We start from the raw sequence: 56,306 nt of genomic DNA, 5'->3' as shown, positions 1-56,306 counted from the left end.
TAAAATGGGATCCTATTCCTTTAAATTCATGATCATTCTGACCCTTGAAGCACAGACATACTTTCATTTGCATTACCATTTGAAATCAATCATAAAACAATTCAAGATTTTAAATTCTATTTACTTTAAATTTAATGAAGAAAAGTGAATCACTATAATACTACTAACAAATTGCATTCTCTTTCTACTCCATACCTCAGTAAGATTATCTTTCTTTATGTATAAAAAATTTTACTTCCCCAATTTTATTCATGTATTTGCCAATAATGTCTACATTAAGTCTATGACTATACGTACATTTTAAAAATTATCTCTAATTTTATTATACTTAAAACTTCTAAGAATAGAGCCCATTTTAAAAGACAAAAACATGGTCATTTAAAAAATGTATTAAGGGGATCCCTGGGTGACTCAGTGGTTTGGCACCTGCCTTTGGCCCAGTGCGTGATCCGGGGGTTCTGGGATCGAGTCCTGCATGGGGCTCCTTGCAGGGAGCCTGCTTCTCCGTCTGCCTGTGTCTCTGCCCCTCTCTCTCTCTCTGTGTCTATCATGAATAAATAAATAAATAATTTTAAAAAACAAAAATAAAAAATAAAAAATGTATTAAGAAATTAACATTTCACTAATTAGAATAAAAGAGAAGCTGTCCATAATGATGAAAGTCAATATTATAAGTATATTATGGATGGCATATCCAATGTCAAAAATGATGACCTGTCAATATTAGCTATTAAAACATTATAAGTTTATGGTATTAAAACAGCAAGGTACTGGCTAGTGAATGGATAACCAAGCAAAGCAATTAAAAGTCCAGAAGACATATATACATATATATTTATATATAAACATATATATATTATAATTCACACATGTAACGGGTATTTTTTTTTCTGGCTCCAAACTTGAATGGACAAGAAATGCCTTCCTTTCTAAAAATTACTTTTGTTATGTAGTATTTCCAAAACAAAAAATAGCGTGTACCCACACGTGCCCACACAAGAAAACAGAATCGACACTCAAGAATATGTCATCCAGCTTAAGAATTAGAGTATTACAAGTACCTTCAAAGTTACCTCTGTGTTCCTTCATGATTCCCTTTGCCTACCACACAGAAGTAAGCAATACTCTAAATTCAATGCTTATTTTCTTGTCCTTTTCTCCCCATGTATGTATATGGCTCTAAAGAATGTCTGGCACGACGTGAAAAGCTATTGTGACAGCTGTGTATAAATAGCATCAGCTTCATAAAAACGGCAACTTTCTGTGATTTTCTTTACTCAACACTAAGGTCTTTCTCCCCTGGTGTGTTTGCTGTTGTTTTGTTCTTTATGGCTTGTCACGGTGCCGCCGTGTGAGCCTGCCCCGTGTCACCCACTCGCGCTGGTGGCCGGCCTGTGCTCCCGACCCCACTCGAGCTCGCCGGGCGCCGGCCGTGAAGGCCCAGTCAGCCCAAGGAGGCGAAGCAAAGCATCTGCGTGGGGGAGGGAGGGAAGAGATGCTGCAAAGCACCGCGAAAGAGAGGAGGAGGGCGGCTGGCGCGAGGAGGGGCAGAGCGCCCTGGAGGCCGACGCCGCGGCGCGCCCGGAGCGCAGGGGGCCGCCGGCCGGGGTGATGCGCGTGCGGCCCAGCCGAGGTGCCGCGCCCCGCCCCGCCCCGCCCCGCCCCGCCTCGCCTCGCCCCTCCCCGCCTCGCCTCGCCTCGCCTCTCCCCGCCTCGCCTCGCCTCTCCCCGCCTCGCCTCGCCCTGCCGAAGCTACGGACCGGCCAGCTGCGCCCCGCCTCGCCCCGCCGAAGCCGCCGACCCGCTAGCTGCGCCGCGCCTCGCCCCGCCCCTCCCTGCCTCGCCTCGCCCCTCCCCGCCTCGCCTCGCCTCGCCTCGCCCTGCCGAAGCCACCGACCGGCCAGCTGCGCCCCGCCTCGCCCCGCCGAAGCCGCCGACCCGCCAGCCGCGCCGCGGGCACCTCCACCGTCTCCCGTGCGCACCCGCAGCTCCCGGAAACCAGCCGCCGCCGCCCCGTCCCGCGGCCGCCGCACGTCCGCGCTGGGGGTCTGGCCGAGGCGGCCTGGCTGCTACAACACGTCCCGTTCGGATTCCCGGCTTGGAAAGTATAGGAAAGGGCAGATGTGGCGTCCGGAGAGAAAAGGCCCAACAAGCAGCACGAACCTTGTTTCTTCCTAAAAGTAGAACATTAACTTCGCGGTTTCCAAGTAAAGTCAGTCACTAATTTCTTTTAACATTTTAATGACATTGAAGGCTAGAGTTCTGCAATTCTTTACTCTCTCTCAATTCTAGTATTTAAATCCCAAAGGGACCTAACTAAACCCAGCGGCCGAGAAGCGCCTAGTTTGCCTGCGCGACCCCAGCAGTGCCGCAGCCTGCGTGGCGTAAACAGCACAAACGTATTTTCTTGCAGGTCTGGAGGCCAGAAGCCTGGGGCCCGCGCCCGGCAGGGCTGCTTTCTGCCAAGGCCTCTCCCTGTCCCCTTGGCCTGTAGATGGAACGGAGCCCCCTCCTGGAATTCGGCCTTTTTTCTTCTATGTCTGTTGAATACCCGTCACCTAATCATAAGTTCTTCTCAGGCTCTTTGTTCGAAACACTGGGCTCCTCTGAGATCATCAGTCCCCTTCGAGATGCACGCCGCGTTCTCCCTGGATACTCCGGCATCTGTGAAACATAGGGATTTGGGAGCGATGGTTACTCTCTTGGGTCCTCCTGAGGCCAAACATGTTAGTCTCTTGTCCTACTTATGGACTCCACACCATTGCATTATGGGATGCAACTGTGAGGCTACTAGCTCCGGAGGCCCAGAAGCACGGTACTGATCCCCTTTACTACCATTTTAACCAAATATACAGAATATTCTGTTATGCCTAGACTTTGTCAAACACTGGCAAGCTGGAAGAGACCCATATTGTTTTGCTAAGAGACCTAATTGTTTTGCTGCTTCAGCTCAATGACAACTTTTCATAACTGTCAAAACTTCTTTACAATCCCTGAGTAAGGATAATCTGTGTGTGTGTGGTTTTTTTTAAGATTTTATTTATTCATTTATGAGAATGCACAGAGAGGAGAGAGAGAGAGGCAGAGACGCAGGCAGAGGGAGAAGCAGGCTCCATGCACCGGGAGCCCGATGTGGGATTCGATCCTCGGTCTCCAGGATCGCGCCCCGGGCCAAAGGCAGGCGCCAAACTGCTGCGCCACCCAGGGATCGCTCTGTGTGTGTTTTTTAAATCAATTTTCTTTCTTAACTCTTGGTGATGGCATATACTTTATTACTCAGGATTTACAAAGTTGAAAACCAACGGAGTTTTTTTTTTGTGTGTGTGTAAATGCAAAGCCTTGCTTTTTGAGATCGTGCTAGGAGTTTCAAGAAATCTATTTGGAGGTCTTAAAGCTGAGAGTGGACTCTTTTTTTCCCCTTGAATTCTTTTGGGCGTTTCATTAATGACCCCATAAGGACATAGAATACTAGTGACTCACTGCATGATGGGTTCTGAAGTAACCAGGAACTGCTGAAATAAAAATATTTACACCCCAAAGTTGTTATCTCTAAAATACATTCCATATATAACCAAAGATGGTCTTTCAAATTAGTGAAACAAATATAAACAATCAAGAATTACTAGAATGTAATAATTAAATATTGAGAAAACAGCATTTTTTACAACACTCTCTCAAATAGAACACATTCATTAATGGCTTGGGTGTAAAAATGAACCAACAGATTCTCCAAAAATTGAAGATTCAGAATTAAAATAGAAATGAATCAAGAACCCTACTTTACCCATATACAAAATAATTGCAGGTTAGTTTCAGGTCTCAAAGTGAAAGGTAAGATAATACATTTCTTAGAAGACAGCAGTACCTCTTCGTACTTTGGAGTAAACATGGCTTGAACAGTACACAAGCCCGCTGGTCACCACGGAACACCTTACAAACTGGACACTGTTGGGTGGAGAGCTCCGGACATCAGGCACACCACTAATAAAGTAAAATGCCAGGCTATAGGGCCAGAGAAAACATGCAATTTATATATTTCACAGAGTCTCGTATCCGTAATATGTAAAGAACTTCTTTAAATGAATAAGAAAAAGGGTCCATGGTCTAAAGATTTGGGCAGACTTTTCATAAAAGAGGCTACTTAAGGGGCACCTGGGTGGCTCAGTGGTTTAGCGCCGCCTTCGGCTCAGGGTGTGACCCCAGAGTCCTGAGATCGAGTCCCACATCGGGCTCCCCACAGGGAGCCTGCTTCTCCCTCTGCCTGTGTCTCTGCCTCTCTCTCTGGGTCTCTCATGAATAAATAAATAAAATCTTAAAAATAAAAAGAGTGGATATTCAAAGGGCCACTAACTTCTGCAGTCATCAAGAAAATGCCAATTAAAACCACTGTGATTCCTACATACCTGCCAGAATGATTAGCATGAAAAACACAAAATCTGTAGTTGCTAAGGATAAATGATTCAGAATTCTTAAACACCTTGGGCAAAAGGTGTGTAAGAATTCAACTGTGAAAACCTCATATAGAAAATTTCCATGCAAGATTGGAAGGTTTGACTCTTCATGATCTTGACTCTTCCAAACCAATTAACAAGGAACATCACTGCATTTGTTCAAGTTTATTTCTGTGTCTTTCCATAGTTTTAAAGCTTTTTTTTATATAGGTTTTGTACCTTTCTTAATAACATTACTCCTAAATATTTTACTTTATTTCTAATATTGTGAATGAGGTTTTTTTAATCTTCTAACCAGATATTGTTTATATGTGTAAACAACTGCTTTCTAAATATTAATTTTATATTCTGCTAATTTTCTGAATTCTTTTATTATTTCTTGTATGAATTCTTTTGTGTTTTTTCACGAATACTGTCATACAATTATTATCTGATCTATGGTGTTTGGTGAAAGTTGTTTTGGTGAAAAGTTCTAACAACTTCTTTATAGAAATTTAACTTTTCTATCTCTAGTAGAATACATGTGAGTAAATTTTATTTGCCTAGAATGTTATCGTTTTCATTTAGGCTTACATGTTTATTTGCTTAGAGTCAGAATGACAGTCACTTTTCATTTTTTTGTTTCAATGATTCTTACAAGTTGTAATCCTTACGTTTTCTTTTTTATGTTTCTTCTATTTTAAAATTCATTTTTAGCAGTGCATTGATTATTTTCCTCTTGTTTTTTTGAGGTGTCTTTTTTTAAAAGATTTATTTATTTATTTATTCATGAGAGACACAGAGAGAGAGAGAGTAAGACACATGGGCAAAGGGAGAGAAGCAGGGTCCATGCAGGGAGCCCGATGTGGGACTTGATCCCAGGACCCCCGGGGTCATGCCCTGAGCCAAAGCCAGATGCTCAACTGCTGAGCCACCCAGGTATCCCGAGGTGTCTTTTTTTAAGCTTTTAGTTTAACTCAATCATTTTCACTCTGATTTTTATGAATATAATTTTGTGAAGCTATACATTTTCTTCTGATTATCATTTAATTAGAGCCAGTAGTATCTGACACGTAGGATTGAATTATTATTTTTCAGAACTTCTGTGTATCTAGTTTTTATTTCCTTTCTCTGATGAACATGAGTTAATCTTTTTTTTAATTCCATGAAAAAGGAATATTGATATTGTTTAGTTTTAAATTGTGGTATTTTCTAAATCTATTGTATTCCTGTAACAAAATGTGGTTTTATGCATTATAGAAATATGAAGGATTTGAAGGATAAAGTACATGGTCAATTTTCATGCCTATCTTTTATGCACTCAAGATGAAGGCACTCTATTATTCTCTATATTTCCATAATATCTCTCTTTTAGATTATGTTGCTTGATTCTTTAACTTTTTTTTCCCATCCATTTGATTTCTGTCACACTGATTGGTAGTTTCCTGCCTTTAGTAATTACCTATTTCTTTTGCATCACCTGTTGGTTCTACTTTATGAAGTTGGCTGTTCTGATGATCTGTCCATAGATAACCAAACATCTCCATTGTGTATTGTGGTGTCTAGTATTATAAACTCTTTGAATGCTTTTTCTCCTATTCTATTTGTTATCACGATTACAACCAATACTTTCCTATTACTTACTTTTCCTGATACATCTTTGCCCTTCTTTTTTTTTTTTTAGCCTTCTAAACAACATCATTTTAGGTTTGTCTCATGAAACAGCATATAATTGACTTCTACTCTGTGAGGCAATTTGAAAATGTTTATGTTTTAATCCATAGGTTGCGCCCATTTATTTAATGTGGCTAATTTATTCTGACAAAATTTAATATTATTGTGTGCTCTCTGTATAATGTTATGTCTTGTAATTTTGTTCTTTATGTTTTCTGGTTTCCTTTTATTTGCCTCTCCTTTTTTAAAAATATTGTTTATTTTGAATGGGAGTGATTTTCATCAGCTGAAATGTTTTGATTTTCATTTTCTGCTTTCTTTTCAGAATAACTATATCTATATCTATGTTTTCTCTTCAGAATATATATGTATATATATATATATATGCTTTCTTTTCAGAATATATACTCTTTCTTTTCAATTATATATATATTAATATGTTATATATAAATAAATATATAAATATAACTATATAAATATATTTTATAAATATATAAATATATATAAGTATATATTATATATTTATATAAGTTATATATATATATAACTTAGAGAAAAAATATATATTTGTTAAGGTTTCTTACTTTTGAAAGAACAGATTTTCCTAAACCAGTGAAAACAGGTAATTCTCTATGAGGAGTTTAGGTGGTGACTTTTAAGTTTTTAGTTCTAAAATATACTCTTCTTTGGTTCCATTAAAGGTAGGTTTATTCACAGATGGCTCTTTTTATTTCAAAGGTGGAGAGGATGGGTAAGTCTTCTGATTTTGTGATTCTCCTCTGCTTCCATAGGATGCTTCATTTATACCCTTCATCGCCTTCTGTCCCACCAGCACCAATCCCTCAAAGAGTGCCTCCCTCTTTCCAAGAGGTGTGTCTTTCCAAAACTTCTAGTTTTGATCCTGAACTTTTATTTTTTTTTTATTTTTTATTTATTTATGATAGTCACACAGAGAGAAAGACAGAGGCAGAGACATAGGCAGAGGGAGAAGCAGGCTCCATGCACCGGGAGCCCGATGTGGGATTCGATCCCGGGTCTCCAGGATCACGCCCTGGGCCAAAGGCAGGCGCTAAACCGCTGCGCCACCCAGGGATCCCTGATCCTGAACTTTTAAATCCCTTCCATAATTCCCCAGCCTCCATGCTGTGACCCATCCTCATTGTCCAAGCGTGGAACTCTCTCTCGTGGGTCATTTATGTCATCTGCCCTTGCTCACCACACCACCCTCTCTTTGTTTCTGTCCAGTTTGTTCCTCACTATCAGCTCCAATGTGGGCTCTACATCAAGTCTTACTCATTTGGGAATATTTTTTTCCTTACCTAAACATAAATTAAAGATTGTGGTATTTTCTGTCAAGATCTAGAAATGAATTAAGGGTGGTTTCATGTACCCTCCTTCTGCTTGCCTACTGACTTTTAGAAGTTGCTCTATATGGATTTTTAGAGGTTGCAGAAAGAAATTCCAATGAAGTGGTTGCCATTATTCCACAGAAACCCAGAAGATTTTCCTTTTTTCCATAAAAAACAATTATATCGTGGTTTTATTGATGGAAATTATATAGTAGAGATAGAAAGACATATGATGCTGTGGAATTAGAAGAGAACTTCTGGAATGACATCCTTGTGTAGGCAAGAGAGAATACGGTCTAGTGTCCAAGTAGAAATGTTACTGTTAATAAGAACAAGGAGAATTTGTGGTAAAATGAAGGAGGGCAGAGTTACGTGCATTGGGAAGCAGGTCAACAGGTAGGAGACTTGGTGTGAATTTGTGGAAGGTCTCTTCTTATTGCCTATTTTTTCTTAGTAATGTAGGATTAAGATCAGTAGCTGAAGTGAAGATTGGAATGGGTGTAATAAGGAGAGTCTGGAAGTATGCAAGAGGGATCCAGAAGAGCATGGGCTGCTAGAAAGAAAATCAGTGTAATTGTATATTTTTATCTTAATTAACTTTGGAAACATGAATGTATTCACAGAGCATATGTTTTCATGAGTCGATTAAATGAAGTGTTAGATTGAACCAGAACTGTAATTTTGCCGTACTTGTCGAAGATAGAAAGGTATATTTCAAAAAAGACTAAACATAAAGTTCTGTTGAAGTTCAGAGAAAAAAAGACCTAACTTAAGATTGTGCAGAAGATTGTGCAGAAGAGATGACAAAATGTGAGGATAAAATGTAGTAAGATGGCTTTCAGGCAAGGTCCTGTGGAATGAGCAGAACATAAGCATCGGGAAAGCATGGGGGTGTACGTGGGGGAGGTTGCGAGGTATGGCTCTTTGATGAGAAAACAATTGAACAAAGTCCTGATGTGAGAATGTGGACTGTGTTGGTAAGGGGAAAATGAAAATGCCCAGTGTTACTAGAATGAAGATCTATAAAAGTGTAGAGGGGAAAAGAAGACTGAAAAAGTAGATGTGTAAGATATATTGCAGATTTGGGATGCCTAAGAAAGCTAGGGCTATACAAATTGAACAGGACAGAGAGATTAAAAAACAAACCAAAACAAACCAAAAAATCAAACTTTGAACAAAGTAGTGATGTCAGTGCTCCTCGCGTTAAGAAGTGCCTGCCCAGGGATCCCTGAGTGGCGCAGGGGTTTGGCGCCTGCCTTTGGCCCAGGGCACGATCCTGGAGACCCGGATCCAATCCCACGTCGGGCTCCCGGTGCATGGAGCCTGCTTCTCTCTCTGCCTGTGTCTCTGACTCTCTCTCTCTCTATGTGTGACTATCATAAATAAATAAAAATTAAAAAAAGAAGTGCCTGCCCATAATATGTGTCAGAAGTGGGATAATTTAGAAGCAAGGAGTCCTTCTAAGAGATTATTACAATATTCTAAGGTCATAAGGATTGAAATTCAAGGAATAACCGTAGAATCAGGGCAGGATTCAAGTTTAAGAAACAGTTGAAAATTCTGTCTTATGTAATCTAGATTAAACAGAGAAAGTTGCTTTAAAAATGAATATGTCTTTCTCTAGAACTAGTTCATAATACAGAAGACTTTTTACAAACTTTGAGCTCTTAAAAGATAAATTCATGTTTTGGCCTTGGCTGAGGAGGCTTGGTAGACCAGAATAGACTATTACTTAATTGACCTTTTCTGCTTTAATCATCTGAGGGCAGTGACTTTTCCAACTTGCTAAAGGCATCTGAAATTGACTGAGAATTACTCCACAGCACTTGAATGAATAGACCTTTGAAGTGGCAGCTATTGGTCTCAAATGGTAAGAAGACACTGTCAGCCACTTAAAAATTGTCTCCCGAAGTTGTGTAGTTGATTTGGTTAGACTCCGAAACTAATCTTTCCTAGAAACAGCCCCCAGACCTAGGCCAGTGCAATACAACCTAGAGTTGCTAACAACAGCTCACACAGGGACACCTGGTGGCTCAGTGGTTGAGCATCTGCCTTCGGCTCAGGGCATAACCCTGGGGTCCTGGAATCGAGTCTCACTTCGGGCTCCCTGCAGGGAGCCTGCTTCTCCCTCGGCCTATGTATCTGCCTCTCTCTGTATCTCTCATGAATAAATAAATAAATCTTAAAAAAAAAAATAGCCCAAATATCTACGGAGAAGGCATATTTAGTTCTTTTGGTGTGGGATGATGAGAGGACTTCTAGCAGTGAAGGGGATGGGTGGTTGCTCCCTCCATAGGGCGGACTTAACACAATCAGAGGGAAGAGGCTTCTTGCACAGTGGAGGAAGCGGGGTGTCCTGAAGATTGGCTTTTGGAAGTAAGGAGACTGGAAACAGGGTTGGGTTCCCAGTCTCACTTGGCATCTTCTTTCTTCCTTTAACCTCAGACCCAGAGATAAACTTGGAGATATTGTGAAATTTTCTAATGAATTATAACGTCGGTAATCAGAGGGAAATTAAACAAAATGTTCCTGTTATCTTTTCATTCTTCCCATCCCTTTCACCTTCTTTTGCCACCCCTTTTCTTCAATTAGCTTTGTAAATAAATAAAGTTTCCTTTTAAGTTGTTTTCAGTCTCTGGATAAAATAGCACCCAAACTCTAGGACAATGTGTCCCTCTCTTCACCTCTTTCCCTAAAATCATGGCCTGGCGCTTGTATAGCCTCAAGGCAGCAGGGAAGTACCAGAGGCCTGTAAGCGTCTCTGGCTTCTTCTGTCCACAGGCCATTCCCCTTACCCACGTGAGGGAGCCTCGACCTATTGGCTTCTTCGCTCAAGCCCATGACTGAAGCTAGCGAGGTTTTGATTTCATCAGGCCCAGACTGACTGTCCCAGAATTAACTCAGCCCTCACTGGCCCTGTAGGACACTCTGAGATCTCCCTCCTCTCCCCTGTAGCCACGACTCAGGCAGTGTCTTTCACACCAATCAGTGTGGAGTTTCTCCTTAGGACATCTGGACTTTCCTCACAGTCTCTCCAAGCTCTTACCTGTCTCTTTACTTGGTTCCCATGAGGAGTATAGATTCTGAGGCAAATGACACCTCAGGGCCTCCCTCAGACAGACCACCCGGCTGATGTGAATGTGCCCAGGCTGGCACATGGTTGAGGCATAGCCTCCTTCCACACTGACTTATCTAATTAACTTTCCCTTCTCCAGGCCTACGTTGGAATGTACTAGAGCGCTTCGTGACCCTGTTTGCATTGTCTTCTCCTCTCTAATCCCCATTGCCCGCAAATCACCAACATGTTCCTTCTCTCCCTCGCTCTAAATATGTCTAATCTATTTTATGTAACACTCTTTGGTTCAGCAAGCCAAGCTTGGCTCTGAACATGTTAAAGGATGAGGGGAAAAAGTAGACAACTCTCTTTCTGGAAAATCCAGCATCCCAAAACTATTGTTCACTACAGAGTCTAATCGTTGAACATCAGATGCAGAATGATGTTCTTTTTCTATGTATGATTTCTGAAACTCATGATAGGGCTCCAGGAAACACTGTGGGCAGACAAGGAGAAGCCCAAGGGCTTGGAGAGATCAAAGGGAAACACATGAAGAGCTATGAAAATTTTACTTTTGTTACATATACCTAGATGCTAATGAGGTAACTTTCAGGTCTAAAGATTAAATTCAATACTCAAGTGCTTAAAATAGTATCACCTATATATTAGGTGATATATCGTATATTAAAGTATATTAAAATAGTATCACCTATTTGGAAGAAGATGAACAAAAGATCATCTAAATGGCATTTCCTCATTGGCATATGGGCAAGCCCTGATCCTGACCTGAAATGGAAGAGGGAAAGATGCTATATAATATGTGGTCATTAAAGTTTAGCTTCAGACTCAATGTTTTACCCAAATATGCTATTTGCTAAATGCCTACTTCCACATGATTTTTGTTATACATGAACCTTTGCATGATCAATGACTCTATGATTAATAGATTATCATCATATCAAATAAATTTTGTTTCTGCTTCACCTTCTAACCGAAAGATTTTTCATCTCACAAAAGCAACAATATTTATCGTGTGGAAATACAGTAATTGTTATACAATTGTCATAGAGAGTAGAACAGATACAGTGAAGTTATGATTAACTGAGAAATCATAATCTTAATTTTTCTTCACATTCTTTAGTTGCGTGTTTACAAAGTGGGTAAAGTGACACATGACGAGAATATTGGTCATCAGCAGAAACAGTGGGATGTGTTCATCATTTTCCTTCCGCCAAACTCCATAAAAGAAGAGAGGTTTTATAACTGCCTTGGCATTTATTTGTGCAAGATGTTCCACAAGATAGAAACTCTCATATAAAAAAGAATACCTACAAGTGTGTTCATGCAGCACTTTTCAGGTAACATATACTAAATAGCATTCAATGGTTGCTTGCAGAGAAAGTAGTCTGCCGAAGCCAGCTGTAGTAGAAATCAAGACGATATTTTTCCAGAGTGCAAAGGTTTCTGATGACACCTGCTCTTACGAGTCTACCACTCTACTCCAGGAAAGATATTGAATAAAGTTTACATTCAGTGAAAGTGGAGATTTAGAGAGAAGTTCAGAAATGTTATTTGTTTTTATCTTGCATGCCAATTGCATTGATGTGTAGTCAGATATCTACAACCAAAGATTAAGGATTTTTTTTAGGTGATTCTGTGGAAGCAGCAAGTACATGCAAATATGAATAAAAATGTAAGTTAGGACAGTTATGTTAACTTTGTGAAAACATTCAGTAAGTACTTCTTAATCACTGAAAATTTATTTAATCTGTGGATTTTTTTCAATGAAATATCTTTATTACCTGACTTGAGGTTCTGGAGCTAACATGGAGACAGATTTTTATCTTGGTCATATATTATAGGAAGAAAATTTTTTTTTTAATATTTTATTCATTTATTCATGAGAGACACAGAGAGAGGCAGAGACACAGGCAGAGGGAGAAGCAGCCTCCCTGTAGGGAGCCTGACGTGGGACTCGATCCAGAACCCTGGGATCACACCCTTGGCCAATGGCAGATGCTCAACCACTGAGCCACCCAGGCTTCCCAGGAAATAGTTTAATAAATTAGTCACAGAACCACTATTTACAGTGCCTACTGACAGAGTTGAATGAAAATGTCTTGTTTCTTTTACTGACCTCAGAAGAAAGTAAGCATCTGCTTTCAAAATTTCAATTTCATTTATTTAAAGAATTTACTAAATGTATCCTAATTTACTTGAATTCAGTTTTCCAAATTGTACACACTAATTTAAGAGAAAGTACAATAACACTTTACTAATTACAAAACATCATAGACATTTTATTTACATAGTTACATTTATCCAGTAAGTACATCATTTGGAAAACATGGCCTAATTTTAAAAATTTAACCTACAGATGTGTCAAAACAAGTTGAGACACTCCTTGCCTTATTTAATCATTGTATTATAATCATCATATAACCAATAAGTATCCTATCTGAGCATCCATATGATACTGCAAACTTACATAGTAGCGTAAATGCACAAAGGAACTGGAGCAGTGCTAATAAACTGGCACTTTAACCACTAACATTTTTTTGGAAAATAATTTTTTTAACAGTGTTTCCATTTTTTTTCTTGTTTTTTAGGAATTCACTCCATGCTGATGAGATTTAGATTTGGCCTAATTTTGATTTTGCCACTTGTTCAGTTGGCACTTCCCCAAATAATAATTGAGCATATCTTTATCACAAATTCAACAAACTGGAAATCTGAGCCAGGAGAAGCAATGGACGGGACTGGGAAGATGACAAGCTGCCCTTCTGCCTGATCGGGTCTCACACACACTGCCCCTGGGAAATGGGAGAAGGGGGGGCAGAGTGCTAAGTAAGCTAAGGCACTCATAAGCTGTATCCATCCTTGTCTGACACACATTTATACACATAGCTTTCAACAGCAGAGAAAATCCACACATCATTACCAATCATCTAGGCATGTTCATTGGAAAAGGGAGATTTTGTTTCAGACTGAGAGTGATGGGTGCCTCTGAGCAAGGACAAATGCGTGGTACATGAACATCCCAACTGGATGTAGCCAAGGACAGTTAGCCTTTTTACACTCCACTTGCCTTACTTAACTCCAGATCTACACAATATATGGTCAACTTTTATATGTAATAGATAGTAACAAAAAATATATATTAATTGAAATTTGTGTAGAGAGTAGTCTGAGCGTGAAATTTCTTTAACAGAACAAACTCAAAGTAGATCTACTGTGATGATTGATGGCAAAACCATCTGTGAGAGGACCACTTATTCTTTTCTTTTTTTTTTTATAAATTTTTTATTTATTTATGATAGTCACACAGAGAGAGGGAGAGAGAGGCAGAGACACAGGCAGAGGGAGAAACAGGCTCATGCACCGGGAGCCCGACGTGGGATTCGATCCCGGGTCTCCAGGATCGTGCCCTGGGCCAAAGGCAGGCACCAAACCGCTGCGCCACCCAGGGATCCCACCACTTATTCTTATACTGTATAAAAATGTAGGTTTTAGATATAACACACACACACATGCGCACACATGGAAGTGCAACTGGTATAATATACCAAAGCTTTGTGCAAATTACAGTTACCCACAGCTCACGTACACCATCTGGTCCCCTGGGTAGATGCTCATTAGACATTTGTGAATCAAGAGGATGCCTTGGAAAGTATAAGAGAGGGAGTGGGGTGAGACAACACCTCACAGTGCACCACTGCTGAGTACATGCTCTGTTTCTCACCAACCAATTATCTAAAAGCTCTTAAGAGCAAAAGAATTGTTATTCTTTATTGACCATCTCCTTTTTCTCTATCTTAACCCTCTCATCCCCACTTTTTAAATATTTTGTAACAATTAATTTATTTTTCCCCAAATAAATGTTTATATCAACAACCAACCAGTACAAATTCTAAAACTCAAGTGGTTCAGTTCAATATATTGAGATTTTTCAATAATAAGTGATCAACTAGTTTTTGAGCTCTTAGGCTCTAAACATTTTATATTTCGTGCCTACACATTTAATTCTCAAGATCAACTAAAATGTTTTCTTTAAAACAAAATTCAAAACTAATCTTTGCTGTAATTCTCACTCTTCGTTTTGGTTATTATTAAACCTGGCAAACTTTACAGTGTATTCAAATTCTCCATTCAAAAATTTGCAAGAATATCAGAACTGGAATGATAAACCCTGAGGCTGCCATAGAAAACTGTGAAACTTTTGGTTTGGAATTTATTGATCCAAACTCCTTATTTGCGGGATCCCTGGGTGGCGCAGCGGTTTAGCGCCTGCCTTTGGCCCAGGCCGCGATCCTGGCGACCTAGGATCGAATCCCACGTCAGGCTCCCTGCATGGAGCCTGCTTCTCCCCCTGCCTATGTCTCTGCCTCTCTCTCTCTCTCTCTCTGATGACTATCGTAAATAAATAAAATAAAATAAACTCCTTATTTGCAAATGAATAAAATGAGAGTCAGAATGATTTGCCCAAGGTTATGCCATTAGCTAGTTGGGAGATCCTGACCTAGGATCCTGTGATACACGAAGCCTCTCATAGCAAATGCTAATTTTAGTAATATCACAAACCTTCCTTTTGATAACAAAACATACATACACCTGAGAAGATAATCTATTGATTAATCTTGACTTTGTTTCTCCTGTCAAAATATTGATTAACCATTATGTAGTCAGAACACAAATGATTTTTTAAATGAAGTTATTTTTAAACTACTTTATCTATGCAAGCTAGCATACTCCTTTTTATTTAGTTTATGTTTTTAGTGATTTCCTGAAATCACAATCACTTGACACTGTAAAAGCTAACTGGAAATCATCCGCATGTGCACAAACTTTTAGGATCATTCACAGTTCATGCAGGAAAGGTACAACGAAAGATTCTGCATAACTAGAAGCAAAGCAGAGGACTGAAACGAATGAAATTATATCATGGACTATACTTCTTTTACATTAGTAGCCAGCTCAAAGAGCTAATTAGTGTATTCACAATATATATAAAAATAAATATTCAATAAAAGTAAAGATATTTTGAAAGAGACCGTTTTTAGAGATGGAAGCTTTTATCTATTCTGGAACAACAGAGGGTGAAAAATCAAAAGTTACTATGGTAACTCACATTAAGCATTACTCCACCCTAATTTGTTTGATCTGCAAATACTGTAAGATATGGATCAATTTATGATCTTCGGAGCTATTAGACTTACTGGTTACTATGGTCTTTAGTGGGATTATGCAAATGGATTTTATCACAGTCACTTCAGCATTTATTTATTTTGTCATTAATCAAATATTACAATGAATGCCTACTCTGAGTCAGACGGTGCTACAGATGCTACAGATAAGTAGTGAGCAAAAACAGTCTCTCAACTCAAGGTTTCGTTGAGAGACAGATACTATCAAATTAACTCCCAAATGAATGTAAATTGGAACCGTGCTAAGTGTTGGGAAACAAGGTGCTATGAGAGATTAAGTAGGGGGTTCCCTGGTTCTCTCCCGTCCCAGGTCTGTCTCCCACACAGCACTAGTTAATACTGCTCACCGAAGGATGAATAAGCTTAAAGCAAGTTTAAGGAATTTCTAAAAAACTGAGCCATTAAGTTTAAAATTAGTGAAAATATAAAGAGAAGTAGGACCAATTCTAAATGTGTGTTAACTCTGTTTCTCTGCTCTGATTCTCCTTTGCTGCCTGCTGATCCCTGCTGACAGCCTTTTCCAGATTGAAGGCACCAGTTGCTTCTGTCTTTCTCTTCACTGACATATTTTAGAAAGGATCACGCAGCCCACACCTCTAGGTGAAGATAGAGCGCCTCAGCTTTTTCTTTTGTGTGATACTCGGATTTGTCACATCAAGGCATTTCAACAGAGCAAAAATTGTGTTTGCTGGAAAACCCCCAGTCTCAGAACAGCAGTGCGTACCTGTTAGACTAGTAATATTCCTGAAGCGGACCACAGGGCTGATGGGTTCCTGAGTCTGGGAAATGTAGGACCTGTGTGGTCTCTCTCATTTTTCAGCTTTGATAGGGGCTTAGGGTTTTAAAAAAATTAGTCTGCCTATGAATTGTGTGCACGTGCATGTATGGTGGGTGTGTTTGTGTGATTAGACATTTGAAAAATATTCCTCTTTTTAATATAAACATTTTTACAGGAATAAATTTATCCTTATTCAATGATTTATCAAAGATAACATGTTTGATATTACAACTTCAGCTTTGGTAACAAGGCTTCCTTCCAAAATCTAACTTACAGATTTATATTATTATTTTTGAAATATGCACTATTATTTAATTTTAGGTGTTTTTCATTTTCATTCAATTTATAGCAACTTTTTACCATGTGATTACATTACAGGCAACATATCTATTAAATAAAACCTCTTGTAATAATGGTTTGTACAGTGCAGAATCACAGACTTGCCTAAATTTTGCCTATAAGAAGCTTATTTTGTCAAATATTAGAACAACTATTTTGTATTCCTGCAGATTTATCCTAACATTATCAGTTTATCCTAAACATTATCAGTTTGCAATAAAACATATTAAGATACATTTGGATATTTTAATAGTAATATTATTACAAGATCAGTTTTTCCAAGATGTTAAGCAATGTATAATACTGATTATTTTTATTACAATTGTCATTTGTTGGACAGTCCAGATATAGCCATTGTCTTTCTTGCAGCCTATTTTATCAGTAAGCAGTTTATTAAATATAGGGTGCTTAGTTTATAGACACACGTATAAAGAATTAAAAATTCTATTTTCAAAAGCATGTGAAAAGGCTTTATCAGATTTTTTTAAATAATTTCTACAAATGTTGAAATTGCCCAAGGAGATACTAAGCTTTATCAGTCGGAATGAATTTCCATATGACATCTTTCACTTCATTTATATGTTATCAGGTGAATTACATATAATTGCAAGGGGAAGAAAAACCCTGCTCTCCAACAAGTTTCAGGTAAGAGTATTGTTATTATTATAATTCTAGAACATGTGTTTGTCTTTTAAAAAGTCACCCTTTAAATTCTGTATATCCAGGAACTATTCACTAATTAGTGTATTGATAGTCCTCTGTGTGTCCCACAAGCTATATTTCTTCACAGATGGATAAAGGATCTTCTTCCCTTTAGTGCTATATGTTCCCTTTAGGGATATGAGCAGACAGTATTCTGGATCAATGAACACAACTTGCTCTCCCTTTAATCACTTAATATAAGTGCATGATGTTTTTAACCTTTGTGACCTATATAGTATTTCATCAGTCCTAAAACTGCATTCGATACATATGTTTTATTTTTTATTTTTATTTTGTTTGCACAACATTATGCTCAACTTAATTTAGTCTACATCAGCAACATTTCTAGATGTGGCTCTCTTTGGCTGCCTTTCAGTCTCATGGGCTATATAAAAAATACATAAATTATTAAGTTTAGCATCATTGAAAACATGTGCATCTATGTAAAACTGTCATACATTCAGTGGCTCCATCTGTGGCTATAGTAATACAAACCATTAACGTGCACAATCCTGTATGTTAATTCAAATAAACAAAACCCAGTTGGATACATAACCTGATATTGTGGTTTGGGTAGGTACCATTTTATTTTGTCAAGCATCAAATAGGAAGAGTAATAGAATACATGTATTGTTTGGGTTTGTTGGCATTTCCTTGTTCTAACAAATGTGAGCCACCCTTCAGAGTAAAATCACTAATTCAGTGTGGTGGATTTGTAACAACAGGACCTTTTCCACATCCCAACATTTGTCATCATTAGAACATATGCTTCAAGTGCATACATTTATAGTGAAATGTTTGCATTGTGTGTCCTAGGGTGATCTCTCTAGTATCATTTGTTAGGGAAGGGAATAGAAAAATGACAAATAAAGAGAAAGATGTTATTTAATTTTAGTCTGGTGAGAGTAAGATGATTGTTGCTCTATTAAATTCTTTTAATTTAGCATCTGTTTTTTTTATAATGACAATTTAAATGGTTACCTCTACACATAAACCCTAAATCAAGCGTTCTAAGGATGAGTCAGACTTTCTTATGATTCCTTTTTTTGGCCTGTTTCTATAACAATAATTTGTAATATGTTTTTCCATAGAAAGAATAGGGAAAAATCAGTCTTTTCTGTAGCAAGTTTATTTTAAATTTGTATTTCATCACTGATAATTTAAGAAAAGTCTCTTCAGTCTAATAAACGTGTTGTACCTAAGGTTATATAAACATTTAAGATTGTTACCAAATTGGAGGAAATTCTACTAAGATTTTTGTTTGGTTGGGGTTTTTTTTTCGTATAAAAGCTATAAAGTTTCAGGACATATCACATTTTCCTTAACAGGAAAGAATCTCTGCTTTCCTTTGTCCTGCAGTCATTAACTAGGGCCTTGAAAGGTTCCAGTGCAAACCATAGGGCTTTAAACATAAGCTTTATTACTTTCATGTTACATCTACTTCTGTGAAGGCCCCACAAAGGATGTGTTATTGTTATTTGCATGCCAGAAATAAGGATGGTGAGGCTTAGAAACATCAAGAGATTGCCCGCTCATACCACAGATCAAGCAATCTGGAATTTCTTGGATTCGGGGCCAATATGTTTAATCTGTGATGTACCTTCTTATTCTCCTCCAGTTACCTACGCTTTTTTAGCTCTAATGCTGTAATTTCTTTTTATTTAGAGGCTTTCAAAACTAAACTGGAATTTATTTTTACTCTATCTAAATATCACTAAGTGACAGTGGCATATGCTTATTATCATGCCAGACTGGTATATTCAGTCATTTATTCATCAAATATTTATTTGGTATCTACTTCATGTTTACATACTCTTAGGCTCTGAAAAGATAAAAATGAGTGAGAAAGATATGGTCCTTGCTCTCAAACATCTTTTAATCTAGTGAAAATAATGATGAGAGATTACAGACAAATGAGAAACTAAGATACTGTGTGCCGGGCCACTAAATTCGATAGACAAGGAAGACTGATAAGTGGAAAGAGTCAATATCATAAAGAAGTCTATGATTTAGCCAGTACAACAGAAGGTAGATGAATGAACATGTTCTAACTCCCAGGGATCAATATGTGAGGACCCTTTTTGTTGTGGTGTTTATTTGCTCAGGAATGTCCTTTGCCAAGAGGTGCCTAAGCAAATACCTATGTATTTGCCAAGGACCAGTAAATATGTTATCTCTTATGAGGGCTTTTATGACCCTGCCCAGATATTTGTTTTCTTGATATACGTGTTTTCTCATTTATATATGGAGAAAATAATTGTCTTTGATGAACTTTTAGCACACTGCTTGCTATACAGCTGTCATTAAATTATTATCGTCATCGGTTACTACTCCTGCTCTGTGGTCTCACCATTTTTGAGATTCACTTGTGGTATTGATAGCATCATATACTTTAATAATAATCATTAGTTAGCTAATTATTTTGCCATTTACAGATTTATCCACAAAAGGGGAAGTCATTCCTTGGCATGACTAAGTACCTGAGTAGTCCCACCTGGGTTAAGAGTCTCAAAGAAACAACAGTTGCTCATTTGAGATAAGGAGATATTTAGTTATTCTTCTCCAAACAGGGGTTTCCTGCATAAAAAGTGGAAGCTTTTTGAGGGAATATATCCTTTAATTGGATAAAAAAATAAAGTCTCTAGACTATTCTGACTGTACAACTCTTCAGGTAACCTCGGTGTCCATTGAAAGATGAATGGATAAAGAAGATGTGGTTTATGTATACAATGGAATATTACTCAGCCATTAGAAACGACAAATACCCACCATTTGCTTCAACGTGGATGGAACTGGAAGGTATTATGCTGAGTGAAGTTAAGTCAATCGGAGAAGGACAAACATTATATGTTCTCATTCATTTGGGGAATATAAGTAATAGTGAAAGGGAATATAAGGGAAGGGAGAAGAAATGTATGGGAAATATCAGAAAGGGAGACAGAACATAAAGACTCCTAACTCTGGGAAACGAACTAGGGGTGGTGGAAGGGGAGGAGGGCGGGGGGTGGGGGTGAATGGGTGACGGGCACTGAGGGGGGCACTTGACGGGATGAACACTGGGTGTTATTCTGTATGTTGGTAAATTGAACACCAATAAAAAATAAAATTATTAAAAAAAATAAATCCATAACTAATAAATTTAAAAAACAACAACAAAAAAAACAACTCTTCAGGTAAAAACTACCTAAATACATCCCAACACATGTATATTTATTTTTAAATGATGTGCATTTACTATTGTACTAGTACATTATGCACATTATAAAATATTCATGAAATAGGAATTAGGAATAAAATAATTATTAAAAAAATAAATTTGCATGTACTTTTCACTTTTTCATTAGAAGTATATCAGTAACTCTCTTTGATGTGACTCCATATTTCAAATAGTCTTAAAGTTTTAGGGATCCCTGGGTGGCGCAGCGGTTTGGCGCCTGCCTTTGGCCCAGGGCGCGATCCTGGAGACCCAGGATCGAGTCCCACGTCGGGCTCCCGGTGCATGGAGCCTGCTTCTCCCTCTGCCTGTGTCTCTGCCTCTCTCTCTCTCTGTGACTATCATAAATAAATAAAATTAAAAAAAAAAAAAAAAAAACAAATAGTCTTAAAGTTTTAGATACCTTTCTATGACTTTTTGACATATCTGATGACATCATCATTGATTTTTACTTCATGGTGCATAGTTCAGGGAGTTTATGCTTACGGAAGACAAGTCAGCTCTGCCTCTCTTTTCTGTTTGTGTTTCATCTGTGCTTGTATTTGTAGTATAATCTTCAGCCTAAGTCTTAAGATGAGATAATTTAACTCTCCATTTATTTTAGATGAAGATTAATATTCATAAAAGTTGAAATATTATATTTCTGTCATGACCAAGCCAGTTTTTTTTTATCTACTTTGGAGGTCACTGTCCTGGAATTGTATTTACCAGCTGTGATTTATGACTGTATGATAAGATTTTGAAGCAGTTTTTATCACTTAAGAGTTTTTTTTTAAATGGGAGTGGGAATTCCCACATCCCAACTACCATAGATTTGATTCAATAGACTTAACTCAATTTTAATGTACTCCCTGAATGATTCTAAAACACAAATGAAATTGAAGGGTAGAAGACATAAATTCTAGAATTGCCTATACACTTAAAAAAAAAAAAGCTCTCCCTCTTTCTTACTCATGGTTAGTTGTAGAATGGTTAAGTAGAATATGGCCATGTTTACATTCTGGGTGTCAGCAAGTGGTGTACAGCTTATAAGGCCACATTCTCTATAAACCCAGGCTTAGGTAGTAAAGAACACTAGGGGAAGGAGTTTGTAGTGCCAGCTACCAGAGAAAAATACTGTCGATTGTCCTCTAGAGCTCAAAAAGAAAGGGAAAAGAAGAAAAATTTAGAAGCCCTTGAGAATGTGAAGCGATTCCTACTAATAAATGGAAGTGGTGAGGTGGCTGTGTTGGCTTCTCTGACAACGTACTCAATGAGTTAGAGCTCAAGTGGAACTGATCATATTTTATTCATGTTTCTATTTCAAGTGCTTTATTCATACATGGTACATGTTAATAGTATTATAAGATAGAGGATATTTTGGTTTGTTCAGCAATATGTTATTATTCTACAGTTATTCTCTATCATATAGTAATCATATGTGAGTTCAATTTATCTCATAGATGCAATATATGTAGTAAAAGTAGTTAGATAGTTACATTTAAATATTTATCTTTAGGGGGTCTCTGTGGGGCTCAGCAGTTGAGGGCCTGCCTTCAGCTCAGGGCGTGATCCCGGGGTCCTGGGATCGAGTCCCACATCCGGCTCCCTGCGTGGAGCCTGCTTCTCCCTCAGCCTGTGTCTCTGCCTCTCTCTCTGTGTCTCTCATGAATAAATAAATAAAATCTTTAAAAATAAATAAATAAATAAATATTTATCTTTAAATAAGATTCCTAATATAAGTATGCAGAGTCATAACTCTTGCACCCACACACAGCATTCACTCATAGGAAAACTATTCCAGAATGTAGAAATTTTTCAGTGATGTGAGTATAATAAAAATATATGCTTATTATTGGGTATATAGTAATATTGGTAGAAGATTCGCATAATTCTATAATTACACATACAGGTATCATGATATTATACCTAGCAATATGGTTTAACCATCTCAAAAGAAAGAAATAGAAATTACTATAAACAAATAAAAATAAATAAATGTAATAAGTAACAATTATTGAATGAGCAAGTATTTATGTAGAAATAAACCACACTTAAAGTTTCCCATAATTGACTAATAAGATTATTTTCATCAATATTATTCCAATTTTGTCAATAGGAAATTTCAGATGAGCAAGGCTTAACAGTGTACTCTGGTATGTCATTAGCAAATTATCATTGAACTCCTCTACCAATATATTTGTTTGCTTCTGACTTTTTAAAAAATATTTTATTTATTTATTCATGATAGACATAGAGAGAGAGAGAGGCAGAGACACAGGCGGAGGGAGAAGCAGGCTCCATGCAGGGAGAGCCTGATGTGGGACTCGATCCCCAGACTCCAGGATCGTGCCCTGGGCCAAAGGCAGGCACTAAACCACTGAGCCACCCAGGGATCCCTGCTTCTGACTTTAACAATAAAATATCAGCACTTTTTTTTTTAAGTATTTTATTTTTTAATTTACTTTATGTTCTCTTTTTTTTTTCAGGCATTATATTCTTTATATTAACAACTGGTAATATATCTGAAATGTTCTGAGTCAGATCTGGACACTGTGTGTTGTGGCTATGTGCCTAAACAATTTACTTTTCTAGTGACACTGGTTTCTTGGGCTATATCAATAAGTAATCTAGAAACATTTTGATAAAAATAAATATGGGTGATGGAGTTTCAGAGTCATTTTTTTCCTCTCCAGGCAAAGTTCTATTCATAAATTTGTGTTCAATTTATCATTATGTTATTTCTGGTCACACTTCTTCCCCTAAAGAGAAACAAAAAATGTTTATTGGTACTGTCTTCCTTCATTTTGATTCACATTTTATAAAATGACTTTTTCTCAAGTCATTGATTGATTTATATGATTGAGTCATATGATTTTGGAGAAAAAATTAATGGTTTCTGATTCAAAAAACCTGAGGTTATATCTCATTTTTTACCTTGCCTACTGTGCAACTTTGGGCAATTAGTTTAACGTCTCTGGGTTTTAATTTTCTTGCATATAAAATTAGAGTATAGTAATACATTGTCTGCATTATCTTGTTGGTAGAAGGGATTAAAAAGATAAGTATACATGGACTTTGTAATGCCTAAAGATGACTACAGATTTTAAATTAGTGCTTCACTTTTGCCCGATAAAGAGACCATGCTGTTTGAAAAACAACTATTGAGATGGTGTTGACACAGAATGAAAGGAACTCTCTGGTTCTTTGATCCAAATAGTGATCATTTAAACCCATTTAAACTGGTACTATCAGTTGGTTCAGGTCAGAGGGGCCAGGGCCTGATTATAGAGAATCATGCTGCACAAACTGTAGGACAAAGAGTTCAACAGAAAACTGCATCAGACCAGTTAAGAAGTTGAAGCAGCAAACTGAACTTTTTTTTATATATAAGGGTCAGGGTCAGGTAGAAGGGTGAAGGCCTGAGATCTTTTCAAGCAGACCTGTGCTCCAGTATTGCAACCCTAGCAGAGAAACAGGCAAAATTAGCATGGAGCCCATTGAACCATTAGAGAAGACATGATTAAGTCCATATCTAAACTATATATTGTTCCACTAGCCAATTTCATTTTGGAAACAGAGGAAAATATGAGTCAAAGGCAACTTTAAAAAAAAAAGAATGTGATTAAAATGCAAACTAACATGCAGAAGGAGGTAAAAGAGAAATTCAGGCAACATTTTATTGTTTGAAGCAGAAACTAAGGCATTTTAAAGATTACAACTCCAACACACCTTCCCTTTGCAGCTGAGAAAACCAGGCCTGGAGAGGGTAGGTCATATGCCAAGGTTCACACAGACCAGGATTTGGATATAGTTTTGTCTGGGGTCAGACCCGGTGTTCTTGAACCCTACATCATACTCTCCAAGATGACTGTGAAGATGTTCTCATTTGGTGGTGACCAATAACAGTTTATTATGTTTAGTGCTCTCAAAATATAAGTAAATGTAAAACAGATAGTTAAGTATGTAATAGCTCAATTTCTCCTGTTGTCATCACTCACACGAAATGTATACACAAACACATACAGACAAATAAGATGTCTCATGGAAAATGTCAAATGACATTATGGGGACCTTTAGGAGAAAGCAAGAGGGAAAACCTATGTTAAAATAAACTTAGAAATCAATATTAGAAATAGCACCAAAAAGTGAAGAAATAATAGAATTGACTTAAATGTCAAATTTTTCTTTCATGTTAAAAGCCACCTTCTATCATTAAAGAATTTCAACCTGGATTATTTTACGCCACTAAGATTCAGCACATGTAGGTTAATAGCCATCAAACAGGTCTTTCCTGAAGGCAAGGCACAGAGGCAAACATAATAATCACTGCAGATAATAAGACTGCCAAAGGTTGCAGTGAGGTTTAGAAATCCGCAGTCAAATTTAACTGTCTGTTCTCAAGGTGTGTACATTACCAGGCCAATTATCCTAATGTGTATTCTCATTTATAGAATACACACCCTCAAAACTTAAAAAAAAAAAAACTGAAAGTCTTTATCTCTCAAATTTAATTTGTTGCCACTTTCACCCCTTGAGAAGCTAAACATTTCGTTGTGTTTATATTTTTGACAGTGAATTGGTATTTTATTTAAACAAAGCCCTTTTCTAAGTAGCGAGAGATAAAGTTGGAATTTTGTATTTAAATGTCGAATTACTTTAATGGAAAAAACTACCTAAGGTGGGTGTTTGCAGATAGGTAGAAACTAATCATTCCGATGCAACGCATGTATTAATTTTAAAAAGGACTCCCTCTCTGTTCTCTCTCTTCTCTCTCTCTCTCTCTCTCTCTCTCTCTCCATGTGTATCTACTAATGGCTAAAGGTTAAATCACAATATAATTTTCCATCTTTTTTAAAGATGAATTCAGATGGTTTCACTTTTCTGTAGATAGAGGACCTGAGCCGTCATCAAGATACGGACAGAATTAAAAGTTGCTTTCAAAGCTTAACTGGAGAGTTTTCCCCGCCCCACCCTGGAGGAGTGGGGGGGGAGGGTAGCAGCCCCCCTGCTTCTCGGAAGTGAAGGCAGCTCTGGGCGGGAGCGCATCATCCAGAAGGAATGTGACTCTGGCCTGGGGGCGAGGTGCAAACTATAAATTTGCACTTCTGCTGCCTCTGCCCCACTGTCCACAGAGAGCGTCCTTATACTACGATGATAAGTGAGGAAAAGGTTAGTGACCATGTCATGGTCTCTTAAAAATAACTTATGTCAGCAGATTTTTGCCTAACTTCTTGATAACACTTTAAATAAAGGAAGTTTGTTAGAGCCCACTAGTGATATTGCCCACTAGTGATATAAAGTGTGCACCAACTGGACTGTTTATAGAATCGCTGATACCAGGGCTGCACAAAATCTAGAGATAGTTTTGCTTTTCTTATAGGCAAGGCAACTGAAGTCCAGAGACTTTTTTTTTTTTTTTTTTTTTTTTTTTGAAGTCCAGAGACTTTAAGTGACCTTGCTGAGTACCTCCCGACACCCGCAGTAGAGTGGCCCTGGAACCCGGCGGAGGACTCAGGCTGCGCTCTTTCATCAAGGACATGCTTCTCCTCGGGTAAACGAGCGCACCTTCCCCTTACAGGGCATCCCTCCGTGTGTCACTGGAAACACAGTGGGAATGTTCTGGCTGGAAGCAATTGCAGAGTTCACCTAGAGGAGTTTCTTATTTTGCAACTAAGAAAACTGAGGCCCACAGAACAAGTAAAGTAACAGCAAATTTACCTAAAGCAAGGACGACAGATGTGGGCCTGGAATGTGCACGTTTTAGCTACTAGTCCAGTGTCCCGGTATCACGGTTTATCATTTTGTTCATACATGTGCAAAGACCAATCATATCTATGGCTCATCCCTTTTTCTCTTTTTTCCTGTGCTCTACTCTTTCCTTTGCTCAGAATAATTATTTGAGTATTATAAAGAACCATTGTTACAGAAATGGTAATTCCTTAAAGAATCACCAGATTCCTGTGCCGTGATACGGAAAGTAGTAGAAGTAGCAGGAGCCCCGCCTACCCTTGTGTGTGCATCTGCGTGAGCCAGACTGCTGTGGGGAATGGAGAGAGCAAAGGAAAGAGCCTCTTGTGTCCCCTGCAGATGGGAGGGGAAGCCTTGAAAGCCTGCAGTGTGAACTGTAGGATCACGGATACCAGAACAATCTCACTCCACCATGATTGCTGTTGGCGTGGGGCAACGCCTCACAGAGGACCTCACGGCTGGCCTTGAGACGTGTGCCAGGTGCTACTGCAAAATCTCATGGTCACAGTTCGTAATACAGAAAAGTGCTCACAAAATTGATCCTATCATAATCCAAAAGTAGTAATTCAGGAGAATGTTTAATAGAAGTTCAAAGACACATAATGTACATTAGAGAAAAGGATGGTTTAAATCTCCCTTGGGGTTTACTGACTTTTCCAATTTTAGAGCGAAATAAGAAGGTAAACATACCAACGGTGCTCGGGGCTGTTGAAGCATCTTGCTACTCCGGGTCCAGCGCACACAGGCTGTAGCCACTTCCTGAAGTCACACTCCTCCCTCTGTAAGTTACAGCCGCACCCTTAACTCCTCTTGATATTATGTTGTTGTTTATAATATAAGCGTCTAAACCAATTTACAAAAAATGAATGGCAAAGAATGTAGCTACTGATTTTGAAATTGTCTGTGCTCACAAGAGACCTTAAAATAAAAAAATATATTTTCCTATATTTCATCATCACCCTCCTACTTAGTAAGCGTTACATTAATATTTCAAATTAAACTACTTGAAAATACACAAAATTTACAATGCACTGTGTTTCAAATTGGTCTAGATAGGTAGGATAACATTTTTCTGGTAATCAGTTTTTTAGTGCTAGAAATTAGGATCTAGGATCTTCATTTCTTTGGTTTTATTGCAATGGCTACACAGAGATATCGATTTGCTAAGTCATCCACTGTGTACCTATGGCTCAAACTAATACATGCCACAATTTCTTGTATAGAGAATTTTATATATGCTCAGAGATAAAGTTTTGCCTTTACTTTCCCTAAGTTTTCTTATTTGGGGGGTAAAATTCAAAGAATTCACTTAGTCCTTAGTTTTCCAAGGCTTAAATCACTCAGCATATAAATTGAGGAGTTCTAGGATATTTTTTCTGATGCCTTTTTGGATAATTAAAAATAAGAAGAGAGGGCACTTACTTAGCTAGAAAGAATATTAAGGCATACTCTATTTAAAGAAAAACAATAAAATTTTCTCTTTGAACCTGGAATAAGATAGAGTTAATAACTGTTTATTGAAGAGATGAAGAAAAAGATTATTTGGAGGAGAACAACAAAAATAAACATAAAACCAATCCTAACCCCAGAATATAATGATATTTTAATCTATACCTAATCAGACCCTTTTCTATGTACATATGCACAAATATATACATATATTCCTTTGTTTTTAAAAATTTTTTTTTTATTTATGATAGGCACACAGTGAGAGAGAGAGAGGCAGAGACACAGGCAGAGGGAGAAGCAGGCTCCATGCACCGGGAGCCCGACGTGGGATTCGATCCCGGGTCTCCAGGATCGCGCCCTGGGCCAAAGGCAGGCGCCAAACCGCTGCACCACCCAGGGATTCCCCTTCCTTTGTTTTTTAAACATAAAACCATGTTTATGTATACTAATATATACTAGGTTTTCACTCAAAAAGATAAAAAACAGTTATTTCCTAATCAGTATCCCAAATTGTTTTTAAGATCATAATATGTCCCATCTTGTGACTGTGAAATAACTATTCATCAATCACTCTTGTATTGTTGGACCTCAAGTAATTTCCATTTAAATTTTTTTTTTTTTTTTTTTTTTTTTTTTTTTACTTTTTAGAGTGAGAGGTAGAGGCAGAGGAGAGGGAGATAGAGAATCTTAAGCAGGCTCCACACCCAGCAAAGAACCTGATGCTGGGCTCGACCTCTCCACCCTGAGATCATGACCTGAGCTGAGATCAAGAGTTGGATTCTTAACTGCCTGAGCCACTCAGACACCCCAAGTGGTTTCCATTTTTAAAAATTTATACAATACAATTATCTTTATTACTATCACTCAAAATTTGTGTATCTTCTGATTTTCTTAGGAAATTTTCCTTAAGATAAAGTCTTAAAATTGATAATACAAAAGACATGTTACAGTTCTTAAAGGCTTTTCCCCCATTTTTAAAAAGTAATCTCTACACCCAACATGGGGCTCAAACTCACAACCTCAAGATCAAGTGTTGCACACTCTACTGACCGAGTCAGCCAGGTGCCTCTCAATTATTTCTTAATTGAAGCAGAGCATTATGCTGTGGCCGCCAGTTATCATTTTTATATGTGGAAATAGCCATGTCCAAAGTCGCCCAAATGCAGGAGCAAGGTCACTAATACATGGAGTGGTCTTAAAACTCTATCAATAATATCTCCTTTATTTTTTTTTAAGCTTTAATTTTTTTTTTATTTATTTATGATAGTCATCACAGAGAGAGAGAGAGAGGCAGAGACATAGGCAGAGGGAGAAGCAGGCTCCATGCACGGGGAGCCCGACATGGGATTTGATCCCGCATCTGCCGGATCGCGCCCTGGGCCAAAGGCAGGCGCCAAACCGCTTAGCCACCCAGAGATCCCTAATATCTCCTTTAATAATGGAGGCATTATAGCTTTCCACTCAGTTCATTTCTGATTTGTTCACATATTTTGGATGTATTTAATAAAAACTAAGAAAACAAAAACAAGAAAATGACTTTCTAAATGAATAATCATAGATTTTCCCAAGTAAGTACCCAAAGTACACAATACCTTCACAAGTACCCAAATACCTCCAATGTAAAAGAAGTTTTATGATATTAAACATTATATATGTACATACATAATGACATTGAACAATATATGCAGCGATGTCAAAGATATATATATATATAGAGAGAGAGAGAGAGAGAGAGACTAAAAGAGAGAGAATTAAAATTTAAGGGCATTGAGGATTTCCTGGTGTTGAATTATTTAAGGGTCATCTGTCTTTCACCCTGTAATGCTGATAAATGGTGAGTGAAATAAAGCCAGCAAACAGGTATTCCCTAAAACTGAGATATCTGTCTCGTGTGACAATATTCTAAAATCCATGCTTCATTTGGATAAATATAAAAATCTCACTTTTTCCTCATCACCACAGGATCTTATCCTTACCCAGGACGATTTTGCCTAGCTTCATTTTGACTAGTTTGTATCTTGAAAACAATATATTTTTTTTCCTGCTCCAAGTACAGAATTGTATATTGGCCATGGCTTTCAAACCTCAGAATCTGTGGCATTTCCCTCTTCTCTTCCTGAGCAATTTAGCCCTGCGGCCTTTAGGTGGGGCACAGCACAGTAAGCGAGGCATGAGCTCACTTTGGGGTGGCCCTAATGAGCAATGTTTAGAATCAAGCGGAATGAGTAAGTCATCCCTGTGGAAAGGGTGGGGTAGCCTGGTGTGGGACATCCCTGCAGAGGGATGGCCGCTGTGGGGTTTCAGAGCCCAAATAAGGTGGGAGGATGTCTACGTGTGGAGTGGATGAGTGTGAGATATTACACCTTGAGTGAGGTGACGGTGGTGTGTATCCTAGTGCAAGAGCTGCCAAGCAAAGTGTCTACACGGGATGTGTGGCTGTGGTAGTGAGGGATTGGTTAGCATAGGGAGTGAATGAAATGTTAACAAAATAAGAATAATGGGACGTAGCTTTCTCACTGTCAGAGAAGGAAGTTATGAATAGGGAGAGGGAGTAAACTAGAATGAACCCTAAGATGTGATTGGAAGTGGGTTGTGAACTCATGGATTCCAAAAACTACGATAGAGAAAAAAATTCAAATGCAGACACGTAATATATGTACATACAAATTGGGTTAGAGCTGTAAGTAGATAAATATCAACGTGGTTAAAATGCATCCACAGTACTTATTCATGAGCAGGCCTTGGAGCAGCAAGCTAGGCCGCAGCTCCATATTACAGGGAACTCAAGTCTGACAGCGAATGTTTTAGACTTCCCATTCCCTTGTTGAGCTGGATAATTCCCATGGATCCTGTAAAACCGTTCCAAGCATCCCCCTCCCTGGGAGCCTTCTTTGCTGTTCTCCAGACTGTCAGCTGTCTATTTCCTGCTCCCCGGGCCTGCTTCTATCAGAGCATTTATTACTCTGCTTCTCTATTCACTTCTCTGATCCCACATCGCTCTGCTCCTCCCTCATCACTTTTCTCCCACAGAGCTCATGTAGAATGGACCCCATCGTGGTTTGTTCAACACAAATTTGAAGGCATATGAGAGAAAGAACACATTTCAGGTGAAAGAACACAAGCTTTGATACTCGTGAAAATCTTGGTTAATATCTTTCTGCTGTAACTTACTGGTTTGGGAAACTTGGATGCGTTTCCTAATTTCTTTGAGCCTGAGCTTCTTCATTTGTAAAGTTTCAATAGTAGAACTTCCGTATCTGGCGATGTGTGATTTTTATTTTGAGAGATATAGAAGAGTAAGTATGTAATGAATAGATACATGAAATTTACTTCTAAATTTTCATTGTTATGTGAGGAATGATTTCTATTCCATACAGATATCTACCCACACATGAAATAATAACCTGCTTATGAAGAGACAGTCAATGAAACAGTGGTTGGTTGATTATAGATGCATAAACATTCAGTAATTCTCCCTTTACACTATGGCTTTGTTTTCATTTATTCTTTTCATATTTTAAGAAACCTCTCATTTCTTAGTTTTTATAAACACTCTTTGGAACATGAGTATTTTTCTAAAAAGCTAAATATTTTCTAAGAAAGAAAATGAAACACTTTCTGAATGCTAACTCCCAAGACATGAATCTGTTTTTCACCCTGTATGTCATTTTTACACATACATGCGTACTTTTTACTTGAAAATGCATTGAATTGGCTAACAAGTCATATCTAGCCAAATGGAAGTGTAAAAGCTGTTCTAGATAACTATCAGCAATTTTGATTTAGATCATTGTTCCTCTACTGAACTGAAAATTGTGATAACAACAGCAGTCTTAGTCGGCTTGGCCTATCATAGGAAAATACCAAAGACTGGGCTGCTTAAACAACAAAATCTATTGTCTTACAGGTATGGAGACTGAAGAATTCTGAGATCAAGGTGTCAGCAAGGTTGTTTTCTGGTCAGAGCACTCTTGTTTGCTTGTAGATGGCCATGTTCTTGCTATATCTACTTCTGACCTTTCCTCAGTGCGCGTGGGAGGAGAGAAAGCAAACCCCAGTGTCTCTTCTTCTTCTTTTTTTTTTTTTTTTCCAGTGTCTCTTCTTTTAAGGATACTAATCCTATCTGGCCGGACTTCCAATATGACCTCTTTGAACCTCAGTTACTTTAGAGGCCCCATCTCCAAATAAAGCTAGCTTAGTATTTAGGACTTCAACATATGAATTTTGGTGGGGAGGTACAGTCTCTACATAACATCAGTATTAATAGGAATTAATTTCTTCTTTAGTTGTGCTTATTAAAAAAATAAAATTTATCAGTCATATGAATTTGCAGGCATTATATTAAATAAATATGATATATGGACATCTTTATTTTCATAACCAATATTTGCCAATGATTTTATTTCTAAAACGTTATCCGACTAATATATTTTAAGAAGTTACAATGATACATATGTTCAAGGATTTTCGTTTCAGCAATAAAGTAATAAGAAAAAACTGGAAGCAACTTAAAGGCTTACTTCTAACTAAATTATTAAGTAAATTTTAATATATTAATATGTTTGAAGAATATGTAGCTGTTTAAGAGAATGGGGGAGATCTGTATGTATTAATATGGAAATATGGCTAATCTATATTTTTATTGCAAACAAAATAGTTGAGGAGAGTTATTTGTTAAAACAAATTATTTGGGCAGCCCGGGTGGCTCAGCGGTTTAGCGCCACCTTTGGCCCAGGGCGTGATCCTGGGTACCCGGGATTGAGTCCCACCTCAGGCTCCCTACATGGAGCCTGCTTCTCCCTCTGCCTGTGTCTCTGCCTCTCTCTCTCTGACTCTCTTAAAAAAAAAAAAACTTAAAAAAATGATTTATGTATATACAGTGGCAATACTAAGTATTAGCCAGAAAATGTATGTAAATAAATATATGTCTTAGAAGGAGACCGTAGGAGGAAGGAGTTAAGGAAGAGATATTTTGCTTTATTCTTTAATTTTTAAATTATGTTTACAATGAGTATACATTATCTTTCAAATAATTTTTCAAAAGATGTTTTTATAACTTGCTAGAATGATTAAATAGAAAGGAGTGGAAGCCATGAGGCCTGATCTTAAAAACCTACTCTAACCAGTGGCATATATAGGTCTAACACACAGATCTATTATTAAACATATATTTAGTAGCTACTTCTATTTTTAGAACTCTACTTTGTCTAAAAAATAGAACTGTGGGGACGCCTGAGTGGGCTCAGTGGCTGAACGCCTGCCTTCGGCCCAGGGCGTAACCCCGGGGTCCTGGGATCGAGTCCCACGTTGGGCTTCCTGTAGGGAGCCTGCTTCTCCCTCTGCCTGTGTCTCTGCCTCTCTCTCTCTGTGTCTCTCATGAATAAATAAATACAATCTTTTAAAAAAATAATAAAAGATAACTGTGAAGTTATCATAAGATTTGTAAAATAGGGCAGCCCAGGTGGCTTAGCGGTTTAGCCGCCTTCAGCCCAGGCCCCCTGGACCAGGGATCGAGTCCCAGGTTGGGCTCCCCACATGGAGCCTGCTGCTCCCTCTGCCTGTGTCTCTGCCTCTCTCTCTCTCTCTGTCTCTCTCTGTGTGTCTCTCATGAATAAATAAATAAAAATCTTAAAAAACAAAACAAAACTTTGTCTTTAAAAAAATTGTAAAATAAAAAATTGTAAAAAAATAAGCCTACTATTAAAAGCATAGAGGATCATTGGTAATCAATGCATTTATGCTACATCAAAGTTTGTCAGTATAGATCAAGTCTTGAATTTTACTAGGGCATGTTGCATCAGCACATTTTTAAGCCCTGGATGTTAGCATGCATTTTTAAATGAGCAGAAATGGATTTACGATTTCATGTTGCAAATATAATTTCTTAGGAAAGGTAATTACTATACTGCCTTAAAAGTTTACTTACTATACTATGCAGATGCTTGCAAAGGCTGAGCATCTGCCTTTGGCTCAGGGCCTGATCCTGGGGTCCCGGGATCGAGTCCTGCATCAGGCTCCCTGTGGGGAGTCTGCTTCTCCCTCTGCCTGTGTCTTGGCCTCTCTCTGTGTCTCTCATGAATAAATAAATCATAAATAAATAAATTAAATAAATAAATAAATGTAGGAGATATTTTCCTTAAATTACATTTTTTTAACCAATTCATCGTTAAATTGTCAAAATCCTTATTTAGCCTTTCCTCATCAAATTCCCATATTTTTCTACAAATGCAGTATTAATACATTTCCCTACAGCATTAACTCTGTTTAAAATTCCATGGTTTTCATGTTTTATTCACTCTCTTCTGTAAACATTCTTTATCCGTTTGAATTTGAATTTACATGACAGTCTATTAAACAAAAAGCTTTTTTTTTTTTTGAGAAGTGAGTTCAAGAGTTCAGTTTCAAAAAAACTTGAGATATACTTATCCTATTCTTTTAATTTTTTTAGGTTTGACAAATTTACAACAGCAATTTCATGTTGCAGATGAAAATTATAATCATTGGGAATTTTTTCAACTTCAATCCAGAGACAATTCAGTACCCTTATTTTTATAGAACTAGTTCACATTCTTTTTTTCTGCCCCCCAATATGGAACGCTTCACAAATTTGCATATCATCCTGGCACAGGAGATATGCTAGGCTTCTCTGTATCATTCCTTTTTTTAAAAAAAATATATGTGAGGAGAGCACTCACATTCTTATTAAATGACATATTGTATACTCGGTGACCTCTCTTTTGCTACTTAAATATAGAATTAAACTATAAATGATAGCAAATATTCCTTCAATTTCTGTGGTTATGGAAGAGCACCAGATAGCATATTTGCAGGCTTTGTGGTATAGTTTTGGTATCAAAAATGATTTTGAGCTTGTAGTTTGCTTTGATGAAATGACTACATGAAGCAGAGGGCAGTTTTCCAGTCTCAACATTAAAAGCCTAAGATACTGACTTTTTTTTCCTGTTCCTATCCAAGAGAAATCTTTGTACCGTAAGCCAAAGACTTGCACCAAATTAGTTAGTATTGTTTAAAGGGAAGGTTGAACACAATCTCTTCTTTGGCATAGAAATATTATAGATGGCAAGTGCAGATGTTTCCAGAGTGCATGCCATGTAGCCTTTTATTGAGTTTATATTGTGGAAATTTATGGTACTGTAAAGATTTATCCAGACATCAGTGGGTAACAGATAGCAAATGAAAAACCTTATAGTTCTTTATGAGGCATGTGCATTAAGAGCAATGACCTTTGTGCTCTTTCAAATAAAAATAAAATAGAATTATAAAAACAATAATTGAGATCCTTGTCTACAGTTTATCTTTTTGAAAACTAATATCCAGCTAATTGACTCTTTATCCTTTGTATTTATCTTTTACCACAAAGTTTTTATCCTCCTGGAAAGTATTTCTTTAAAATCATAAGAATTCTGTCTATAAAGTGTAAGGATTAGGGCTGAAAATGTTTGAATACAATAAAAATATCCACATCACTATCTTTGAAGCATTATCAATTTATCTGACCTTTAATTTGAAACATATGTAATATATGTATGAATGAATACCTCTCACGTAAAGTCTACCGATAGAAACTGTATTCTTTATAAAAAGAAAACAAATATGTGCTGATTTCATAAATTAGAATGGTTTACCATTTTGTTGTGAAGAAATTTTAAATATTTTCTTTATTTTTAAGATTTTTATGTATTCATTCATGAGAGACACAAAGAGAGAGAGAGGCAGAGACCCAGGCAGAGAGGGAGAAGCAGGCTCCATACAGGGAGCCCGATGTGGGACTCGATCCGGGGACCCCGGGATCACGCTCTGGCCGAAGGCAGGGGCTCAACCGCTGAGCCACGCAGCGCCCCTGTGAAGAAATTTTTTTTTTTTTTTTTTTGTGAAGAACTTTTAAAGTAAGACATCATTACCTGTAACAAGTGCAATCTCTTTCAGATGTTTTGTACAATAATACAAAATTCTTCTATTTGCTTGTGATCATTAACATATTTTACCAAGACAAATTAAATTAAAAACAATGATTAACATTGGCAATAAATATGTGAATCAAATAATTTATGGATTAAGAAATTGTTCTTGTCTACTTTCTTATTTTCCTCCTAAGCAACTTGACATAGAGACATAAGAAAGCATTAGCTTCTAAATTTTTATTATATGTATTAAATTTGTAGTAAGTACAATATTTATTTATTTTGTACAGGACAGCAGCATATATTTTCACTTATAACTGTGAGTACTTTCCGACGTACTTTGAACTTTTGATGTTTGTCATACTGATAGATGTCAGGGATCTCTATTTTTGTTTTTCTTATCAAATGTTTGCCCATAAATTGTCAATAAGTATCCTGCAAACTACACATTTGTGACTGAATAATTTCCTTATGCCCAGATAAAAAGAAAGAAATAATCATCTAGATATTTTTCTACACAATACATCAATTTTCTGAATGATGACTTTATTTTTATTTTTTGAATGATGACTTTGTCATCAACTAATCAGTATATTTATTCAAAAATGAAACAAACCAGAAATATCTCTAATCTATTCTTTCTATCAATCAATCGATCTATCTTTCTATCTTGACAAAAATCTACTGGTCTAATCTACAATGATCTAATATTTACTTCCAGTGTAAGATCTGAAAATCTCATCGGATAACTTGTGTTGATGCTTTCCAAGCTGCAGAGTTGAAATTTTGTTATACTTTCATGCAATTTTTAGATTTTAACCTTTCTTTGACCACCTATGTGTTCTAGAAAATTATTTTTCAAAAAGAATAGTAATTCTTTATTTTCTTATCTTTCATTTTACCTCCTCTGTTTTTATTATTTTGCCATCTGAAAAGCTGCAATTTTTTTGTGATTCCACTTTTTATGAAATATTGGACAATGAAGAAATGGGTGAAGACAGAGGAAGGCAGATATTTGCTTGACCACTCATTGTTCCAAGTTATGACGTAAAAACAACAAACTAAATGGAGTCTGTGTCTTGCGACCTATTTGTTTACAAGGTTGGTAATCCTTGAGGACAGCCGAGTTGTCCAGTTTGTACAAAGCACAGCCTAGTGGCCATAATAGACTCTGTAAGGTTTCCATAAAGTAAAAAATTAAAAAACAAAGAAAGCACCTGTACTTGTTTCAATGTTTTTGTTTTTAATTCAGTTTAATTCTTAAATAAATTGAAACCTCAATTTTTTAACTTCTCTTTGAAAACTGCATTTCTTATCTCCATTGTATTTATCTTTTCTTATCCAAGCATTGTTCACTATAAAAAAGCGGAAATGTCTGGTTATAAAATAGAACCTCTCATTTTCAATAGAAAGAAAATATGTGTCATGATATTTTAGAAATCCTGAAATCACATATAATCTTAAAACTTCAGAACATAAATATCTGTAAAAAAAAAGCACAACACATTAGTTCATTAGATAATCCTTTTGTCTTAAAGACTTCACTCTTAGAGTATGCCCAATACTTTTCAAAGTATGTTTGAAATGCTGTACTTCTCAGTAAGTATCTTGATTCATTGCTAATTTATTTTTTTTATTATTATTTTAGTAATTTCCACACCCAACGTGAGGCCTGAACTCATGACCCAGAGACCGGCAGTCTCATGCTCCTCCAACTGAGCCAGCCAGGCTCAGCATTTCATTGCTAATTTTTAAAATGTCTGCCAAAACCTGAATATTTTGGTTCAACAAAATCATATGAAAATATTTCCCATATTCAACAAGAACATTTGATAGAAATAGGAAATACTCCTTTGGACCTTGTCCACAAAAATGGTCATTATTTTTAATAAAATAATTATTTATAATAAAAAGCATTATTGCGAACTCTAAATATTGCATATTCTTGTTTGGTAGTATGTGTCTAGCTTTAATATGAGCATATCTTTAAATGTCTTTTATGAAAAATCAAAATAAAGTGAGTAAAACTTTATAGTCCTATTTTATCCTGTTAGCATTCCAAATGGAACACTGGAAATGATTACTATAAAAACTCTTCCAATAATAGAATTTTACATATTAACATATTTAGGATTTCCCCTCTAACATGTCACATTGAGCCTATTTCTAAATCTTCTAGTCCCTTATTCCTTTGGATCATTTTTTCCCAACTACCAACCTTCCCAGCCTCCTGCTTATTTTCAACCCTATCGTTTGGATCCTGGTTTTAAATGCAAGCAAGCTCCAGTGTACATTTCCTTTCCAAACAAGACAGAAATAACAACAACAACAACAACAAAACAAACCCTTTAACTGCTTTAAATAAAGCCTAGTTATCTTGAGCAGCAAAACCTGGACATCTTCTGTTTCTGCAGTTCATCGGCCTTCACTCAGTGTAGTTTCCTTCCCCACCACCACTGGCAGATCATTGCACGAGACAGTTTGTGCCTGTACCTGTGAATCTTAACCAGTGCCTTCTTTTCACATTGCTGACTCCCTCCTTTCTCTTAAACTTCTTCTACCCACTGTGAGGCTCCTCTGTGTCTCATTCAGTAAACATTTTGGAGCCCTTAGCAGAATCGCACGCCTCTACTACAATCAGCCATTTCAACCACAATATTGCTCAAATTCTAAAAATCTCTTATTTCCTTCACTTACTTTACCAAAATCAAAACCTTGTGTGTCTATCTCTACACAATATTTTCTGTGTCGTTTGTTTTGGGCTGCTCTTTGGGTTCAACGAACATGCATGGAATCAATCCTATAAGGACCCTCGATGGTGAAGACCTACTGAATCACCAGTAGTGTTTCAGATCATTCTTATCTCCTGTAATTATGCCCTACCCCTGCGAAGGTAGTCAACATATCTCATTTCTTACGCTATAGAAATTGAGGTAATCCAATGTGAGTTGTTTTAATACCTCTCCTCCATATCTATTTTCTAGCTTTTCTTAAGATTAATGTCCCAATTAATATGGTGAGTGCCCCTTTGCTCACTTGTTTTAATTTAATCCATTAATGATGAATTAAAGGTATTCAGATCTTCTCTCTTCCTTTACTGCTTGCTGCTTTTCATGCATGCCTAATTCAACTCCACATCGGAATGGCTTCCTTCAAACTTTCTAGGTGTTCTTGTGGTCATTAAACCACTCTCCTTCCTCTCAATGTCAAAGGGCATGAAGGAGTAATCCATACTTGACTCTCGAATTTTCCTATCCCCACTCCGCTTTCCTTTTATCTCTTGTTGCCTATTGCAACAATCTCCATAAGAACACCAGCTTCCCCCTCCCAGTGTGTTTTGGTCTCAGCCTTTGAGCACTTTGAGCTCAGTTCCTGTGATATTTTACACCTTCCCCTCCATCAGGAGTATTCTTTCATTGATATATTGTTTGTAGCTCTTATAAATATTTTCTAATCCTCTCACTGCACCTTTTTTTTTCTTTCATTCTTTCATGGGTTTCTTTCCATTCTCTTCCCAAATGTACACATTCCCAGGATTCTATCCCTTGCTTTTTCTTGTTTTATCTCCAACCCTTTTACTAAGTTATAATACTTACTCCCTTGTCTACATCCATCACTTCTGTGTGGATTTGTTCCTAATACATTTCCAGGCCGGCTTTTCTCCTAAACTCCAGAAACATATTTCCAAATGGTGGTTAGAATTATCCATCTTGGTGTGTTGTGAGCCTTGAGAATTCGAATTTTGTAATTCCAAGTTAATCATTAATTTTCCTGAAGTGGATACTCTATTTTTGTTTTGTTTTGTTTTTTTAATACTATAAGTTTTCCTAAATACTTAGGACTTGTACTCTCCAAACTGATGGGGGGACAGGGGGCAGCTGAGCAGAGGCGGGCCCTGCCGAGTCCTGGGAGCAGGCGGGGACCTTCCCGAGGGAGCCGGCCGCCCCGATGCCCCCTGTGCTCGGCCCCAGCCCCCCCACCCCAGCCCGCGAGTCTCCTGAGCCTTCCCTTAGGGCGCCCCGCGTCTGCGCCCCGAGGCCCGTGGTGGCAGCGCCCGGCCCGCGGCCACCGCCCGCATCTGGGGGCTCAGGACCAGGCTCCAGCGGAGGGCAGCCCGCGACCTCCCAGGCCCAGCCAGCCCCGCGGCCCCGAGGCCCGGCTTCCAGAAGCCCCCAGACCCTGGGCTGTCCCCAACCAAAGACGTCTCAAGAATTCTTTCTGGGTCGTCGGCTCCGGACCTCACCTATATTCCAGAACTTCATCGCAAATCATCATTGAGTTCTTTCGACTCTTGCATCAAAACTAGCAGTAAAGCCCCTGGTATCAATCTTCACTGAGTTTCCTATGTCCCAAGATAATATGTTGAGATTTTACTTTTTATACTTTTTCCTTCTCTTATTTTATTACATGTGATCCTTCTTCAAGATATCCAGAGGTTTCACATTGGCTGAGGGAATGGCATTATTACATGCAGAGGAAAAAGAGGAAAAACAAAATTCTTCTTTTCCTTAAAAAAAAATGCGGTCTCTGTGTATCAAAAGGAACAGTAGAGGAAAGCAGAAAATAGGTTAGAGAAGAGCCAATGTGGGGGTGCCGTGGTGCAGTTATTTAAGCATCCAACACTTGGTCTCAGTTCAGATGGAGCCCTCGCATCAGCAGGGAATCCGCTAGGACTTTCCCTCTCCCTCTCCTCCCCCACCGCCAGCTCTCTCTAAAATAAATGAACGGATTTTTTTTTTTTTTTTTTTTAAGAAATAGAAAATAGGGATCCCTGGGTGGCGCAGTGGTTTGGCGCCTGCCTTTGGCCCAGGGCACAATCCTGGAGACCCGGGATCGAATTCCACTTTGGGCTCCGGGTGCATGGAGCCTCCTTCTCCCTCTGTCTATGTCTGCCTCTCTCTCTCTCACTCTCTCGCTCTCTCTGTGACTATCATAAATAAATAAAAATTAAAAAAAAAAAGAAATATAAAATAGTCAAATTGGAAAGAAAATGAGGATTCATCCACTCCATCTAAAGGACTAGGAGGTGATTAGAGGATTATATGGGCTGGGCCAGGGAAGAAAAACACAGATGGGAACATGGCCTATATGAAGGATTCCCAGAGACAAGAGAAGGGGGCAGTGGGCATTGGGAGAGAAGCAGCTTATCCTCAGACGCTGCCCCTCATAATCAGCACTGGTGAACCACGGGAAAGCTAAGCCAATATCAGCTGACCACATGTCACTGCTTGTAACCTTGGCAAGATTGGTTGTGGAGTCTGAGCTCATGACTTCAAATCATCATCACACCATCCAGCAGAACCCCAACCACCCAAACATTTGACTAACCGTAATGAGAATTTTCCTTCTTTTTTTAATGAATCAGACATTTGTAAGACCCTCTAACAAAATATGGATACGCATTACACCCAAAGGAGTGGTGGCAGTGTGGGCGGATAAGCTTGTTATCTATGCTTGAGTAAAGGCAGACAACATCTTCTTACAAATGGGCCTTGATACACCATTAACTTATGAATCTTTTGCTACTGGAGTTGCCTCACTCACAAATTCTTAACCAGAAGGCAAAGAGAAAGTGTGTACATATATGATGTGGTCAGATACTCTGTCAAAGGTGCACAGTCCAAAGGATTATTAGATAAACACCCTGGCAGTAGGTTAAATCTGATCTCCACATTGTTTACCTAGACAGAGCATCCTCCTCTGCAACTTTCACTTATTAATCTTGTTCAGTTATTGATTTTGATGTGGAAAGGGAAAAAAAGGTAAGATATTGGTAATAATCTTGCTATGGTGCCAGCATGGAGGCAAGGGGCTAGTTCTACCCTGTTGGCTGACATAGAGGAAGAGATATCAGTAACAACAATAAGAATAGAGAAAACAATAATAAAGTTTCTATTCCTACAAAACCGTAGGCCTGGGCTTGAAAGATACCATGGTTGTGAAGGACAAAGAAAGGTTGCAGGAGTGTTCTAGGTCAAAGGAGACTAAAATAGCACGGCAGCAAAAGGCAGCGTGCAAGGGCTTGAACTGGATCCAGATCAGAAAAATGTCATAAATGATATCATGGAGCATCTGTCAAAAAACTGATGACGGAAGTGTATCAGATAATAGTATGTCGTCAATGTCAAGTCACTTAATTTAATCATTTTACAAATGTAAGAAATGTAAGAAAATACTGTTGTTTTTAGATATTACAGGCTGAAATTTTTAGAGCGGAAAGGCAATGCTATCTACAACTTTTCTCTTAAATGTTTCAGAAAAAAAAAAATTAAAACTTCAAGGGAAGCTTTTTAAACTTTTGAAAGTAGAGTGAGTGTGGTTTGCTGAGACCCCAGAGGGGCCACCTGGGAAGATGAAGGACTTGGTATCTAACTCTTATCTGTTATCTTTGTAATGGCCCTGAGCATACCCCAAAGATTATGATAAAGAAGAGGAAGATGGAAGCTTTAGTAAAGTGTTGGGAAAGGGCAAAGAGATATAAGTCCAAACCTTCTGTGAGATGAACCAGAGTAGATTCATATCATGCTGTCCATCAAGATACTTTCCTTCAGGATGGCTGGGCCACAGAAAGAGGCATGTGTGAAGCAGAAACCATTGGAAGATAAGTAAGATACTGTGCAGAGATCAGTGGTCCTATGGCCAATGACCGTGTCACTGGAATTGCCCACTGGCAAAAATCTGAATCATCTCCCAAGACAATTGCTTGAAGGCTGCACCTATGGAGCTTAAGCTTAAAAGAGCTTAAGAAAGGCTTAGAAAAATTCCTAAAAGGCTTATAAATGAACACTTTTCCCTCCGAATCATGCATAGACAGAAATAGATACCTACCATACAATTTATTTTCACAGAAATCATGTTGAAAGATAAAGTTATTTTTTTAAAAAACTAAAATGATTTTGGCAGTGCTAAGAAATAAGGAGGTAAATGGAGTTATTCATTTTGTTCTCCCTTTAAGAATTTATAGATTGGCAAAACAAAGTCTGAAAAATCCGGGGAAGCAGATAGGGGAGCAGAGAGTGTCCCTTTGCATCACTGTCCAATTCTCTGTCATAGATGTGTCTGGGCAGAGGCTCCTTCACCCAGCACTGGCTAGCAGCCCTCAGGGGCTCAGATAAACACTAATTCCTAAGAAATTTCTCAACTGTTTAGGGAGTGAACTGAGCTTGAGAGGAGCTGACCCAGGTGTGCATGTCATTAACCTCAGCAAGGTCTTTAGACAGGGCATAGCTGCCCCAGGGCTGCTCAGTAGCAACTTTGGGCATATTAAGGAAGAGGGAAATAGTAGTGGTGGTGGAAGGTGTTATTTTTTCTTCTGTAGAAAAATTCCCTGTCTCAGATCATCACTGTACATATATGTGTGTGTGTATGCATGTATATATGCAGGCACATATATAATACAGTAATAGATGTATACTATAATTAATAAATAAAGTATATTAAGTATAGATATATCTCTTCCATATTTACCGAATTAGTTCTTTGGGGTGTATGAAATTATTCTTCTTTAGCAGAATTTGAGTGTCCTACTAAATGTGTTAGAATAGGGTATTTTATAAACCAAAGAGTGCTGCAATCATTATGTAAGAATTCATTTTTTTCTGAAAACACATCTAAATACCTGAATGAACTTATAAAAAGAGAAGTCTGCTAATTTTACCTTGTATTTAAGGAATCTCAAATTTATGGCTATTTTTCAGAGAACAAAGGAAGGCAATGTTTGGTAGAAGATATATATATTCAAGGGAAGGATTTTGTTTGCTTTTTTTTTTTTTTTTGATGAAGGAGCTCTGAGCAGGCATTAGCTAAGGATCAAGAGTCACTTAAGAGGGTTAGATGCATGATATAAATGAAAGAGAAAATAAATACTGACAGAAAATTGTTCAAAAGCAATAGAGTTTTTGATCTTGAAGCTCAAGTCGGGAATAATGAGGCAGATATTTTTAAAGATTTATTTACTGGGACACCTGGGGGTTCAGTGGTTGAGCGTCTGCCTATGACTTGGGTCATGATCCCAGAGTCCTGGGATCAAGTCCCACGTCGGGCTCCCTGCAGGGAGCCTGCTTCTCCCTCTGCCTGTGCCTCTCTCTCTCATCTCTCATGAATAAATAAAATCTTTAAAAAGATAATAAAGATTATTTATGTATTTTAGAGGGAGGGAGAGAGAGAGAGCCATCAAAGAGTGACCGTGCCTGAGTGGGGAAGCGTAGAGGGAGAGAATCTGAATCTCCAGCAGATGCTTCCCTGAGCTGAGTGCAAAGCCTGTTGCAGGGCTCAGTCTCATGCCCCTGAGATCATGACCTGAGCTGCAACCAAGAGTCTAAGGCTTCACTGACTGGGCCCCCCAGGTGTCCCAAGACACATTTTTAATTGTGTATCAGAGGATGAGAATGGTGACCATGTAGGCACAGTTGTAGGTGAGACGTGTTTTCTTGGGGAGTAGGGAAGCCAGCATGAGGAGGGCATCAGGTGAGGCAAATGGGAGAGGAGACTGGTCAAAGTTCAATGTTTGCATTTTGTTCTAGGGACATTATAGTTTCTTCAATCTCTAAACTTGAGAACAATTTATGCTTATGCAAATCTCTTAGATTAGGAGTATTTTTGTGCAACTAAGATTTGTGAGTTTCATGCCATTCTGCGGGATTTCCCCTAGATTTTCATATAGCGCTTCAGATACCTCACTTGTTTGCAGTTGCACACTGACACCTCCAACTGGCTTTCACGTACCAAATTCAAACTCGTCTGAGCAAAATCGTCACATTTCAAGCTACTCCTTATGACACTCGGCAGACCAAGAACTTTTTACAGTATCGTCTCTATCAGAACAGCTTGCATTTGTTCATAATGATTTAAATCTTTTAATTTTTCAGTGCTTTCTCTTGAATTTTTGCAAAATGAATGGAATATAGAGAAATGAAAGTGATATCACTAGTATTATTAACAGCAACTCATTAAATGAATATAATGAGATAAAGTGGAAGTAATTAGATGTTTTAGAAGGAGCAAACCTTTGACCAATAAATGCATTCAATTTCACTTAAACTAGTCAACTTATCAATTTTGAGTAAAGTACTCAAGAGAAAGAAAAGGCACAAGATACTGGAGGCATGTAATTAAAAATTGTCTAGAGAAGGAGGCAGAATTAATGGATTTGTATTTTGAGGTAACTTTATATTCATCTGCAATTGCAGGAAATAGAGAAATCCAGGGCATTCTTCACCCAAGTTCCCAGAGGTAAATTTCGCCTCACTCTGCCACGAGGTTAAGCCAGGAATTGGACCCTGGCAGATTTCCCTGGCATCATTTAGATGTCGCCAGTATTACGTGCACTCACAGTTACTGGATTCTAGAACTTTTTTAACTAAATAAAAATGCAACCTTTGAAATGAAACGTTTAAGTCTATGGGAAGTTTTAAATATTTGACATGTTGCTCTTTCAGGAATGCATCATGTAGGAAGGGTATGAGATGGCTTTATCTTGAATTTATTCTAACATCTTTTACTGCAGACTTTGTCATTTCAGAATTTCATATTTTGTAAATCACATCTGAGCAATCTCTTATTGGCAGTAAGAACAGTAAGCAGCATTAATGTTCTTTATTCCCTTTAAGAAAATGATTTCTTGGGACTCCTGGGTGGCTCTGCGGTTGAGCGTCTGCCTTGGGCTCAGGCAGTGACCCCAGGGTCCTGGGATTGAGTCCCACATGGGGCTCCCTGCAGGGAGCCCACCTCTCCCTCTGCCTGGGTCTCTGCCTCTCTCTCTGTATCTCTCGTGAATAAATAAATAAAAATATTTTTTAAAAAAGGAAATGATTTATTAATAGATAAGTTATGGGGATATAATAAGCTTAGAATATAATTTATTGTATTACCTAATGTACATTTAATGTACAGTTTCTCTATTCTTCATAATAATTTTGTGTTAGTATGTTTATGCTTAAAAAACATTATTTACTTTGGTGCAAGTCACATGTAAATAAGTAGAAAATATACTGCAAGACTCACTTGGGAATAGTCCAGGGAGATATCTGGCTGTCTGAAGTAGAAGTAACAGAGAATGATGGGTAGTGGAGGGATACATTTCAGGTGATAGTCAAATGTAGACAATAATCTTCCAGGAAAAATCCTGGGTAATCTACACAATCTATTATATTATTGAAGTGAAGCATGAGCGACAAACCTTCCTTTTGAAGGAGAGTAGCAGTGATTTGCAGTTTACAGTCTGTTGAAAATGTATATGTAACAGTTGGAGACACAGAATCTAATGTGCAAGCTTTGGAAAAATAAAAAACCCTGACACAAAAGGGTTCGATTCAAAACCACAAGGTTGGGAATGGAATGGTATGAGGTCAAAAGGAGAATCAATGAATGGGGAGTGTAGAACCAGAATGACTACAGGACCAGCAGATCTGCTGAGCCTGGGAATAGAGATTCAGTGCCTACATCGTGATGTACAAAATAGAAAAAAAAAAAATCTCCTACAGAACAGTGCCTGAAAAAGCACTGGTAGAAATGTAAATACGGGTTTCCATTGCAAGGCATTATGTAGTCACTACAGGTATCTGTGTGCCTATTTTTAAGAAATAGCACAAAGAAAGAAAAAATCCTAAAAGCTTTAATCAGCTATAATGTTTGACTTTCTCAAAAAAAAAAAAATCTTGTCTCAACACTACTTGAATACCTTCATTACTTGTGTTTACTTTACATTAAATCAAATTGAAATTGCTGTAACCTTTGGTTTCCCATCCTTAGTACATACATGAAACTTAAACATTTGTCTTAGGACTTTAAGCTTTGAAATAACTAGAACTAAAAAGAGGTGGACTGATTAAATATGTCAGCAATCATCATTCTTTTACATAAAATTTTTTTGTTTTATAAGAAATAAATGACTAAGACAAAAATACTATTTTAGAAGCTATAGATTATTTCCCATTGTGCCTTCTCTTAAAAAGATTTACCTGTTACAATTATTTCTCATAGAATAACAAAATATGTATATACTGTCTAGACTTGTTATCTTGTCTTTGCCTATGTCATAATTTGAAAAAACTAGGTGAGATTGGAAGAATAACAGACAAACCAGTAAATCTACTGAAAATTAAGAATTTGTAACAAAATATAAATAACACTGAATATCTAAGATGTAGAAGATATGAGTAAAAACTAGTAAAACTGGAATAGATGTTAGTAAGTACATTCATTACAGGTAAATGTAAAGGAATGATAAGTTAAATAAAAAAATGAATTCTCAGGGATTATATAAAGATAAAATTGATTTAGTTGGTGTGAAGGCCTAGTAAACTTGGTTAGCTCTCAGAGAATAGAGGCTACGCAAAAGTAATTTGAGAGGATTATTAAACTGTGATGTACTGACTTAATGCTGCCAGTGGGTACCTCTAGGTGAGTACCCCAGAGGCCCATGTGAACTTCCGTATCAGAGAAATGGTAAGCTTCTAGAGTCTAGGTTCAAGCAGAGGGTAGGATGGAACTCTATGATTTGAGGCTACTTAGGTTTAGGTAGCATTGTGTTGTGGCTGGTATTATAGGACTTACACATTGGAAATTGGACTCCAAATCAATTTATAGCACCTTTCCTTCCACCTCCTTGGTGGTTATACCTTTACCAAGATGTAAAAAGCTAAGGAAAAGAAGATTTCATATGTTTCTGAGTGTCTCACCAACCCGTTCACTTTTTAATATAATATTAATAACTTCTAAGACATAATCCAAATGAAGCTTGAGTACGTCTCAACATTAATCATTTATATAAGAAATTTTATTCTTTCAAAGAAGTTTTTGGTTCACAGCAAAATTAAGCAGAAAGTACAGAGAGTTCCTATATATCCCTAGTTCCCCCAATACACACAATACTGCCACTACCAACATCCCATGTCAAAATGGTACATTTGTTGAATTGATGAATCTACACAGATACATCATCACCAACCAAAACCAAAACCCAAAGTTTACATGTGGTTCACTCTTGGTCTCGTATATTCTATGGGATTGACAGATACATGATGGTATGTATGTAACATACAGAAAAGTTTAATTTCCCTGCAAATCCTCTGTGCTCTGTCTATTCATTGTTCTCTCCCCTCAAATTCTTGGCAACTACTGATCTTCTTACTGTCTCCCTGTTTTTGCCTTTTCCAGAAAGTTGGAATCATAAAACTTTCCAGATTAGCTTCTTTCACTTAGTTATATGCATTTAAACTTCCTTCATGTGTTGTCAAGGCTTGGTAAGATTAATTTTTAAAAGATTTTGAAGGAAAAATATGTAACCGGAGAGAAGTAAGGTAAAAGAATGCATTTTACAACTTTTACCCAAGGCTGTCTCCACTTTGTCATATAATCTGCACAGTGAGCCTTCCTTGCTACTTGACACACAGCTCACAAAACAAGAGTCAGAACACAGTACTGTAAAGCTTGAAGACAGATCAATTCACATTTCCTTTTTGTTTACTTGGCCTAGGTATCCAAATAAATCAGATTGTGCTAAAAACTTTGAAAAATAGTAACGTGTACATACATCAGACCTTGCTGTGAAATCTACTCCTGTTCCACGCTCCTGTTAGTGATATCACCAGTCACCAATATCAGACACCTGGTATTTATCTTTGACTCTTCCGGTTTCATCACTTCCATGTCAGATGGTCACTAAGTCCTGTAACTTCTATTTATTACCTATTATCTAACATGTCACAGTCTCTGTAGCGCAACTGCTCCTCCCATAGTTCTGTTTCTCATCCTTTCCTAGCTCACTGGGAACATAGTAATAATCCTTTAGCTGCTCTTCTTCTCAGTACTGCATTCCTCTTTGACATTGCTTCTAAAGTTAGCTATCTAAAAATAAAATCCAGTATTGTCACTAACTTGAAGAAAATACTTCATATAATTAGCATGATGTACAATGTGCGTAATGATTTAACTTTTTGCCTTTGATTGTTTTGTGCCCAACCTTCACTGTAGATTTATATCCAACTGCCTGTGGTTCTGGGAATATTTGATGGTTCTTTGGTATCCATTTACTCTTACAATGTAAACTTTGTTCCCTTTTTCCAGTCAGTGAACTTGTATTTATAAAAATATATTCATTCGGGCACCTGGGTGGCTCAGTGGTTGAGCATCTGTCTTTGGCTCAGGGCGTGACCCTGGGGTCCTGGAATAGAGTCCCACATCGGGCTCCCTGCATGGAGCCTGCTTCTCCCTCTGCCTGTGTCTCTGCCTCTCTCTCTGTGTCTCTCATGAATAAATAAATAAAATCTTTAAATAAAAAAATACATTCATTCAATTAGTCCATAAAAACTAAAAACTTAGTCTGTGCCAATCATGGTTCTCACTGTGGGATGATCAGTATAGAACAAAATTGAGAACACAAGGTAGGAAAAAAAAAACCCACATCAAAATGATGGTGCTTACATTCTAGTGTGGGAGACCAAGAACAAATAATAGAGGAAAAATAATCATATAATTATATAATTTTATATGATGCTAAAATAGGAAGTCACTGAATTCTGTGATAGAACATATCTGTGGGGCTCTGAGGGCCTATATTTGATATACTGATTGGGAAACACTTACTGTTATTTGAGCTTATAATTAATGATAGGAAAAAGGTAGGCATGGAGAATTTAGGGGCAAACCACACAGGCAAATAGAAATGTGGGGGGAATGGCAACACATAGGCCCCATGCAGAGGGTGTCTATCTGTGCCAGGAACTAATGGCAGGCTGGTGTGTCTTGGTGTAGAAGGCGTGGATGGGATGAGGTGGTAAAGGAAACCAGGAGACAGATCACACAACCTCATGAGTTATAATACGGAATTTATACCTTATTGCACGTGTAGATGGAAACCACTGGAGGTTCGTAGAGAAACTATGGTCTGATATGCATGTTAGTGGATGTTGTAATTTCTGAATGGGGAATGAATGGCAAGGGAAATGACATAGAAATGAGACATCTGTTTGAAAGTAATTAAATGTAGTCTAAGCAAGAGACGGAAATGGCAGGAGCTAGACTACTAGCAGCAAAAATAGAATGTACAAATATCAAGTATATCACAAAGCTAAATACTAAAACTCCTTATGGTGAGAAATGAGGGAGAAGGTGAATGGTGGCAAAACAAAATTGAAAGGGAAAAATAACTAAGTTATTCGTAAGTAGGGGACATTGTAAGTAGGGGACTGTAGCACCATTTACTAATATGAGGGAAATTATGGAAGAATTAGATTGAGGCCTAATCCAGGAGTTATATTTTGAATAATTTAACTTTGAGTTTCCCTTAAAATACTCGACTCAAAATATCAAAGGGTCAATTAGTTATAAAAATTGGATCTCTGAAGTGAAGGCTTCATCAGAGAAGTAAAATTGTAAGTTAGCATATAAATATTATTTAAATCTATGTGAATAAATAAATAAATAAATAAATAAATAAATAAATAAATAAATCTATGTGAATAGAATCATCTTGCAGGTAGAGAATGTAAATAGATGTGCCAGGAGGTCAGGACTGCACCTGAGGAACTCCTAAAATTTGAGAAAAAAAAAATTTAGCCAGCAAATAAGTATACTGTTAAATTAAAGGCAAAGCCAAAGAGCATATTAGAGACGAGAATTTCAAAAAGGAGCAAAAAGTCAATCTTATATATCACACCAAGAATCAAATATACTGATAACCAAATAATGTCACTTGGATTTCACAATATGGTATGCAAGTCACTGGGGGCTGTGACACCACTGAAATTGTAGCTACATGCATTGTATTAAAAAAACAAATGGGGCAGCCCGGGTGGCTCAGCGGTTTAGCACCACCTTCAGCCCAGGGCCTGATCCTGGAGACCCGGGATCGAGTCCCACGTTGGGCTCCCTGTGTGGAGCCTGCTTCTCCCTCTGCCTGTGTCTCTGCCTCTCCCTGTGGGTCTCTCATGAATAAATAAATAAAATCTTAAAAAAACACAAATGAGAATTTGTGAACTGGGGTTAAGCTGTATAAACAATTTTTAAGAGTTTGTTTTTGTTTTTAGAATCAGAGCCAAAAAATTAAGCAGTCTCTAGAGGATGCTATAGGTGGGAAGGAAGACTTATGGTAAGTCCTAGAGCAAATAGAGGAAGTAAGAAAGGATGAATTTGAATATTCCAGGCAATGTTTGAATATATCTTTTGAGAAGTTTGTAAGAGATGGAGTCTAGAGTAAAGGTGCATGGTCTGGAGCTCCCTGGGATAGACGGAGGGACATTTTCGCCTTGGAAACCTTTGCAGGTGCTGTTTCACTTGTACATTTGGTCTAGAAAGATGAAGGAATTCACGCTTGAAGTATGAGGCCATTAGCCACAAGGTTGGGTGAGAAAAGGGTCAAGGTTGGAGGATGTCCTTTTCCCTGTAAGTGAAGCTCCTGAAATTGTTGATGGTGGGGCCCCTAATGAGGCAAGAGGTCAGAGGGGAGAAATGTAAGCCACTCATCCAGAAGCAGAGTATTGGGAGGCTTACGGGGGTGTAGCAGGGCCTCCCTCTGGCTGGCATTGTTTGCATGCCTCAAACTTGTGATAATCTAAAGCGAAGTCAATCACCTCAGTTTCTTAATGTTTTCTAGAAACATTTAAGAGCCAAGATATAGGCCCAGAAGAGGTGGAAAATTGGGTTCAAGCCCAGTGGGACTTCTGTTCCATAATTATAATACAATTAGAAGACAAGTGTGCTAAGATCATCTACAGTGTTGTGCTTATATTAACAAATCAGAATTTTAACCTGAAAAAGAAAAAGAAAAGAAAGCGGATGGTGAAAAAATGGTGAGCTCAAGGTCAGGGTGAGCTGAGGGGGGGGGGGGGGGGGGCGGAGCCCGGGACCTGAAAGGGTGAACTCGGGAGGCCAGACGCGGAATAACTGGGAGCACCGATGGGACGTGATGTCCGGTAACGATGGGCCTATTAGGTGCGCAGGGAGCGGAGCTGAGGGAGCGCGGCCAAAAAGGGCCCCGCGGCTCTCCGTGCTCCCGGCCTCCCGGTCCTGCGGCCGCGGGATCGGGACCACAGGGCGCGGCCGGGCCCCTGGGACGGCTCTGTCCCCACCTCGGCTTCCACCTCAGCCCTGAGAATCAGGTTGGCGGGACTATGAACACACGTCCAGGGGCCCCCCGCCTCTGCTCTGTGCCCGCCCTCCCTGCGGGGGGACAGGGACACGGATAGGGACAGGGACACGGACAGAGACACGGACAGGGACACGGACATGGACAGGGACACAGACAGGGACACGGACATGGACAGGGACACAGACAGGGACACGGACAGGGACAGGCCACCGAGCGCCCTGGCCCCAGCTGTACGTCCGCCCTGGGCACGGGGCAGCGCTTGGGGCCCTCAGGGGTGGGGTGGGGGGGCAGGGGCCTCGCGGGGTCCACAGCTCCCCCTGAGCCCGGCACCCGGTGAGGTGGGCGGGGCATCTCCCCAGGTGCACACACACCTGAGAGTCAGCACAGCAGCCCCGCCCCGGAGACCAGCTGGAAGGTCAGGGAAAGAGCCAGGTGTGGACCCAGCAGCGCTGGAAATTCCAGGGGGAGGCGAGGGATTTACAGTCTATAGAACCGAAGGGTCCCCCTCCTATTTTTTTTCCTTTTCCCAGTACAACTCACTTTTATATTAGACTGTAAATTTCCATTTTTTTCTCTTTTCCCACCTTAACTATAGTATTTTACCAGATCTTCATTTTTAAGTTTCTTCCATTGTGACTGTCATATTTCTACAACTACAGGTCTTAGATATATTTTTCACTTCTGGATTCCCTTCAACATACTCAACTTAATTTTGGGAGATATATGAGATACGGTTTTCTGTTTTGGGTTTTCTGTTTTCTTTGTCTCATTTTGTTCAAAAAAGCAGAAGTTACTACCTTCTAAAACATGACCAGCACGTACCCAGAACCAAGGGGAACACCGTGCTGGGTCATTCTGTGAGATTATATTCTCCCTTCCTTCCCATTCTGCTCCCATCTTTGATCTCCTTTATGTTGTGGTGGTCACTGTGGGGCTCTCTACAAGTATTGCTGGTTTATATAAATTTGGGACTCAGCATCTTCTAACATATAGAACAAAATACACTCAGAACCAAGTGTTCAGAACCAAGAGGATCGCCCTCTAGGACCTCTCACGTAGACTACATTCTCCCTCTGCTACAACTTCTTCACCACCATTTCCCAGTGGCCCCCCCCTTTTTTTTCGTTTTTCTTTTTTTCCTCTTTACTTTTGTTTCCTATTCTCTTCCTTTTTACATTTTCTTTTTTTCTTCTTTGGGATTTTTGGCCTTTTATTTTTTACTACTTTGTTTTAGAATTTGTTTTTCACTTTAGTGGTCCTTTTGTTTTATTTTGTTCTAATCTTTATTTTCATTATCTGGTCTCTGACCTCATCAGAATCATCTAGGGTGTATTTTACTTAGGTTGTGGTTCATATTCTTGACTCAGCCCACTCATACAGCCACTCTGCACTGAGCAAAATGAGTATAAGGAAGAATTCGCCACAAAAGAAAGAAGCAGAAACAGTCCTCTCTGCCACAGCATTACAGGATATGGATTTCAATACGATTTCAGAAAACCAATTCAGAAGCACAATTATAAAGCTACTGGTGGCTCTGGAAAAAAGCATAAAGGGTTTTAGAGACTTTGTTACTGCAGAATTTAGATCTAATCAGGCCAAACTTAAAAATCAGTTAAATGAGATGCAATCCAAACTGGAGGTCCTAACGACTAGGTTTAATGAGGTGGAAGAAAGAGTGAATGACATAGAAGACAAGTTGATGGCAAGGAAGGAAAGAGAGGAAAAAAGAAACAAACGATTAAGAGACCATGAGGAAAAGTTAAGGGAAATAAATGATAGCCTTAGAAGGAAGAATCTACGTATAATTGGGGTTCCAGAAAATGCCAAGAGGGACAGAGGGCCAGAAACTATAGTTGAACAAATCATAGCTGAGAACTCCTGTAATCTGAGGAAGGAAACAGACATTCAGATCCAGGATTCAGAGAGGTTCCCCCCACCAAAAAAAAAAAATCAATAAAAACCATTCAACACCTTGACATTTAATAGTGAAATTTGCAAATTCCAAAGATAAAAGAGAAAATTCTTAAAGCAGCGAGAGACAAGAGATTCTTAACTTCCAGGATAGGCAGAAACTGAAAGAATATGTGACCACCAAACCGGCTCTGCAAGAAATATTAAGGGGAACTCTGTAAAAGGAACAGGAAAAATCTACAAAAATAGGGACTGAATAGGTAACACAATGACACTAAATTCATATCTTTCAACAGTTACTCTGAACATAAATGAGCTAAATGATCCTATCAAAAGATGCAGGATATTGGACTGGATAAAGAGGCAAGACCCATCTATTTGCTGCCTACAAGAGACTCATCTGAGATCTAAGGACACCTCCAGCCTGAAAATGAAGGGGTGGAGAACCATTTACCATCCAAATAGCCCTCAAAAGGAAGCTGGAGTAGTGATCCTCATATCAGAATAATTAAAGTTTATCCCAAAGACTGTAGTAAGAGATGAAGAAGGACACTGTATCATACTTAAATGGTCTATCCAACAAGAAGACCTAACAATCACGAATACTTATGCCCCTATTGTGGGAGCTGCCAAGTATATCAATCAATTAATAACCAAAGTAAAGACATACTTAGATAATAATACACTAGTACTGGGAGACTTTAACATGGCTCTTTCTGTAAATGACAGATATTCCAAGCACAACATCACCATAGAAACAAGGGTCTTAAATGACACACTGGACCAGATGGATTTCACAGATATATACAGAACTTTGCAATTCGAACGCAACTGAATACACATTCTTCTCAAGTGCACATGGAACTTTCTCCAGAATAGACCACATACTGGGTCATAAATCAGGTCTCAACCGATACCAAAATATTGGGATTGTCCCCTGCATATTTTCAGACCACAATGCTTTGAAACTAGTTCTCAATCACAAGAAGAAATTTGGAAGAAACTTAAACACCTGGGGGTTAAAGAGCATCCTGATAAAAGATGAATGGGTCAACCAGGAAATTAGAGAAGAATTAAAAAGACTCATGGAAACTAATGAAAATGAAGATACACCCGTTCCAAATCTTTGGAATACAGCAAAAGCAGTCCTAAGAGGGAAATACATCACAATACAAGCCTCCCTCAAAAAAATTGAAAAAAACCTCAAATACACAAGCTAACCTTGCACCTAAAGAAACTGGAGAAAGAACAGCAGGTAAAACCTACATCAAGCAGAAGAAGAGAGATAATAAAGATTCGAACAGAACTCAATGAAATAGAGACCAGAAGCACTGTAGAGCAGATCAACAAAACCAGGGGTTGGTTCCTTGAAAGAATTAATAAGATAGATAAACCCATAGCCAGCCTTATTTAAAAGAAAAAAGACTCAAATAAATAAAATTATCACTGAAAGAGGAGAGATTACAACCAACACCAAGGAAATACAAACAATTTAAAAATTGTGTTATGAGCAGCTATATGCCAATAAATTAGGCAATCTAGGAGAAATGGATACATTTTTGGAAAACCACAAGTTACCACAACTGGAACAGGAAGAATTAGAAAACATGAACAGGCCAATAACCAGGGAGGAAATTGAAGCAGTCATCAAACACTTCCCAAGACACAAAAGTCCAGGGCCAGATGGTTTCCCAGGGGAATTCTATCAAATGCTTATAGAAGCAACAATACCTATTCTAATAAGCTATTCCGCAGGATAGAAAGGGACAGAGTACTTCCAAACTCGTTCTATGAGGCCAGCATCACCTTGAATCCAAAAACAGAGAAAGCCCCCACCAAAAAGGAGACCAATTATAGACCAATATCCCTGATGGACACGGATGCAAAAATTCTCACCCAGATACCAGCCAATAGGATCCAACAGTACATTAAGTGGATTATTCATTATGACCAAGTGCAATTTATCCCCAGGATACAAGCAGCCTTGCACACAGCGTAAAACGTTCATAAAGCAATCAACGTGATAGATCATATCAACATGAGAAAAAATGAGAACCATATGACCCTCTCAGTAGATGCAGAGAAAGCATTTGACAAAATACAGCATCCATTCTTGATCAAAACTCTTCAGAGTGTAGGGATAGAGGGAACATTCCTCAGCATCTTAAAAGCCATCTATGAAAAGCCCACAGCAAATATTATTCTCAATGGGGAAAAACTGAGAGCCTTTCCCCTAAGATCAGGAACACGACAGGGATGTCCACTCTGACCACTGCTATTCAACATAGTACTGGAAGTCCTCGCCTCAGCAATCAGGAAACAAAAACAAATAAAAGGCATTTAAATTGGCAAAGAAGTCAAACTCTCCCTCTTCGCAGATGACATGATACTGTACATAGAAAACCCAAAAGACTCCACCCCAAGATTGCTAGAACTCATACAGCCATGCGGCAGTGTGGCAG

General features: G+C 38.2%; 1 non-coding gene across 1 annotated transcript; it reads right to left on the bottom strand.

The window, feature by feature from the left end:
- Nucleotides 1-34,507: 34,507 nt before the first annotated feature.
- On the bottom strand, nucleotides 34,508-34,613 carry LOC140613690 (U6 spliceosomal RNA). The gene has a single exon (XR_012014579.1). It is a non-coding gene; the product is annotated as a U6 spliceosomal RNA (small nuclear RNA).
- Nucleotides 34,614-56,306: the final 21,693 nt, after the last annotated feature.

This window comes from Canis lupus, chromosome 21 (genome assembly GCF_048164855.1).
Source record: "Canis lupus baileyi chromosome 21, mCanLup2.hap1, whole genome shotgun sequence".
Lineage (NCBI taxonomy): Eukaryota > Metazoa > Chordata > Mammalia > Carnivora > Canidae > Canis > Canis lupus.
The sequence above is the reverse complement of the archived record's forward strand: the minus strand, read 5'-3'. Positions and strand labels throughout refer to the sequence as shown.